The 72,089-nt window shown below is 39.3% G+C and overlaps 2 protein-coding genes and 1 pseudogene across 2 annotated transcripts; 1 reads left to right on the plus strand and 2 right to left on the minus strand.

The window, feature by feature from the left end:
* Window positions 1-13,529: 13,529 nt before the first annotated feature.
* Window positions 13,530-15,270, minus strand: LOC145764364 (uncharacterized; annotated as a pseudogene).
* An 11,767-nt stretch (window positions 15,271-27,037) lies between these two features.
* LOC145770633 (coiled-coil domain-containing protein 171-like) lies at window positions 27,038-55,806 on the minus strand. Its single transcript, XM_082582328.1, has 31 exons — window positions 55,647-55,806; window positions 49,201-49,314; window positions 48,703-48,880; window positions 48,218-48,330; window positions 47,295-47,491; window positions 47,057-47,177; window positions 46,709-46,869; window positions 45,515-45,668; window positions 42,927-43,008; window positions 42,667-42,779; window positions 41,901-42,005; window positions 41,272-41,424; window positions 40,899-41,011; window positions 40,559-40,640; window positions 40,249-40,437; window positions 39,477-39,593; window positions 38,883-39,025; window positions 38,432-38,533; window positions 37,926-38,092; window positions 37,391-37,522; window positions 36,554-36,665; window positions 36,122-36,218; window positions 34,932-35,067; window positions 34,432-34,595; window positions 33,944-34,018; window positions 33,453-33,598; window positions 32,542-32,623; window positions 29,867-29,926; window positions 29,414-29,572; window positions 28,461-28,624; window positions 27,038-27,893 (listed from the first exon to the last, which is right to left on the minus strand). Exons 1-31 carry the CDS (start codon window positions 55,776-55,778, stop codon window positions 27,821-27,823), a joined length of 3,936 nt encoding a protein of 1,311 aa, XP_082438454.1. The 5' UTR covers window positions 55,779-55,806; the 3' UTR covers window positions 27,038-27,820.
* An 11,035-nt stretch (window positions 55,807-66,841) lies between these two features.
* LOC145764375 (uncharacterized) lies at window positions 66,842-71,687 on the plus strand. The gene is made up of 4 exons (XM_082575993.1): window positions 66,842-66,929; window positions 68,103-68,175; window positions 69,801-69,946; window positions 71,434-71,687. Exons 1-4 carry the CDS (start codon window positions 66,842-66,844, stop codon window positions 71,589-71,591), a joined length of 465 nt encoding a protein of 154 aa, XP_082432119.1. The 3' UTR covers window positions 71,592-71,687.
* Window positions 71,688-72,089: the final 402 nt, after the last annotated feature.

Below are 72,089 nucleotides of genomic sequence, written 5' to 3' on the forward strand. Positions count from 1 at the left end.
TCGCCAGCCGGACAGACGTGTGCTAGAGAAGTTCCCAAGGTCTCAACACCGACCCTCGCTAATCACGGCCCCCTTGCTTGCCACACCTATTCCGAGCAAGCCTGTCAAGCGATGGAACTTCAGAAAGGCCGATTGGGAATACTACAGCTTACTCACAAACGAAGCTACGCAGTACCTCCCATCCCCACACACCATCAAAGTGGATGAAGCCTACCAGGACTTCTGTGATGCAATCATATCTGCGGCAAAAGACTCCATCCCGCGAGGTCGACGGAAAAACTACATACCTTGCTGGGATGTGGAGTGCGACAGGCTCTACCGCGACTTCCTCCGTTCCCCCCAGGGCACCGCCACCACCAACTCAGCAACAGCCCTGCTGGCAAGATTGGATTCAAAGAGGAAGAAGCGCTGGACAGAAGCCATAGACTCAATCGACTTCACGCACTCCAGCCGCACAGCATGGAGTACACTCAACAACCTCACTGGCAGATCACGTGCCTCTCGTCGCCAATGCCCCATTTCAGCAAATGCCATCGCCTCACAACTTGTGAAAAATGGAGTGCACAGAACGAGAGACCGTGAATCAGACAAGTCCGTTCTCAAGGAAATGACGGACCTCTGGAAGGTCCCAACACCTGTCGAGGGCAACATCTCTGGTGAGTTTACCCCAGAAGAATTTGCCTCCGCCCTCCAGCACCTAAAGCCAGGCAAATCCCCGGGCCTTGACCACCTATGCCCGGAACTAATACTCCAAGCTGCCCCCTCTATGAGGTCCTGGTTAAAAGACTTCCTTTCCTGCTGCTTGCGTCACCTGCGCATCCCAAGAATCTGGAGAAGAGCCCTAGTGGTTGCAGTCCCAAAGCCGAAGAAGCCCCCAGGGGATCCGAAGAGCTACCGTCCCATCTCTCTGCTCTGTATCCCCTTCAAGATACTCGAAAGACTTATCTACGCCCGTGTCGAACCGATAATAGATCCTCAGCTCCCTCGGGAACAAGCCGGCTTTCGCCACGGTAGATCAACTGTAGACCAGGTCACCCTGATGACCCAAGACATCGAGGACAGCTTCTCGGCAAAAAAGAAGGCTGGCGCCGTGTTTGTCGATCTCACGGCTGCCTACGACACTGTATGGCACAGCGGCCTTACCTGCAAACTACTTCGTCTCCTTCCTGACAGGCACATGGTCCATATGATTATGGAACTTGTGCAAAACCGCAGCTTTACTCTTTCCACCGGTAGCGGCCGACGAAGTAGACTACGTCGACTCAGGAACGGCGTCCCACAGGGCTCTGTCCTGGCTCCCCTCCTCTTTAACACTTACATCTATGACCTGCCTGACACCATCTCCAGGAAGTATGCTTACGCAGACGATCTGGCTCTCCTGCATCCAGCCGGAGACTGGCAGTCAATGGAGAGGAACCTAAGCCAGGACATGTCAACTATATCAACATATCTCCAGAAATGGAAGCTACAGCTCAGCAAGGCAAAGACAGTGTCGGCGGCCTTCCATCTAAACAACAAGGAAGCAAAACGTGAGATCAACATTACCACCGATGACGAACACCTCCCCTACTGCGCCGAACCCACCTACCTCGGCGTAACCCTGGACAGGTCACTCACGTACCGACGACACCTGGAGTCACTGCGCAAAAAACTATCGGCGCGCGTTGCACTTTTGAGGCGGCTGGCGGGTTCCGGCTGGGGAGCTGATGCGAAAACCCTTCGCACAGCTACCTTGGCCCTCGTCCATTCTACCGCTGAGTACTGCGCACCAGTGTGGTGCCGCAGCTCTCACACCCGCCACATTGACACCGCCATCAATGACGCACTACGCACTGTGACTGGATGCCTGCGTCCCACTCCAACGGACTGCCTTCCCATCCTTGCAGGCATCCAACCTGCTGAGCTTCGCCGTAAAGGAGCCATGATTTCCCTTGCTCGTCGCGCACTGGACCCCGACCACCTCCTCCACAGTGCACTCCAGCGCCTACCTGGAGGACAGCAGCGACTGAAATCAAGACGCCCATTTGTGCCCGCCGCACAACAGCTTCTGAACAACGTTGAAGATCTTGGAATAAGTGCGGCACACTGGACGAACTACACATGGAACATGGAGTGGCAAAACAACACCTCCCGACTCCATGATTTCCTACCCGACGTCGATCCCCACCCTCCGGGAATGTCCCTCGCAAGACTTGCGTGGGTCCGGCTTAACCGCCTACGAACCGGCGTCGGTCGCTTTCGTTCAGACATGTGCAGATGGGGCCTGGCTCCCTCACCGGGATGCGAGTGTGGCGCCACAGACCAGACAGTAGATCATGTCGTCCATGACTGCCCAATCCATCAACCACCACATGGAACGCTTGGACTGAAGACCCTGGATGACGAGACTGTAGAGTGGCTGATGACATCATGCCCAAACATATAGTCCCGAAGAACAGCTCATACGACGAAGAAGAACGATGAACTTGATTTAATACGAAATTTATTCACATTGTTGATGGAAAAATTTCCGGATAAATTGTAGAATGAATTTTTAGAACTCAAAACGGATTCTTGCACAAGAGACTTATTCAGAGAAAAAAATCAATCACTGGATTTTAGCCTACTACTAGCCATGGCCACCTAAAGATACGGCCTGATTTGTCACATTTTGCAGAAATTTCCTGGATTTTCTAACTTTGGGCGAACGTTTAACCCTCTGTCTACCGTGGGGTCCAATGGACCCCAAAACAAACTTCGCTCTGAGATTTCTCAAGACATATAGCAGATGCGATATTGATATACCTTGACTTTTCACAGCTTTGCTTGATCTTTAGGACAATATAATGATTATTGATCTCAAACAAAAGTTGGTAACATAGAAAAAAATAATAGCATCTTGTACCGTGGGGTTCAATGGACCCCAGGCCTGCTGCATTCGAAGTAATCTTATAATACAACAGCACTAAAGGAGGAGTCGACACTATTGGCGCAATGGTTAGGAAATACACTTCCAAAAGAATGACGAGAAGATGGCCGATAGCTCTATTTTACAATATAATCGACATCACTGCTGTCAATGCTTTTGTGATATGGCATCAATTGCAAGGCGAAAATGGCAGCACAACATTCAGCACGAAAGAGAAGAAAATGTTACATCCAACTAGGAAAAGAGCTTGCTAGATTACCAGCTTCGACTTCAATATCAACAAGACATCTAAATCCGCAACAAAATAAAAGAAACAGGTGTTGAAGATTAGGCGCCAAAATCAAAGAAGGCTAAATGTTATCTTTGCGAAAGATACAAACACCAAAAATGCAGACAATTTTGTACTATTTGCAAACTTAACGTTTGCCAAGAACATTCGCAAATAATTTGCAATGAATGCGATAATACATAAACTCACAATATTTCTTGTGAACTCATATGTAGGCCTAATATGCGTTTTTTTTAGCCAAATCTCTCAATAGTTTGACCATTGCTCAAGAATAGACCAATTCCGTATCAGTTTGTTTTGTGCATGGTCTACAAGTGTATGACTTGTTTGTTAAATTTCGAGTATTTTTGTTTTTTCTACAGTGTTTATAAGTTATGATTTTTGTAGTGTGTTACGTCCTTTTCTATTGAGCTTTAATTGCATCACCGGAGCTGATTTTTCTTGTCCAAAACAACTACTTTGAAATTTGGGGTCCAATGGGCCCCAACGGTAAAACTTGCGTATTTTTTTTCGGTAGACAGAGGGTTAAATAAATTTTTCTAAAAATTAGACTTTTACGCTTTCTTTATTCTTTCCCCCAGATGACACAATAGGTTTTAACATTCTCACATGTTGAAAAACAAAGAAAATTCGATTTCGAAGATTTTAGTCAGACTGTTAATTTTCAATAACAGTCTGATTTTGCGTTTTTCAACTTACTTTTTCTCATTTGCTACTGCTTCCCCAAGGCAACAAAAAAGTTTTATGTCATTAGCAAACCGCAAAAAGTAAAAACATCTCAAAAAATGTCAGTCAAGCACTAGCAGTAGCTGTAATCAAAATCTGCAAAATGTGACAAATCAGGCCGCATCTCCAGGTGGCCATGTACTAGCCTACTAACGTGTAACTCCTATCCCAAAGTGGCAGAGAAAGCTATTTTGCTTCCACTTATCTATGCAAATAAGGTTTTTCAACTCTTGTAGATGAAAAGAAAACAGAGAAACAGATTAGACGTGGAGAATGATATTCGTTATGCTCTTTCCAATACTCTTCCACCACATTCATGAGTTGTCCAGACAAAAAAAAATCACAAGCTTCACACAGTGTGTTATGCATTGCCTCTTATATTTTGAATGTCGTTGGCTCCAGCTCGTGTCCGATCAAATTTGACTTTGGATAGTGATGTCATATGTGGCTTTGGAGGCCCATTCTATGATGGGAAGGACGTGGGAAAAATCACATTGTATGGATGGTGGGGGATGTGGTAGTTTTAGCTTTTCATTTCTAGTGTTTCATTTTTCATGGGCTTTTTGTATCCTGTTTTGTTTTTTTGTTTTCGAAAATTTTCGTGCCTTCTCTAGTTCTTTTTCTTCAGAGTGATCTGTCACTAGCAAGTTATTCCCATGAATCCAGATCAATGTTTGCATGGTTGAGGGAGACTTTCAGATGGTCTTTGTATCTCTTTCTTTTTTCTTCCTTCGAATAAAATACTTTTGAGCAACGTTCTTCTTTAATTGAATTATTTTAGTAAGCCTACCTATGAAAAGCAATATTACAGGCTAAAAAGCTTTACTTGTGAAAGTTTAGTTTATCTCACAAGACTTATATTATGTACTGTAATATAAACGAGTTTTTAACAAACTAAATTTATAGGGGGGAATTTTGATGTGAATATTGACTAAAAGGGTCCACCGGCTAAAAAAGGTTGGGAACCACTGCAATAAGCTAAAGATTCATTATTTCGGAGCGACCATATGTGTTTTCTTGCTCTGGCAGCTCATTTATTGATGGATGTTCCACTTCCAGGAAATCTGAAACCCCTACTTTTATATCGTCAAGAAGGCGTGTCCCATGCGCGTTAGATAACAACAGCGAGTGGTTACTTAAGCACGCTGATTTTTGGGTATTGTGTTGAGCCTCAGGATATCCCTAAACTTCAACGTATGGTTGCTTTCATTGTTTGTGTTTATTTTCCAGCATTTTTAGTCATCCATCTTAAACCTTCCGCTGCTGAAGGTCCCTCAATTGTATTGGTTACAAGAGATTTATTACTTGCATATAAATCTGTTGATGAACCAGCAGGGATGGAGGAACCACGTGGGCCTGGGCCCACCTACTTTATTTTCTGGGTGGGCCTGGCCCACCCACTTTTGAAAGCCAAATTCCTTTGAAAAGATAGTGAAAACGGCAAATTAGAGAGGGAATTTTAAAAAAAGCTCTTCACTCATTTAATACACACTAGTTTGATTACACAGGCCAACAAAAAAATTTTGGCACAAAAGGTGAGAGTCATTTTAGAGTATTTCAGGGCCCCTGATTCCAAAAATGCACTTAGTTTTTTCGAATTTTCAAAACTACCAGGAATTGAATTTCCAACCAAGATTACATTCTTCCGTAACAAGGATAAAATTTTAAGCAGCTACTTTATTGCAGAACACAACTTTGTATTCTGTAATTATATAAATGGCCTTCGTACCTTGATGAGTGTTGAAAAAAAAAAGCGTCACTGTTGCAAAATTGCCGTGTTTCTATTTTTTTTTGTCCAAAAAAGAGCAAAAACATGTTTTTTTCAAATAACTCCTTTTCTGTTGCAGTTAGCGTTTCATATTGTGTTGACAACAAATAGGAAATCGTCCCTTCCGGTCATTTTGGCGTAAGCTTCAACTCTCTAGCTCTTACCATATTTGTGATAAGGCCAAAATAGCAAAAATCCGCTAGCTGGCGCATCAAGATGACGTCATAATGAAAAAATAACGTCATTTTTGAAATCATTGACGAAAATCCAGTCAGAATTTGACCCGAACCTAATTTTCCTGAAAAGTCGCCTAAAAGTGAGACACCCTATTTTATATACTGTAGCCCAGGGATGGCGAACCACTGACCCACGGGTCACGAAGTGACCCATCACAGATTTTCAGTGACCCACTTGTCTTTTTTTAAATAATGAAATTTAAACAAATATTTCAGCAAAGAATAAATGTTTGACTAAATATTTGTAATAAGGCCTCACCCTATTTTAATCTAGTACCGTACCGAATTGCCATATAGCAGTCTGACACAACTAAAGCCGTAGTAGTGCGTTATCAGTATCACGGCTGAATTAAAGAAAGAATTTGCTGAGCTAGGTATAGATATGGAGAAGATTGTATCTGTAACGACTGATGGAGCGCCCAGCATGTTTGGGAAACATGTTGGATTTATTCAACTACTAAAACAGGAGTTAAAGCGCAGCTTTGTTGAATTTCACTGCATAATACATCAGGAAGCCCTTTGCGGCAAATCCATCAAAATCTCTTCAAAAAGTTGTAAGTGTGGTAACAAAAATAGTCAACTATATTGCATCTCATGTTCTTAATAAACGCCAGTTTGCAAATTTATTGAACGCGTATGACAGTAAATTTAATGGCTTACTCATGTACAACAGTGTAAGGTGGTTAAGTTGTGGTAATGTTTTACAGCAATTTGTTGAATTGTTGGAAGAAGTAGGAGAGAGCTGGTATGGTAGTAACACTTTTTGCAAAAAATGGAATATCTCAAATGATTTTCATTACAGATTTTTGAAAGTTTGACACTTGATTCGTATTTTCTTACGCTACGACATGTAGTCCTTGTCTTCTCTATGTCGCCTATGTGTCACCCACCGGAAGGTGCTACATCAGCGACACCCATTTGTTACAACCATACCCAACAGTGGGTATGGTTGTAACAAATGGGCGGTATGGTTGTAACAGCATGCTGAATGTGTTAAAATTTAAGTACAAAACAAACATACAGTTAGTAATTTTATTGAGCTAGCCAAATACTAACAAACACAAAGAAAAAGAACGAATTTGACAACATTAGTCACACTTGAATTGGTATTTTTAAAGGCGAAGCAGCAGTGTTGCAAAGCATGTAAACTAGTTGGCTGACATGAAGTTAATCTGAATCGCAGTTCGGGCAAACAAACAAAGAAGTACCTTCTCTACACTCCTCATGAGCCCAGTAATGACAGTAAGAACATTTGCGCCACTTTTCACCAGGCTTCGAATTACTATATGCGGCTCCATGCAAATCACACAAAACGACTCCTCTTCATCACTGCTGGAAAATCATTCAGCGATTTTTTTCGTTTGCTTCTTAACATATTTCTGTTTCTTTTTTGTTGCTGTTGATGTACTACTAAAAAGTTGCTGTTTTGCCTTGCTGCCTCGCCTGCAACGCTTTTGTTCTTCAGCAGCCATAGCATTTCTCACCGGTGTATCAGTTAAGATTTCTGCTTTCCGTTTCTTTCGCTTTTTGTTTGATTCTTTTCTTGGTCCTGCTTTAGGTAACGAGCGTAATTCAAAAGGATTAAACAAAACTTCTGCACTGGTGCACGGCTGAAGCTCGTGCAAAGTAGACTTGGAGCTAGGTTCGTTGCAGGTCGGAGATTTAAGGGCTGAGCTTGGATTATTGTTGTCTTTAGGCATATATGCAGAATTGTCTGTTGAGTCCGTGATGTTTAACTCAGTAGATGCAACATTTGTTTGGTTGGATTTGTTTTTTCTTGTTTCTTCTTGCACTGTAACTAATGTTGCTGTTTGTAAAGATTGCTTGCCATCCGTGTTTTCATTGCCAGTTGTATCGTGGAGGTTTGGGCGATCTGTCACAGCTGCAGGAGCAAAATCGCACTCCTGGAAAATCTCTGGGTTTAGGGGCCAAATACCAGTGGCCTCGAATCCAGCTTGAATGTTTTTTATGGTCATAGTTGAAGAAAATACTGTCTTAACTATTCTCGGTATGTCGTAAATTGACATGAAAGTGGCTGGGTTCATTTTCATCCAAGCATCTGATGCGATATTTACACATCTTTTAAACGGACCATAAATACTGCGATCAAGCGGTTGCAGTTTGTGGCTGCAAAGTGGTGGAAAACTCAAAAATTCAATATCGTTGGCTTTGCAGAAGTCAATAACTTTTGTAGAGATGTGAGAGCTGTGATTATCTAAAAGTAATAGCACTTTGTTCTCCAGACTTGCTTTAGTGTGCTTCTGAAAATGTTGCATGAGCAAAACAAAATCTTTTTCCTGCATCCAACCAGACGCATTGCCACTTCCAATAGAACCATGTGGCCCATTTTTCACGAACCATTCCTTATACCGTTTCCGAGGAAAAACAAAAAATGGAGGAATAGTGTTTCTTTGTGCCTGTATAGCACAAGCAACCGTAACAAGTGTGCCTCGCTCTCCAGAGGTTATCGCACCTACTTGTTTCATGCCACGTTTTGCAATTACTCGTTCTGGTCTCTGTACTGTAGTGACGCCAGTCTCGTCAATATTCCATATTCCATTTGCTTGAAACCCATGCTTTTCAATCAGATGTGACAACTTACAAAAGAAACGTTCTACATTCGCACGGTTGAAGCTGGTTGCTCTTGCAAGACTTGTTGCCTCTGGATTTCTCAAAGACAGTGAAGCGTTTCTCTTCATAAAATTTGTGAACCAGCCTCTTCCAGACATTTGCTTTTTATCCCATTCCTTTGGGTGTTTAATTCCGTTATTTATAGCAAGCTCCCAAGCAAACTTCCTCACCTAATGAAAAAAATAACAGCACGTTGAACACTCATAGCTGTAGCCCAAATCAAAACACCACACTAAGCTATGCAATGTTTAAGCAACCTACAGATAGTCTTAGGGCCATGTTTACCTCTGCAGGAGTAAGTCCATAGTAGTGATCAGCTGCTTGCAGCAAGTACTTCACCAATTCACTTTCTTGCTTGGTTGTGAAAATAGTATTAGGACTCCAGTTTCCAACACGTGGCAATTCTCTCGATCCAGCTTCTTTAAGTGTGTTGAGTTTCATGCAGTAGGCCTACCTTCTTAATGTGTTATGGCATATTCCATAAGTTTTTGCTACCGACCGAAAAGACTTTTGTTGTTGAATGACATCACTTGAGGCTTTTATTAGCACATCAGGAGGTACTCCACATTCAGTCTTCCTTTTTGACCATCGTGGCATACTATGTAGAACAAAATACAAGTATTGATGTTCTTATAGGCTATGTGGGTGAGAATTTTTCATGTTTAGGCTATATGGCAACAAACAATTCAAAAATATTTGCGGTACGGTTGTAACACCGTGTTACAACTAGCCTATACCCAAGTGTGTCAGGCGTGTTTCCTCGAGCTTAGCTACTAAACGACTTGTAATTTGAAGTCCACAAACACACCTACTGATAGCTAAAACTACAAGCAACACCTTAAACAGCTTGAACTTAACATATTTAAAACACTTCTGAAGCAAAACAAAATCTAGCAAAATTTGAAAAAGTTCGTTTCTTACCTGAAAAACAGATTTTTGTTGATAAAACTTTCTTGCTGAAGCAAAGGTCTTCACCAAACTGCATGCACATGTACAGACCAGTGGCGCACCCAGAAAAAAATTTAGGGGGGGGGGCTAATTCAGAAATGTCGGCCGAGCGATTTGCAACAATAGTGACAGTAGGCAAATGCCCATCTCTTTGATTACTATTTAAAGGCACTCTCGGCCCACAACCCACCGGTTGCCGATACATCAGGATTCGTTCTCTCAATCAGATTAAAAGTTGGCCTAGTGAACCCCATGCTATTAGAACCATCAGCACTCTCATACCTACGTCCACTCTCGCAATCTTCTATAGATCTCGACTTTTTCGTCATGTATGACAAAATAGAATTAGCTTTCCGTTTGCCAACACAAATAAGTGCGAAAACAACGACTAGCACGAAAACAGTTTAAAACAAAACACAAGTTTTGTAAACAGTAAATTTGATGTGGACATTTTTCCTACATATAAAACATTCAAAATTAGTTCGTATTTTCAACTAAAGTCCCTGACGTCTTTGTCTCTCTGCTCAAATGTCGTAGCCTATAGTAGGCCTATACAGTTTTACATGTCTTTGTGATTCGGCGTTGACGTAAGGTACATCGGTATGTCCACCAGACATTTGACCACGAGAGTACGGGAGCATCTGAACTTTCGGGAGTTAAAGAAAAGTGCCATCAAAGACCATATCATGGAGTGTTCTTTTTGAACAGATCGAAAATTTTCTGCTGACTCATTTAAAATTTTACGCAAAGGAAAATCCCAATTTGACACCAAAATTCAGAAAGCACTGTTAACGCTACAACCCAAATTTAAACAAACAATTAGCCTATTTGCTGGAGGCGTGTCCATTCTCCTCAACATTTACTTGATGTATCACGGTCCTTGTGGTGCAAATTTTTTTGTAGTCATTTATGTAGTTACCTTTACCTAATGTAAATTTACCTTCAAAAAGTTGAAATTTATTGCAATTTCTTAATTATTTTAAGATTCCTGATGAGGACTTAAAGTTAAGCCGAAAGCGTTCTACTGTTAAAACTATTGGTAAAATATATTGTTATAATGCTCAGCCCCAGTAGCGTATTTAGGGTGGGGGATAGCCGGCTCCTAATAATAAGGTAAAAAAAATTACAAAGTTTGCAAAAAAAAGTTGTAGCGCGAGACATAATTGCTTGGATGATTCATCCTAGCGCGAGGGGGAGGAAGTATATTTGCCAAGCGCAGCCATCGCATTAAACTGTCAATTGTCATTGCGAATCACCGAGAATGTTCAAAAGGTATTCGAGGTCGGAAGGACTAGCTTATTGTTTATATTCTGAAGTGTTTGATATCCTTTGTTGGTTCATTGATTAGAACAGTAAGTTATTTCTGGGGATTCGCTCTTGATTTTGGACCCCTCCCCCCTATCTGACGATATTTTGACGGTTTCAGCTAACCTCCTTCCCCCGTTCTGACCCATCATATGACATTTTGGTATGCCCCCCCTATTTAAAGGGTCAAACAAGACTAATTTTAACACAAGTAGAAAAAATTTGAACCAATTAACAGCCATTTTCACCAAATTGAGCTTTCTGTGTACTACCGTTGAGACTACTGCGTGTGTACTACCCCCCAGACCCCTATTGGCCTCCAGCTGCCGAGTCAACGACTACGGAGAAATTGGAAGAAAATCACAGTGTTACAACCATACAAGCTCTCCCCTACAACTTTTTTTAGCTGAAAAAAATTAAAAATTTCCAGAGTTAAGCGAAAGTACGTGGTTGAATGATTTATATTTTTTCGCTGATTTCACAATGCATTACAATAAGTTAAATAGGACTAGCCTACTAAATTGCAAGGCTGTGGAAATATTGTAGCCTATCAGCCATGTTTGGGCACATTAAAGCATTTGAGAAAAAACTCGCTAATTTTTCTGTAGACCTTGAACAAGGTCAGCTGAAATATTTTCCTCAGTTGTTGAAGCACTTTACCAGCACCAATTTAACTTATGAAGAAAAGCAAACTGCACTCAACAAGTATGTTTTACTGACAAAAGAGGCCAAAAATGTAATGTCAGAAAGGTTTACCCAGTTCCGAAAGCTAGATACTACATTGCAGTTCATTCTTTTCCCGCATGCAATTCAATTTGAAAATCTTGAATTATCAAACTTCGAATGGCTTCGTCTTTACAACTTGGAAATGGAAATGATAGACTTTCAAGAAAGTGCAGTTTGAAAAACAAAATTTGTAGACTTAAATCATCTCCTACAAAAAATTGAAATGAAAACGGATATGGATGGTTGTGACTTTCCTGCTGTTGAAAACCATGCTGAAAATATAATTCTTACAGAGTGGAACTCCCTGCCAAATTCGTTTGAAACTATGAAAACATTTGCAGTAGCTCTGTAAACATTGTTTGGTTGTTCATATTCGTGCGAATCTTTATTTTCGCACATGAATTTTATACAATCAAGCACACGGAATCGTCTCAGCTCAGATATGAGTGCTGCATGTGTGAAGCTAAAAACTACGGATTACCAACCAAGGATGATAAGACTTACAGAGAAGATGCAACAGCAAGTTTCGCATTAACATGTAGTTTCGCATTAACATGTAATTAAATGTATGACCCACCACGGCCGTGGACCCACTTTTGCTTTTTCAAGGATTAAGGTCTCTTTTGTGACCCATGCACTAAAAAAGGATCGCCATCCCTGCTGTAGCCTGTATTTAGTTACATTATATGTGCTAATAGTTTTAGTAGCTGATACTGTACCTTTAAAGAAGCCCAACAGGGACCTCGGCTCGATAATCTTGCGGGTTTTTTTCGAGGCCTCCTGGTGAGCTGTCTCGTTTGTTTGTATGTTTGCTGTAGCCCACATTTGTCTACAACTCTAGATTGACGTTTTTGCGCACCAAAAATAAACAGCACTCGCGTGCAAGTGACCGAGAAAGAAGATTACTATAAAACATGATTTTTTACCAACATTAGGCCATATTAATGGGCTCTTCAATCCGGCGTTGATTCTTAGGCCTAACCTAATCTAGGCTATGAGAAAGGATTTCTGAATACAAACAAGCTTCGATTAATAAACTGTACAAAAAATATCGCTGTGATGCAAACAAGAAATCCACAGACCGATCACTGATCTAAGACTCCATGCATTCGCATAAAACAAATTGTCAAAACAACGCACGGAAAACATTACAGCGCCATGTTTGTCAAAAAGGGGTATAATGTGAAATCGATATCGACAAACAACTCATTTTAGTGACTTTCTTTTCAAACAATTTATAGTATTGGTCACAGCGGTAAACCATAATCTCTTCGTGGGAAAATTTTAACATAAAGTTCCCGAATCCGTTCGTCTGTATATAATGACCGAAGAAACACACACTTGAACTTCTTTTCAAACAGTGTATTTCTGTAAAATTAGCCCGCGGCTATCGAAATGGGGTGCAACGCGATACACCTCTAAAAACTGTCACTACGATACAGATTACTTGGATAAAAGACGGAGAATTTGTCCAGCTAGCAAGCACCAAATAAACCAGTTAAATGTGCGACCGACTTCCAACAAACAACTTCGAGAATGAATCAGAAAAATTTGTGATAACTCAAAGGCACGTCAGCAGTTCGTGACGCAATATTTCATGTTTAAACCGGTTTCAACAGGTTTGACACAGGTCTTACGAACGATGGCGCAATTTTGGCTCATGTTTTAGGAATTTCCATGACGTAATATTCAGTAGACTTGAACGGTTTTTATATGACGTTTGATTAGGCGAACAACCGTCTGGAACATAGCGGCCCCTAGTTATGACAGTTTGACATGGCACGTGGCCTACGATATAACACGGCCGGATATCGTGCCGCGAAGAGAAAAAATTAGAGGGGTAACTTTTCTGCACAAAGTTGCATATACTAACAGCTTTACAATGGTTAACAGACAAAATATTTTATATATCTGAGCAATTTATGGACATAATGATGCGTTAAAAAGCATTCAACATAAAATTGTAATCATACGCTGATAGGCTTGGTTCAATTGCTAATCTGGTCAGTCAAAACTTGAAAATTCGATGTGGCAAAGTATCGCAGCTACCGTCATTGTCACTTTCATCTTCTTCTTCTTCAGAACTCGATGGTACTTCAATGACCTTACGTTTCTTGCCTCTCTGACTACTGGTACTTTCAGATCCTGTTCCAGATGGCATCTTCGACATTTCTTTCTGTGCAGCTATGTCTTCAGACGTATATGCCTTCCCTGCTGCTACTTTGGGGCCACGTTTTTGACGTGTTGTTGCTGATGGAGACAGGTGCTCCTTCAACATGTTTGCCACAACTTCTCCCAAGGCCTCTTGGACTGTCTCAGTTGGATTGTTGTTTGCATCAGGGAGACGCTTAAGCACCTGCTGCTCATCCTGAGGTACTAGACCACAACCCTTGAATCCAGCTGCAAGGTTTTCCTTTTTCTCCTCCATCTGGTTACACAGTCATTTCAAAAGCGATGGAAACACTGTCTTTGGTATGCTGCCCCTCACTCTGCTCTCCTTTCTCCAGTCCTCCAGTATCATTCTCCACATCTTCTTTACTGGCCCAAATACAGCAACATCCAGTGGTTGAAGTAGATGGGTTGCATTGGGTACTAAACTGATAAACTTGATATCATTTTCTTCACAATCAGCTATCACCTGTGTACTGAAATGTGATGCCAAATTATCCCCAATAAGCACTTTCTTCCCAAGCTTCTCCTTTACATGGTCCAGAAACAACTTGAACCACTCCTCAAACGTAGTGGAATCAAACCAACCACTAACTGAGTGATTGTATAATGCACCAGGTGGGCCACCTTCCGTCCAACCAGCATAGAGATTCCTTGATGCTATTGATGCACGACCATCGGAGGGAGATACTCTCCTACTGCATTTCCGCAAAACATCATGCTAACGGCTTGCTTGGAGTGTGATGTCTTTCCACTCTTCGAAGTCCTCTTCTCACAATGCACTGTTTAGCCCCTGGATTGTCTGTTACATTGGTTTCGTCATAATTGTACACGTTTTGGGGCTCTACCCCATTCAGTTCCTCATAAATGTTTTTGAAATATTCTTTCACGATAGTTGAATTAATTTCAGCACGGCTTAGCTTCACATTGTCAGCAAGTCGTTGTGTAAGATGTTGACGTTCCTTAAATTTTTTTAGCCAGTCCCAACCAGGCAGGTTTTTCCGGAAGATTTTTATGGTTTTACCTTGTCGATTAACATCTTGTACAAGGTAACGAATGTCAGAAGACGATAATAGAAATTTCCAATCAGTTAGGTGGTTGATGACTTTTACGAGTGCTGTCTTTTCAGCAGCCAATAACACTGATTGTCCACCTGGTTTTCCTGCATGTTTCACTGTTGGACGTGTCTTGTTCCAAACCGTTCCATATGGTATTTTGAACTGCTTCGATGCAGCATGAATGGTCAATCGTCCATTCTGCACCTGCCGCACAGCATTTTCTAGGTCTACTTGAGTATATGCAGTTTGATACCCCCTCGACCCAGCTTTCCGTTTGTAGACTCATGGCATAATTGTTACAGTATAGTATCAAACTTAATCAGTATCTACAAAGACAACACAAAATACAAATTTACTATCATGAAAACACAACTATACAGAATCTTGGACACCATTGTTCAATTTTGACGTTCAGTGTGACTTTGATAACCAATGTCAAAGTCACACTGACTGTCAAAAGTCACCCTGATTAACGGTATTCCAAATATTGCTAAAGCTACAAACATATTTTATAATTAATATGTACAATTACAGTATAAGCACATAAACTATCTAAACGAAGGCTGTAGCTATATTGACGAAAATGAGGCACTTGACTTTCACAGAAAAAATTTAATGTGCATGATTATGTCTGTTCAACCTTGTGACATTTGACAAATATAGACTGGTTATAACCAAGTGGTTTTTGGAATATCAGCCAAAATTTCCTCTAGTTTGGTTGCTTCTGGGCTTTGTACAAGGATATTTTTCAAAAATTCGACATCAAATTACTAAATGTTAATAAAAAAATTTTTGGAAAAAATGCAAACTATTTAATTGCTGCTCTCAATCCCAGTCCTCGAAATTAGCGGCGGCACACGGCAATTGCCGTGGTAAATGCCGCCGCAAACGTCATAATGGCCATTCTGCTACGGCAATAAAAATGCCGTCGCAAAATGAGCATTTAATTCGGACAAAAATTGTTCAAAATTTCTTCCTGTTTGATTTACTCGCAGCGTGAGTTTAATCAGCAGAAACATCGCACCAAGACCTCACCTCGGACTATTTTACTTGCTGTGAACACTCCCACAGTCTTCAAAATTAGCATATTTTTACTTCGCAAAAACATTGACGAGGCCAAACGGCAAAAATGGAAATTGCCTCGGCAATTGCTGTGAACGTTTATTACGAAAAAATTGTACCAAAACATGCAAAACGAGAAGAGAAAAAAATAATCAAATAGTCTATCACGACCGCACTGTTTGATTTGTTGTGATGTAATAATACCAAAAGTAGCAATAAAGCGATCAACGCGATACGCACGCTGTTACGGTGATTCACGTTGTAACTCATTGGGGGGAAAGTAAGTTAATGTTGGGTTGATTCAACGTTCGAGTCAGCACAAATCGATTTAATTTTCCCGGCGAGTTATATCGCGTAACAACAATGCCCAATAAGATATTTACGTTTGTTTTACATTAATTCGACTTCTAGCGACGTTAAATTATCATGAAATAACGTTAATTGCTCAATCAGGTACCGATAACAAATCAATAGCTCCCTGCGAGAAGATTGCCTCGATTTACGTATACAGTACACTAACATAATTTCGGCACAATTAGGATACTGCGAGCAACACAAAGTCTGTTAGATAAAGAACTAGTTAGAATCGGAATCATCGGATGATGAGGTTGTCGCGTCGTCACTGGAATACTTGAAGACGCAAAACTGCCCGTTCATGAACGCGCGATGCCATATAATCGGAAGCATTACTTTTCTTTACTGCCAAAGAACCATTTATCCAATTTTGTACCACTTTTTATATTCGCAACGACAACGGTCAAAAATAAGCATTCGATGAAAGAATAACTTTTGCGTAACAATTAAGCCAGTATTTATAAGGTTGCAAACTTTTTACAGTTCACAAGAGCATTGTCAGCGTATAAAATAGCGTGTGTGATGCTCTGGGCTACCGCCGTGTGACACACGATGAAGAAGAAGCGCATAAAAGTGCTTTTGATTAAAGCATACGGCAATTGCCGCCGCAACCCAAGGTTTGTTGATTTGGCGACGGCAATGTTATTGCCGTCGTAGATGGAAGCTAATTTCGAGGGCTGCAATCCTGACTACGGCCTAGATCACATCACAAAACTGAATAATTTAATGACTAATAATGTAATGCCTACCCATTATTGCAGATTATAACATAGAGCATAACTTAGTACTGCAGCACAATATACGTCTACCCTGTGATGTCATCACTGCACTAAAACCTTTACCTGTTAGTCACTATTGCTAAGTAATATTTTCTGTGCAAAAAGTTATCGCTATATTATTGTTATTGTTTATCTTCAAGCATTAACAAGCTGCTCCAATCAGCAATTCAAACTAGATTAGATATGGATCAATAGCATTGCCAGATAAGAAATTCTGCACTAATTTGAGAAAAGTTCAAAGCTGTTGAAAACAAAAGTTGTATTTTGGAAATTTTTTTAGTCCTGGGCAAAGATCCTTAGCTTAACCCATCCTAACTTTAATCCTAACTCTGGCAAAACCTGATTGTGACCATGGCAATATGTGGGTAAAAATAGCCACTCCCAATTACATTTGCTGTTTTGTCAGCAAAATTGATACTGCTTGCTACAGCAAAGTTTTTAACAAGACCAAAGATGTTAAATGGTGTATGATTACTGGTGCTACCTAGTGCCTACTCTTGCAACAGATACCATTTTAAAAGCTTTGGTTTTATAGGAGCTGTTCTGCAACAGCAACACTTTACATTTAGGCTACAGTTTAGTAACTTCAGAGAATGAAATTAAATGGTGAAAATTGAACTGACAGTGTTGCCAGACGCAAAGCGTTACCCCTCTAATTTTTTCTCTTCGCGGCACGATATCCGGCCGTGTTATATCGTAGGCCACGCATGGCATAACTAAAAAAGAATTGACGACAATTGTGAGCCAATGAATAAAAACACATGATACACAAATTGTTTGAATCACTCACGTTTAAGTTAATACGCAAATACAAAGGGCATGCAAAAAATGAACAGCAATAAGAATAAACACGACGATACATGAAATTGGTACCATAGGTATTAGGTACACGCAAAAAATGACGCTGTATACCATGGTTGCGATAATAACCGACTGTTCTGGGCTCAGACAAGTGTCGGCCACCGCAGACAAAACCAGGCTCAAACCCTAACACTTAGGTGTTCTTTACGGGGGCGAGGCACGAAATATCCCTCAACACATAGTCTACTTTCACTTTCCCCGTACTCTCATCATAGTTGCAGACGGCAACTTTAGCTCTACGAACCACAGGCTTCCCTTTCCTAATTTGTGGAACTACCTCATGCACCCTCCCAAGTTGATACTTCCCACGTTTACCAATGTCCTGGAGAGAACCTACCACTACAAGTTGACCAGGCTCCAAATTCTCGGCCATTTTTAGCCATTTTTTCCGGCCCTGAAGACCTGGCAAGTAAAAATCGATCCATTTACTCCAAAACTGCTGAGAAAGTGACAAATTGAACCGATAATCCCTTCTTAATTGGTCACGATCATGTGGTTGCCCAACAGCACAGTATGGGTCTAAGTATGGGGTCAAAAGTGAGGCAGGGGAGATGACAGTAAAATCCCTAGGGTCGTCACTCAAAGGTACCAAAGGGCGTTTGTTCACGATCCGAACGGCACTGCCTGTGTACGTAAGCAGTTCAATAAAATTGGGCTTACGAATTGAAGAGTCCAAAATGTGAAAAAATGCAATTTTAAATTGTTTAACCATTGCCTCCCAGGCGCCACCTTGCGCCGGAGCATACGGAGGTATAAATTCCCAGTTTATCTCTCTCTGTCTCAGGGCGTTGTGAAATTCAGCTGATTCTATCAACTCGGGTAACTTCTTAGATGCTGCCTGAAAGGTACTTCCATTGTCGGAATAGATAGCATTAACCTGCCCACGTAAATCTGTAAACCTTGTAAAGGCAAGTAAAAAATCACTCAGCGACAATGACGTAACCAGCTCAACATGAATAGCGCGAGATGCCATACATGTGAACAAGAGTCCCCAAGCTTTTTTGTGACTTCTACCTTCAACAAAGGTTAAAGGTCCAAGATAGTCTAAGCCGCAATCAAAAAAGGGTTTCCTATGCGCAGTTGTGCGAGACAAAGGTAAATCAGACATGAGCTGCCTTATAGGCCGTGCTTTCTCAATCGCACATACACCACAATCATTAAGATACCTCTTCACGGAGGCATTACCATTAGCGATCCAAAACTTTTGTCGCGTAGACAACAAAGTGTGCTGTACTCCACAGTGCGCATTTCCATTATGATGCGACAGTACAACAAGCCTAGTGAAGGGGTGCTTCGAAGGCAAAACAATCGGATGCTTTGCTTCAAGAGAGATCTCGGGAGAATTACTTAAGCGCCCTTCAATGCGGATTACACCAGCGTCATCTACACAAGGTCTGTACTTTTTAAGTGAACGTAATTCTTTCAAGCGTTTCTTCTCACGTTGCGAAGCGCCAACACTACCTCGCTTTATCACTTCCTCAAGGGCATCCGGCGATCGTTTGGTCATTAAATGTACCACATCGCCATACACGCTCTTCTGAACAAACTTCACAGCCAATTCTGAAGCACTGTTAAGATAAGATGCATCCAGTTTTGGCTTCACAAAGCTACGCTTTCTCGTTTTACAGCACAAAAATTCAACAAAAGCAACCAAATAAGCGATTCTCTTTTTCATAACATACAAAGAAGGTGCGGCCTCGATCAATCTGTAAAGACCACCCTGTCCAACGTCAAGCGACTCCTCTTCGTCACGAAGATATAGGCTATGGACAGGTACTGGAGTGGCATTTTCTACAGATGGAATTTCCTCACACTGGTAGAGAAGACTAGAACCATTTAACCACAACTCTCGAAATTCCTTTCTTTGTAATAAGATTTGGCCTAGTGCCAACATCAGCTGGGTTCATATCAGTAGGGCAAAAACGCCAATCCTGGGCTCCAGACAACAATAAAATATGCTCAACTCGACGCGTAATAAACTTATTCAAACGTAAATCAGGGTTTTTAACCCACTGCAACACAGTACGAGAATCACACCAAAAATACTTAAGGCAGTCGGGCATCTTCAATGCCTCGTAGGCCTGCTTCACGAGTCTTGCTGTATTCAAAGCGGCAACAAGCTCTTTCCTAGCTATCGGCCAAGAAAACTGATTTTTTACAACAATGGTAGATTTACCCAGAACGAAAGACACACTCGGAACTCCGTTAACCAGTCTACGTAAGTAAACAACAGAAGAGAAAGCTTGATTCAAAGCATCACTAAACCCATGCAATTGATATGAAACAATATCATCCGGACTGCACACACCAGAGTTTGCAAAATACCATCTCGGTAACGAAAAATCCTTAAGCAGGTCCAAAGAGCGAAGCCACGACTCCCACTCTTTAACAAAGCTATCAGGGACCTCGGTGTCCCAATCAAACTTGTCTATCGCCAATTGCTGAAGTATAAGGCGTGCTTTTAGAAAAAATGGCGCTCCAAAGCCTAGCGGATCAAAATTTTGTCCAAGCTGACTGAGCATACTTCGGCGCGTGTGTTTAGCTAAGGGCTTTAAGGAACATGCGATACGCATCTCGTCAGACTCGGTTTGCCACACACAACCCAATGTCTTCGCTGATGGCAAAGTCATATTTTCAGTCTGAAAGTCAATGTCACGAATCAAAGGTGAAAGCATCTCATTATCCAAATTTGACAAGACAATCATAGCCTCCTTGTTAGCACTCCACTTACCAAGTTTAAACCCACGGCTATCAAACAAAGCAATTGATTCATGAGTGATTTGCTGAGCTTCCTCTAAGCTATCAGCCGAAAATATAAAATCATCCATGTACATATTATTTGCAATATTGCAGAGAGTCAATTCACCAGCACTGCTGGGATTCTGCTCGATCATTTTCTTTATAGCCAAGCAAGCGATATACGGGCTACTCTTTATTCCCCAAGGGTGTACACAAAAACGAAATGGTACCATCCTACCATTTTCAAGGTCATCATCTTCAAACCACAATATACGAAACAAATCCCTTTGCGACTCAGGTAATTTTATTTGAAAGAAGCATTTAGTCACATCAGCCATGAGACCAAATCTACCAAGCCGAAATCTAGCCAAGACATCTACCAGAGGGTTTAACAAGTCAGGACCCGAAAACATTACATCATTAACACAAGTTCCTCGAAATTCAGACTTGCCATCGTAAACAATGCGCTTTTTTAATTGTGACGTAACAAAGTATGGTGAATACCATTCAAATCCCTTGACATTTCCTGCTTCACCAGTACGCTCAATATAGCCATTTGATTTAAGATCTTTCATGGTGTCAGTAAGGAAATCACAAAGTTCAGGTTGTTTTAAAGCCTTCTTCCTTAAAGCAGCAACTCTATCTGACGCCAACACAAAATTGTTAGGTAGATCAATATCTTCCTTCAACGGAACAGGTATCTCAAATCGACCATCTTTCAACTCAATATTCGGTTCAACAAGTTCTCTAGCCAACTTATCATTGCGAGACAATTCACAGGTTTCATTTTGCAACGTCAAATCCTGAATGACTTTATTCAGGTCTGCTATTTCCATATCACGAGACTCAATTTTACGCTGAAAGCCAGAGATGACATCCGACTCTGAAGACGTCTGCACTGCACACTTTAGCAACGCTTTCATCTAAGGGTGACTTACCACCACAAGCCAACCAACCGAGAGGAGTGAGCAAAGCATGTGGTTCACTACGATTTTCACCAACACGCTCTTCTTTTGCACACATCAAATAAGCGTTGTCGTTGCCAATCAGTACATCTACAGTACTACAATCATTCAAATGAAACATATTCACGTCATGAAAATGACGGAAACCGTTTAAATCTTGTTTATGCGGTAAAGTTTTAACATCATCAGCCCAAGCTGGGTTAACCACCGAGGTTATATCACAAAACAGTTCATCTGTCTCTAACGACTGGATGTTGAGTTTGACAAGGTCAGCACATGTAGCTTTCTGACCAGCCAGGGTATCCATTTTAACAGTTCTGCTGCTGGAAACGAGTTAGCTCGTGCAATTGTGATGTAATTTAACATCACATGACATCACAATGCCCCAAAAATCCTAATGTGTTGCCAGTCTGGGGGCCTGACAGGTTGCTTCAATTTTAAACCAAAAAAAAACGATTTTCAACCTATTTCCCCGCCAAAAAGATTCTAAAACGTTTGCTCGCAAAATCGGACAGTTTATGAAAAGTAAATTTGATGTGGACGTTTTTCCTGTTTATAAAACATTCAAAATCAGTTCGTATTTTCAACTAAAGTCCCAGACGCCTTCGCCTCTCTGTTCAAATGTCGTATACAGTTTTACATGTCCGTGTGATTCGGCATTGACATACATCGGTATGTCCACCAGACATTTGACCACGAGAGTACGGGAGCATTTGAACTTTAGAGACTTAAAGAAAAGTGCCATCAAAGACCATATTATGGAGTGTTCCTTTTGCACAAATCGAAAATTCTCTGCTGATTCATTTAAAATTTTACGCAAAGGCAAATCCCAATTTGACACAAAAATTCAGGAAGCGCTATTAATCAAACGCTACAACCCAAATTTAAACAAACAATTATTTGCTGGCGGCGCGTCCATTCTACTAAACATTTACTAAGTTAGATGGATCACGTTCCTTGTGGTGCTAATTCGTTTGTAGTCATGTGTGCCTTTTTCTAATGTAATTTTGTTTTCCGTCCGTCTGTTTGTTTTCCACACTATTGCTTTTAACCGCTGCGTATTTCTTGATGCTTACAATTAGTTAGCTAGTTACCTTCAAGAAGTTGAAATTTATTGCATTTTATCAATATTTTCAGATTCCTGATGAGGGCTTAGGTTAAGCCGAAAACGTTTGAATGTTAAACTATTTTGTAAATATGTAAAATATATACTGTTGTAATGCTCAACCCTGTGGTATTGTTGTGTCTTGCCTGTCTTTGGTATAAAAAAGCAAACTCTCTCCCGAAACTATAAATTCTTAAAATTAAATAAAAGTCAAAACACCAATCTGTGTGAACAAAGCTCGAAATACAGCAATGACTTCGAGGTCTAGAAATTCTTAGACTGGGATCATGATGCCAGGCTACTAGTATATTGATCAATGCACATAGGTCATGTAAAAGAGCTTACTTTTTATGCAGCAAGGTAATTGAAATATTCTATTATTTTTTAAGGTTTAGACTAATTTACCTATTCATTTAGAGTCACTAGACTAGACGGCTTACTGGTACTAGCTAGAAGTCCTGTAGGCTATCTAACCCTAGTCGCTAAAAAAATCCAAGCAAGCATTTTCTTATGAATATATGCTATGACTATGGTATGATGTCAACAAAACTTTTGAATGTAATGTAAAGGCAAACCAAATGTGGTAGCCTATAGGTTTCATCGAAAGGAAATATGTTTGCAATCGCCTAGTTGGTTAAGTTAAACTTCGGTACGGTACAGTAGCCTAGCTACCGGCCAGCAAAAATTGTCATTTTTACATCGTTTCATCGTCGCCAGACGTTGAAATCGTGTAAAAAAGGAACTTTTGCTGACCAGGTATAAGTTGCAACTGAGAAATATTTACAAAAGCCATTCGATTTGTTCAAAGAACCGAATTAGCCTAACAGTTCGTATTTACATTGATTCAATGTTTGAATACGTTGAATCACTCGGCCTATCGTTTTTCTTTACATTGATTTCACGTCTGAACAGGTTGATTCAATGCAAAAAAAACTGTTTTGCTGACTGGCGCGCTTGTAAATGCAATGGTCATTTCGACGATCAATTGCAACACCGATTTGCTCCAAAATTTCAAAGTGCGTTTCAATAGTTTGGCAATCCATTACCATGGCAACCAGAGAAAGAGGAGAACTCCTCTCACTTTTTCAAAACGCTGGCAGCTAAAGTGTTAAACGACGCTTTATCGTACGGTTTAAGATCAAGTTCACACACCAAATCACTCGAAACAAACGTCAACTGCGAACCAGGATCATGCTGACAATACACCAACTTCGATTTGCCAGTCATTGGATTCAAAACACGAGCAGCAGTCACGCGGTTAAAAGCTGCTTTAACATTTCCAATCTTAACATTACGCACAGGAACTCTGGCACGAGCCTCATCTTTCCCAACCGAATCCAGAGAATCACGTGACGTCACATAAAAATCATGCAGAAGAAAATAGTGTTTCCTATCGTTGTTAGGCCCACACTTACGACAGTTATTTGCATGAACGCAATCCCTAACCATATGCTGGCGCAAACAATTCAAGCATTTGCCAGCTTTCACAATCACATCTCTCCGATCTTTAGGTGTCAAGCGCAAAAATTCTTTACAATTAGACAAAAAATGATATTCAACTTGACCACGTGACGAACAACAAATGCATGCCGGTAGGTTTTTACGTCTGGCTTCACCACCGCGCGGTGCGCCAACAACAGTCGAGTACTGCGAACTCCCTGACATCACATCATCATGGGGTTTTACGGACGTCTGCCTAACCGGACATGAAGGCAATTTTCCTTTGCCAAACTTTTTAAATTGCTGCGACTCACCAGAATCGCCCATTAGCATAATGCTAAAATCAGTCGACTTACGCGTTTCCTCCCGTAGCCTACTACAAATTCAAACAAACTCTGAAAAGTAAGCTCATCAGTGCCACCATACTGATCACCTAAAAAGTCAAGATAACGCTGCTTAGCGTCAAACGGGAGTCGCTTAGCCAAATCCAAAACAAAACGTCCTTCCAATTTGTCACGCTGACCATAAGCTTGCGCGTAAAGCAGACACTGCGACAATTGATCTTTAAACTCTTTCAGATCACTGGAAGAGGTCGAAGTCAATTTGCTACCATAGCGATACTTTCTAATTTCTGGTTCTGCGAAAAGACCTCCACGAACCCCAAAACGCTGGGACAAGCGAGCTAACGACATTTCTATCCTGTCTTCCTCTGACAAGCCAGGGGTGTCAGAAACCAAATTAGCAATCGTTTGCGCAGCTGTTCTATCACAAGCTGCTTGTAACAAAGTCAAACAAGTCCCCTTAAAGGGCGAAGCTGCCATTAAGGCCGTAACACGATTTTTAAAGAAGATAAATGGCATATTATTACCATCGTAACCAATCAAGGCCGCCTTATCGAAAAACGTCCTACTATTTTGGTATTCAAAAAAGCAATCCTGCTGTTGAGAACTCGATTTAGCGGGAGAAGACAAGCTATATCCCTTAAGGGGCTGAGTGGGCTCAGTCACGTGCACAGCCCGATCACGATCCTCACACACGTTAAAATCAGGAGACGCGATACGCCTCTCACAACCACCCAAATTACGTGTAGCTGGGCGATCAAAACCTAGCGGCGCAGAAAACTGTGAAGGGGGCAAAGCATTACTACTAATGGCAGCCCCGTGACCTGTACGCTCTGGGGGAGGAGTTCGGTTGTAATTCGCAGACCTTGGCTCTACAGCATTCGGAAGACCCTTAGCCGCGGCCCCGAGACCTCCTGAAACAGCTGGAAAACGTGTGGATTGCCCTGGTCCACTCACAGGTTGAACGGGCGTTTGGAAAAGGTTATGTAAATTAAACTGCGATTGATGTTCATTTCTGGAATGCCTAGAAGAGCCCTTCTTAGAGCTACGCCGAGAGCCCACCTCTGATCGATATTCAGCTAAAACTACCTCTTTACGTTGTTCAGCCCTCAACTGAGCGTCTTTGAGTGCGAACTCAGCAGCTCTCGCTTCGGCTCTCGCGGCGGCCTCAGCTGCTCTCGCTTCGGCCTCAGCTGCTCTCGCTTCGGCCTCAGCTCGAATGGCCTCAGCAGCTCTCGCTTCGGCCACAGCTCTCGCGGCAGCCTCAGCTCGAATGGCCTCAGCTCTCGCGGCAGCCTCAGCAGCTCTCGCTTCGGCCTCAGCTTGTATCTGGAGCTCCTCTCGTCTTAGCTGCAGGTTAATTTGTGCCACTATCCGAGACGAAGTCCTAGACATCCTAGTGCTTACATTTGAGGCGCTATCCTCAGGATGTATGTCAGCATCCAACATATCTGAGAACTCACTTTCTTTTTGTTCAAAGTTATTTTTTAACGAGTTAAATTCGGGATCTACCCTATCACGAAGTTCTGCCAAGATTGCAGAGTTAAAGATTTTAGTCAAAAGAGCATGGAAATGCCGTAATTCCTCTTCTAAAGTAGATAACTTAGATCTAAAAATTAACAGTTCCTGCTTATCACTCAAAGAACCTAGGGCTACAAAAAGTTCCCCAATTTGAGTCAAAATATCCCGTCTAAGATGCCGGGCCTCTCGAACTGACTTAGCCTCATCGTTACTGGGCCCCTTCCCAGAATGGCCTGCCCGACCGCAAAGAACATCATCAGGCTTAAACTCAGTCGAGTCTACGGCGGTCGAGTCCTTGTCGCCACCGAGTGTAGACATATTAAATGTTGGGGCTAAATTAACAATTAAAAAAAATTAAGTTACACAAACACACAAAATTATTAGGCTACAGTAGTTATAAAAAACTTAATTGCAAAGACCGTAAAAATACAAAAAAGAATTTAAATGCACGATACCGTAGCTGTACGGGTATGAAGTCCTAAAGTCCACAAAACTTGCTTGGATTCTTCCACTTGAATCTACAAGCACAGATGGATTGTCTTTTAATCTTCTTTCTTGCCAATGAATGTCAAAGTTATTTTTCTTCTGTACCAAACTGAGAAGAAATGTCTTTACTTTTCTTTGCTTCTGTAAGAGTGTAGACTACCAACCAACAAATCTTCTTTTATTATTTTTTGTACTTCTAAGTAGTTCTTCTGCACTAGCTGACAACAAACACGTCGTTTATTTTTATGCCTTCAAGTGCTTCTTGGCCTACCAGCTAACAAAAATCGTCTTTTATTTTTCTTGCTTTAATTTCTTCTTGACCTACCAACTGACAAGAACTCGTCTTTTATTTTTTATGCCTTCAAGTGCTTCTTGGCCCACCAGCTAACAAGAACTCGTCTTTTATTTTTTATGGTCACAGCGGTAAACCATAATCTCTTCGTGGGAAAATTTTAACATAAAGTTCCCGAATCCGTTCGTCTGTATATAATGACCGAAGAAACACACACTTGAACTTCTTTTCAAACAGTGTATTTCTGTAAAATTAGCCCGCGGCTATCGAAATGGGGTGCAACGCGATACACCTCTAAAAACTGTCACTACGATACAGATTACTTGGATAAAAGACGGAGAATTTGTCCAGCTAGCAAGCACCAAATAAACCAGTTAAATGTGCGACCGACTTCCAACAAACAACTTCGAGAATGAATCAGAAAAATTTGTGATAACTCAAAGGCACGTCAGCAGTTCGTGACGCAATATTTCATGTTTAAACCGGTTTCAACAGGTTTGACACAGGTCTTACGAACGATGGCGCAATTTTGGCTCATGTTTTAGGAATTTCCATGACGTAATATTCAGTAGTAGACTTGAACGGTTTTTATATGACGTTTGATTAGGCGAACAACCGTCTGGAACAAGTATAAATAATAACCACTTTGTTGTATTCAATCATCACAAAGCATCTCAAGAATATGACGTGCGTGCGTAAGAGTCAAATACTATGCACCATGACTATTGACTAGTCTACGTCAAAATTCGTTATAAAATAATAATAATGTTTTAAATAAAACTAAGAAATAAATGCTAAGATGTTCCGATGCACGTAGAGACATAGCCTAAAAGATAAATTTTATAATCTTTCAGGACGGTATTTCAAACTATTCAAGTCGCTGATTGGTGACAAAAGCCTCGACAAGTTACTCAAGCGGAACCGGCACGATGACATTCGAGGGGGTCATAGTAGCAGCCATAGTAGGCTATGTGACGATAAAAAAAGTTAAAAAGCACGAACTAACGATCAGTTTCTACTCCTCTCAGTAATGAAATATATTTTTAAAGTCGATTTTCATGTCCGATCTATCTAAGAAAGTTAAAGTCAGCACGGATGGAGGGATGGTGGACTATGCGGGCTTGAAGGTGCTGGTCAGATCTCGTATCTTGCTTTCTTTCGCCCTGGGAAGTGAATGAAGGCTCCTGCGTCGCATCATACAAGTTATCATGAATGAACACTGAACAGCCCACTTCATGTGCGCCATGGCAAAAACGAAGGATTTTTAATAAGAATCAAACAAGCTCGTTGCTCTGACAGAAAGCTCTAGGTTTCAAATATAACAAAATCAACCATAAAAAATTATTTTTGATCATCCAACCAGAAGGCTATGGCGGAGTTTGCTGGAAAACCTTCGTATAAGAACTGCTTTCCATTCAGCGGCACCTAATGGATGGAATAATTCCCCAGCAACAACAATTCAACAATCGGAATCTGCACTCTGTCAATACGGGAACCAGGCCTGCGACAGTGGTTTAAAGCCTCTACATTCTACAAGTATGCGAAACTGCCAGGATCAAGCTCTCAAGGAAGCTTTTCCAGTCCGAGGATAAAGACTCAATCAATCAGTGTGGCAATAATAAAGCCAAAAGATAGAAAAACATTTCATTATTGTCAACGTGGACTTACTCCATTAAACAATAATCTCGACGTGCTTTATCGGTGCTGTTTAACAAGCGTTTTAATACAAAACAAAAACCTTTCAAGCTTACTTCGTCATGCCGTTTAGTGGTTCCAAAAAGGAAGATTGCTCCACAACTTCGCCTTGAAGAGGTTTGAACTCGCTGTCGCCACCAAACGGTGAATAAAGTGTGCTAATATGACCACCAGAGGGTGTTGTGTGAGGTAAGTCGTCTCGAGTCGGCATGTCAGAAAACTGTTGAGAAAAGTTTAAATATTAAATTGAAATCCATATTAAATAAAGTTGACATCAGTGACGCAGGTATAGAAATAATGCAAGATATGACGAGCTTATAAATGTTACTATGCGAGAAGAGCGAGTATCTGATGAATGGAACTTGTCTGACATCATCGTCAAGTTATAAAAGTAAAGGTGGTGCTCTTGACAGAGGCAATTACAGGGGCCGAGTCATTAGCGAGTGCTCAAAATCTAGTATTCATGTGACTTTTCTGACCAGGTAAAAATGGAAAAGTTGAGATGCAGACTTGATATCCATCTTGAAGAATGTGATGAGACGAAAAGACTGCGTTGGTACGGACACGAGCAACGCATGGAAGAAGACGCGAGGCCGATGAAAATTCAGTTCTTCGACGTCCATGGGAGTAACCCTTGAGGACATCCTAAGAGACGTGGACGCGATAACGTCTGGGAAGATTTGTGTGAAGCAGATTTTGTCTCCTTCGATCCTCAGGACCGGGTGGTATGGAGAAATGCCATCAAACAGAATAGACATTCCCTGGCATCCAACCATCGTAGAAATAGAAACGGGAAACAGGAGTGGAGCGAGTAAAAGACATAGTGCATAAAACATGCAACATAATGAAAAAACAAAATCATGATAAAAGCACTGCCCATGTACCATACAAATACAGCGCTCGGAATGACATGATATCGAAGCGTCTGCAGACGAGGAACCACTGTATTTGTTGACTTGGATCTGCCACATTTTACAATACGATCGAAAGCTCAATACGAGACGCATACCTCAAGATCGGGTGGATTCTCGCTCTCCCGGTGGCAAGCATTGTGCAGTTCCCTCTTCAAGGAGCTGATGTGGCTCCTGTAGGAACCGATCTGATTTTCGAGGTTGTTGATACGCGTCATTGCGCTCGACTGGACACGCACGAATGATTGCACAGCTCGCTACAAGTTTATGAAGATTATTAAATTAATTGAAAAACAAATGAAGTTACCTGATTTAAATCATTCTTAATCATTTTTAATTTTAGGTATAAAGGTATAGGTATAATGGTATATACTAATAAAGGTATAAGCTTATAAGATATAACAAAGATATAGGTTATCAGGAATTCTGACATATTTCAAAGAGACAAATTTATTTATTACATCACCACCACCCGTTTAATCGATGTAAATTAGTTAGAATTCGTTTTGAATCATATTGTTCAATAAAAGTAAATTATAACCACTTCCTACCTTCGCTGCTTTCAATCCAGGACCAGCCTTGACCGACACCTCATCTCCTTGCAAACGAAGCTGCGAGAATGGTCAGTGTTGACAACGTTTGATCATTTCCATCATTTCAACATTATTTTTAAGTCTAAATACGCTAAAGTGATGAAATTAGATCAAGCCACAAGATCATTTCATATAATAAATGTACATTAGGGTGTTTCATTTTTTTTACGATTTTGGAAATCAAAAATGGTTGGAGTTTAATCAGATCGGCTAATCCAAAATATTTTTCGATCGAACGAGTTTTAGAGGGTGCGCAACTGCGCATACTTCCTGCAAATTTTCCCAAGCTTAGATGTTTCAAACTTTGGGGGGGCTGCGCACCTTCTAAAACTCGTTCGACCAAAAACATATTTTGGATTGGCCGTATGTGACCGAAAGCCCATCTGATTAAACCCCAACCATTTTTTATTTCAAAAATCGTTAAAAAATAACACATCCTCATGTACAGAGATGAAAGTTACTACAAGTTAATAAGATGCAGACTGGCCGCTCTCCAGCAGCCTTGCATTGTAGTCCGGGAAACTTACCACCCCATGTTGGACATTGTTGGTGATATTCAGGATAAACCCTCGACCTCAAAATAACTCATAAGACAGCGACGATCATATGCAGTGAGACATACTGAGTGATATTAGGGTGTCCCACTTTTAGGCGACTATTCAGGAAAATTAGGTTCGGGTCAAATTCTAAATGGATTTTCGTCACTGATTTCAAAAATGACGTTATTTTTTCATTATGACGTCATTTTGATGTGCCAGCTAGCGGATTTTTGCTATTTTGGCCTTATCACGATAATGGCAAGAGCTAGAGACTTGGAACTTGCGCCAAAATGACCGGAAGGGACGATTTCCTATTTGTTGTCAATACAATCTGAAACGCTAACTGCAACAGAAAAGAAGTTATTTTGAAAAAACATGTTTTTGCTCATTTTGGACAAAAATATGAGAAACACGGCAATTTTGCTACTGTGACGCTTTTATTTCGGTTGTTAAGTTGCTGTGCTGCGCCACATTGTTTAACAATTAAGTACAGTGGTAGTTAGTCTAGCATATTGTATTTACAATTGATTATATACCTCAGCATTGATTTTTACATGCATATTGCAATTACTAATACCAGCTAACTTTAAACCCTTGATCATTTCGTTCAAAGATCTATGAAACAAAACCACCATTCAACAACACAACACAGTTCAAGGGATTATTTATCACACCATACTGTGCAAAGCAGCACAAATGCGCAAGTCTGTTTTGGCCAAATCATCTTGGTCATCTCGAATCAAGCCGTTCACAACCCGTTTCAGTCTGCCAATAAAGCGCTCTGTTCCTCGATAGTTGTTGTTGATCATACGCAAAAACACTGATGGAGATGAAAAACATGCAATGCGTGGAGCCATCTTACTTTCTTTGGAGAAAAAAATCACTTAAGTTGTCACGCTTCAAAAGTCTGCTCGATATCAACGTTTCTTGGAAAACTTTTCTGTCTTGCCGCATAAGCAGCAAAAGGCGGAGCTTCAGCGTGGAGAACTTAAAGCAACGTTTTTAGGGCTCAACCATTGGGATGCATGCTTAACGAAATGTTTCAGAACAGCGTTGAATACTGGTTCATCCACAGATTTATGTGCAAGTAATAAATCTCTTGTAAGCAGTACCAATTGAGGGACCTTCAGCAGCGGAAGGTTTAAGATGGATGACTAAAAATGCTGGCAAATAAACACAAACAATAAAAGAAACCATACGTTGAAGTTTAGGGATATCCTGAAGCCCAACACAATACCCAAAAATCAGCAATCTTAAGTAACCACTCGCTGTTGTTATTCAACGCGCATGGGACACCCTTTCTTGACGATAAAAAGTAGGGGTTTCAAATTTTCTAGAACATTCATCACTAAATGAACTGCCATAGCAAGAAGACACATATGGTCCGACAAGATGAATCATAGTTTCTTTCTTGTGCTCAGAAAACCATAAGATCTTGGCTTTTAAATGATTTGCGGCTATAGCTGTGATGAAACTTTACAATATTGTCGGATTTTCAGATGTTGGGGCTTAAGTTTTGATATTTTCTTAATTATTTTCATCAAACCACCATCTTCGTATGCATTAGGGCCTTTCACTTTGCCTTCCAAAAAGCTTTTTGCGTGTGTAAAATAAATCTCATTTACATGGAAGAGACATTCAAGAGTGTGTACCACTACTACTACCACTGTACTTAATTGCTAAACAAGGTGGAGCAACTTAACAATCGAAATAACAGCATCACTGTAGCAAAATTGCCGTGTTTCTCATTTTTTTGTCCAAAAATGAGCAAAAACATGTTTTTTCAAAATAACTTCTTTTCTGTTGCAGTTAGCAGTTAGCGTTTCATATTGTATTGACAACAAATAGGAAATCGTCCCTTCCGGTCATTTTGGCGCAAGTTCCAAGTCTCTAGCTCTTACCATATTCGTGATAAGGCCAAAATAGCAAAAATCCGCTAGCTGGCACATCAAGATGACGTCATAATGAAAAAAATAACGTCATTTTTTAAATCAGTGACGAAAATCCATTCAGAATTTGACCCGAACCTAATTTTCCTGAAAAGTCGCCTAAAAGTGGGACACCCTAGAGTGATATATATATTGAGTATGTCACCTTCTCAGTCACATCTTCGTCGGTGGAATGCTGCAAGGTTTGCTCGACGTTGGCGAAATAATTAGCGATGGAAGTCTTCTCACTGCAACAATCATTAACCTTAGCAACTCCAAACCTAGTTGACAAGAAACGTTCCGAACACCATGAGGAGGTCCATGGCCACCTAAAGATACGGCCTGATTTGTCACATTTTGCAAAAATTTCCAGGTTTTTCTAACTTTGGGCGAACGTTTAAATAAATTTTCTAAAAATTAGATTTTTACGCTTTCTTTATTCTTTTCCCCAGATGACACAATAGGTTTTAACATCCTCAAATGTTAAAAAACAAAGAAAATTTGATTTTGTAGATTTTAGTCAGGCTGTTAATTTTCAATAACAGTCTGATTTTGCGTTTTTCAACTTACTTTTTCCCATTTGCTATTGCTTCTCCAAGGCAACAAAAAAGTTTTATGTCATTAGAAAGCCGCAAAAAGTAAAAACATCTCAAAAAATGTCAGTCAAGCACTAGCAGTAGCTGTAATCAAAATCTGCAAAATGTGACAAATCAGGCCGCATCTCCAGGTGGCCATGGGAGGTCATTGTCTCTGTCAATCGGATTCGACACAGAATCAACGTTCCTCGTGTTCGCGTCCCTTGGGTGTTTAGCACAAGCAAGTGGACAACTTCATGTAAGTAAAGTGGTAAAATACAAGTTTGCAATTTCAATTCGATTTACATTATTTTGACGTTAGACGTATTTTAAGCAATGTTGAATTGAAAAGCTTTGTTATGTTGAAATGCTTGCTTGCTATGAACCTACGGTGAGATCTGACTTTCGCAAATAACGTGAACTTCTAAACTGCTAAGGTGGCGGATCTTTCACAACTGACAATAAAAACAGTACTTGGCATAACCAATCATCTGCTACTCACCCTGCAGCTTTCTTGAGTGCACCTTTAGCTTCACTGACATGACTTTGCAATTTCATCTTTTCCGCTTGCAATTTTTCAACTTGCTTTTCCATCTGCCGCTTGTTCTGTTCACATCGCTTCAAGTCGATTTTAACTTGCGACAAACTCTGCGATTGAAGATTTAAATACGGATGAACAACTGAACAAGTTTACAGCATTAAAACTGTTGTCCACACCCTCGCTCGGATCATCACCAACATTGTGGAATTAACGTAAAACAGTTTCTTGATTCCGGCATTTCGGTTCATATGTTCATCGCAATGCGACGGTAACAAAGCGACTAGGTTTCGAAAAGTCGTCACTTCTCTGTCAGTTCTACTGTAGGAAGCCTATGCCCCAGGACGCTTTCTGGAAAAATGGCTTTGTTTGGACCTGAATAAACTTAAACAACATTGATTAATGTAAAACTAACCACCAAGAAATAAAATGTCCAATGGTATCACGGTACTCACCGTCACAGCCTGAGTCAAAGTCAGATCTTTGTCAGTGACGTTGCTACACTGCTCTTCGTATTTGCTTCCCAGTTCCTGTGTGGGAACATCGAGGCAGAGTTACTTAAATCCTACATACTACAATACACTGCACCGACAGAATTTGGCATCTCATCATATCAAATCAACGTCGTGTTAAACGGAGATATAGTAAACAGTGTTGCTGATGTTATGTAAACTGACAGCTTCGCGCAGTGAGATCGGATTATGAACCAGATCATGGACTTCTCGCTCAAATTCAAGACACAAAAGAAGTTACCACTACACCAAGCAAGGAGTCCACCGTGTATTATGTCAATTGACAATAATTAGCAGTACAGTAGCAACAAACTAGTACGTTCTCAAGACTAAAAGAAAAATAAACTGAGTACACATTACTTCATATCATTTTATTACTGCATTTTTAATTAATCATTGTAATTGCAATTAGAAAGCTTAACAAGACGAACCAGGAGTTTGGTGTTTTGTTCACGAAGCAGTTGTTGGGTTTTCTTCTCCCGTTCCAAAGTAGCAGCAAGTTCTGCACAGACCCCCTCAAATCTACTCTTCGACACCAACTGACGCTCTTTCTCTCGGAGCTTTCTTATTTCTTTATCGTTTCCTTCCAACTCCGCTGTAAAAGAAAATCTATTTGGAAGAAAGCATCTTGGCTTGAGATCTCAAAACCGGCTTTTCAAAAGCAAATGTAAGTCATTCAAGGACAAATGAAGATGGTAAACTGAGAATGTGAAGCTGACTCAGTTTCGTTTCATTTTTTTTTACAAAAATACAATGATTAAACATTTATTCCACGACATATCGTGCGCCTTCGGGAAATAAAAGTTACCGTCTACACGGCAAGTCCTCCTTGGGTCAAGCTTTAAAATCAGTACCAAGCTAGTCAATAGAGTGGCTGATGAAGATGATAAAAACAATTTGCCAATACGCAAAAGCTCCTTGACTGGGATACCTTTACAAGTATCCAGCTGTTCAACAGTCGATTTGAATGCTGCTTCGTGCTTTCGTAGGTTTCGCTTCTCTACTTCTGCCGCATGGAGGCGCTCTGTAAAGCTTAGCAGATGACCTTGGAGAGCCGAGAAGGAAAACTAAAAAACAAAACAGAGAAACATATAAATATCGACACAAGCATCACCCCTCTCAATACTATGAATAGGAAAACATATTTCCCTGCGTCAAACGTGTGAATCTTTTCAATGTTAATCATGGATTGTTGGTTCTCCGCTTACGAGCCTTTCTCATTCTTCGTGCTAGTTTTTAGCACGACGGCACCAAAAGTACAAAGCATCCACAATCCACATTAGGGTGCATCATTTCTCTCATTTTAGAATTTTAACTAGTGACATTAAGACATGGTGATCATTCCAGGTCAGAGTCAACCAAAAAAGTATATTAGGCTTGTCGGATCCTCCCCCCTACAGGAATGTAAATATATAGCAAAAAATATATAGAAAAAAAAATTAACAACACATACATAGATAAAACAAGAAAAACTAAAATTATCCACTGTTGTTTGTAACTGTTAAAAGTGAGAAATAAATTTGCCTACCACAGACTATCAACCATCGAAATATATACTGTAGAAAAACTTGAAGATTCTTCTATCAGTGAAAAGAAGCAAATGTAACATGCCCATTGCCCAAGTTACGAAAAAGACCATGTAAGTAAATGATAATGCATTTTGCAGTTATTTTTGTTTATTATTTTGGTATAGCAAAGTTTCAATTTCGTTATTTGTCCATGCTTTCTATAGACTTTCTTACACCTTTTGTCTATAAAGTGTGTAGAAATTTTTCAAAACATTAATTTCTTTGCATATTAGAACTAAATCTAGTAGCTGCAATAAATTTAGTATCAAACACTATGTGGTTGCCTTGTTTAGTTTTCGTGATAACAATTTAACTAAACCACATTTAGGGGGTGAGGAAGTGGTGGTAGAGGGGGTCCGGTGACTCTCATAGTTTTGGTTGAATCTGACCTGGAATGGTCACCATTTCTCAATGGAACAAGTTGAAATTCCAAAACGAGGGAAATGATGCACCCTAATCAACATGAGTTGGTTGTCGAGCACATTTATCGTACCATCAAATCCGACGCACACCGGTGATACGTTGTGATTAGACAAACGCAACACCAACTCACTTCAACAGAGAATAGATTGACAGCTGGTCTCAGATCTTTGCTGTGGATCACCCTATCAAGCCCATCGGCAAGTACTCGGCACAACGATGTACGCTCCCTAGAAGACAACATAACAACTGTGTATCCTTGCTCTTTGCAAGCGATAATTATAAGACGCATGTTACAGCTCTGCAATGACAGATGAAGTATAGTTGGGAAACAAAACGCTCAGGAAATCGAAATTAAGTAAACCAGGTTACTTCTCCGCCGCATGATATGCACGGGCATGTAATATGACTTTCTGGACCGGTAATGTAATTGCCTCGAACACCAACAACCACGACTTACTGCAGGTAACTTTGTAAAGGCGACATTTTTTTATTGAATGAACATTTTTAAATATCTTTTTAATAAAAAAGTAAAAAGATGCAATTAAAAGTTAAGAAGCACCACCTGAGTATGTTCCTTGCATCCACAGTGAAAGCGGAGAACCTGGAATGCGTACATTCCATTAAGTTCAGGAAGGCGTTTTTGGCTGTTTTAACAACCGCTCTTGACATATAACCTGCCAGAAACGGAAATTCGTTACGAAACTTATAACCAGCATATCATCAAGATATGTAAAAGAAAATTGCCGGGTTTAAGTGAAAACATTGATAAGCCCGTAGTTTCTGGTACAAGACAAACTACCCACTGAAGCTCTATCAATTTTGAAATCTCCGTGGAGAAATTCACAATAATTACAATTGTCATAAAACGCAAAGCGTTTCAATATTATATTGATTGCGGGAATCTTTATACTCGAACTACAAAAGCAGCTTTGAAACCTTAATTAAAACAGTTTCGCAAACTTGCAATGGCTTCGAACCACTTATGCAGACATGCTTGCAAAGATTGATGTGAAGTTTTCAGTTGAAGTGGAGTCAAATTGCTTGGCGATTATTACAAATATTACAACGAACTGGACTTAATGCCGCTGAATGGAGAACTGCCCTAGTCCAGCACGTAGCTCACGTGCATACCGTTGATCCAGGGTGGCACATAATTCCCACTGTGGCACAAATTGTTTTGACACAATACTAAAGTAAAAATACATCATGAACCCAAGCTTCTGCTGCAACTTGAAGTTCTTCCATTAAACTCTCATAACATGGAATTACAGCAGAGAGCGAGAAGATGAACATTTTCTTTCTATGTCCAACACCAAGCCAATAGAGTCACTCATATAAGCACCAAAGTGTATGGCATTTCGCAGAAGGCACCACTACTATAAAGGAATAGCACACTAACCAGAGGAATCTCCCGCATTCTTTGCAACCGCATCCACGACACCACATGTTGCGTCCCTCACCCCATGGACCACGTGACTATCCGACAACCAATCAACTGCCGCGTCCGAACGTGACTTCACAGGAAGGTCACCTGGGTTCACAAAAATCTATTAACTTTTGTGTTTTTATCTGAATGTACGTTAATTCAATGTTTTCCTTTGCTTCTGGATTTTAAACGGGAAGACCATAGAGGACTTCCAGCTGCTTTTTTCGAACAAATTAGTCAAATAAGTCCTACACATGATAAAACGGTATTTGGCTGCTTGCTGTGCAGTCCGACAACGCGGCCTATTGCAGTGCCCCTTGCAGGAGACTCTAAGGCAGCAAATCAAATTATCTTTACATCCTCAAAGTTCCAACTTAGACAAAGTTGGACGTTTAAGACTTTGCAAAGGTCTTACTCATCAATAAGTAATTTTTACAGTGAGATGTAAAGGAAAACAAAAATATAACAATAATAATCAACGCACGTTGGTTTAAAACTGCATCCATACCTTTAGTTTTAGGTTTCGGTGATGTCTTTTCAGCTTTCCCAGCCACCACCACAATCCTGCTGCTGCTGATGGCTGACTCGTTGCATGTGAACATCGATACATTGCTGGTCGCGTTTATTGATCGCAGTCGATTGGCCGCCAAGACGCAAATCGCCCCAACGCGAAACCTGAAATGGAGAAGAGCGCTGTAAACAACAGTAATAAAGATATTGCGGGCAAGCTGTGAGAAGAATAGAGTGAGAATGTGCCCATTTTGCACTGGTATCAGGATAAATATATAGCCTGGAACCATAGTTAGAAGTTTCAACTCCTTTATGTTCATTGTTCAACCAAGAATAGAAACACTACAAGGAATCTCTCAATAACAACCTAAAAGCACACACTGACGTCAAAGCACCATGATGCAGAGCCAGGTCAACGTCACGGCTTTTAGCAAGTGAAAATCAAGGTGAAACCATAAGTTCACAAACACACACTACACAGTTCTGAATCAATGACGTCACTACCTTATAAGGGGATGTATAACTCGGAATGACTTGGGGGCGACAGTTGATTGATGGGTTCCGTCCGGCCTTGCGAGCTCATCAGTCAAAGTGTCCACCAACGCTCTAGTGACAATGAGATATAAAATGTACCAATGCAAAATACCGGGTGAAAACTACGAGCTGAATGTGTAAGTGCCATACGAAACGATCACCTGATCATTACTGGCTACTTGGCAAAAAAACACAAAAACCTGCTTTGACACTGTACAACGCCGTTGTGCTGCATGAGCATGTGCACTGTGCAGTGCATACATAATTACATATTTCGCAACGTAGTGTACTATTACTGATCGCTAAGTCAAGCATAACACAAAACGCAAAACACATGTAGCTCGAAATAGAGAAGTTGATTTGTTTCAATGAACAGGTTCAAAAACTAAAACTGCACGATCACAAAGCAGGCTGGACCAACCTCATCTTTTGTTTACAAACTTCTCCATCGTTGTTGATTCTGGTCAGCAGAGCGCGCTGCTGAGACAGTTCATCCCGAGCTCGCAATGTTGGATAGAGGGCGCCAAAAAGAATAGCACAAGCACTTGCTAGGGCCTGACGCTCCTAAATATGCCGAAGTCACTTAACCACAGAACATTTATGAGAAGTGATTACAAAAGCTAATACCACTATTTTAAAGTATCTCCGAGCTGTTTAATGCATTGCATATAGTCTTATTAGAGTGTGGCATTTGCTTCATGGAGTCCTATTTGCTGCCATACGTATACGGTGGTTCGTTGTCCTGATGTGTTCTCATAAATATTATCAAAAACCGTAGCACTTCTGGCTCAGATGTAACGCAAACATTTTACTGAAATTATATGACGACCCCATATGTTCGACAACTGCGGGGGTTTCACGCTTAACCTAATTGCCAAACTGGCAAACCACATTTCAAGCTGAATCTGCAGAAAAATCTGTTGCACAGCTGCTGTGATAAACATACAACTACAAGTAGCACTAATTCACAATCTTAAAACAAACACCTTAAAGCCAAAAGTTAACGCAAAGTTACCTGCTGTAGATTACTATTCTCTCCTCGCAACTGCGCGCATTCGGCATGCAAGCCATCTTGCAATCCATCCTTGCTTCTCACTCTCTCCCATGCCTCGTCGCATAACGACTGAGTTTTCTACAAAGCGCCAGATAAATTGTGCCATTGAAGAGAATAGCCACGTTGTGCTACTGTCTATGTGCTAATGTATCAGTATAAACAATGATACTACGACATTTTATGGATGGACAGCATATCAAACAATTTATTGCAAGAATAAGGACAGAAATCGAAACAGCATTTCGCTGGATTGTGAAAACAAAATTACATAAAATCAGCTTTTCATACGTTTTTTCTTGATGAAAACTTATTTTGACAAGTTTTAAAAAAAGTTATGGACCAAAAGACAAATTGTCAGGTCATGACGCATGGTTGTGATAGAAAACGTAAACACATCGATAAAACTGTGTTGACAAAACAATTCAATAAGATTGCATTATATTTATAACAAAACTATACTGTATTTATAAAGAAACACAGAGAAAGTCAAAAGATTCCATGAAAATGCAATAAAAAATATATTTAAAGCACCTTTCGATATCGACAAGCAATGTTAGAAACTTGTTTTACATTGATCGCGTAGAAAAATCATTCATTTTTATCCCCAATATGATTTAATAAAAAAGTATTCGTGAAGCTTGGCGCCAAACTTCTAATAATACTCATGGCTGGGGTTCCTTACATCGCTTCGGTTCCTTTGAAAACAAACGATCGGTACTGAAAGTAGCTATACCTGAGTTCTTGAGTGCATCTCTGCTAACAAGGCTTGATAATGTTGCTCCAATTCCTTTCTTTGTCGTGTGGCGTCCTCGTCTCTCTCACGACATCTAGCGGCAAGTCTATCCACAGAAGAGGAATGCGCTCGTTCCAGTTCACTGATCGAACGCTGGGTCTCTTCCACAGCGCGCTCCAGTTCTGTGATCTGGAAAATCAAAAATACTCAGCGGCTGATTACGCTGCCACTAATTGTGCCGTAACCAACCCGATGCAGCGTCAGTGATAATATTGACAGAAACAAACAAAACAACCCGATGCATTCCAACCTTGTCCTTTGCTCGCTGGTAATTGTTGATGAGAGTGTCCACAGATTCTCTTATCGTTACTGACAGATCTGACCAACCGAATCTGCGACAATAAAAGTTGGTTTTGTTTCCAGTTCTACAATCTGCACCAAAGAAGAGGATATTGATGTGAATGCTCTGCATCTGTGCGATTGCTCTGCATCCCACCGCGTGATATTGCAGTTACCTCAGTAACAATGACTTTGACGTGGCCATTCCAGAGGCAGTGATATCAACAACAACCGTAACATTATTATGCATGAGGGAGAATTACTGCATAAAAAGATCGGACGCATCAATCTAACAACAAGATCTTTGATACCTTGTCAAAGTGTTCTTTTCTCCACTGGCACTGCACGCAACGTGATGTAATTCTCGCAAAAATCCAACGTGGATTTCGATTTCTGTTTTGTGGCGATCCTGAATGGAGTTTACCTGAAACAAACGAAACGTTTCCGATAAAAGTGAAGGTGAGTCCCATCCTTGATCCAAGCATCGGTGGATGAGAAGATAACATTCTCATTGTACTGAGCCATCGGCACTAACTGGCACTAAAAGTACAGTAATAGAAACATAAAAGAAATAGCAAACTAGAAGTTATGCCATTTTACGTCGATATTGAAGTTGCGGAAAGCTCCATCAATGGAAACATTTTTTGTATGCAATAAAAGAAATTAAATTTTTATAAGATTTACACTTTCTTCCAGCTGTTGGCATCTTTGAGTTTGTAGCTGGAGCTCACTGGTTGCCTCTTCCAGATCACGACTGGTCCTTCCAGTCTCCCGTTCGTATTCAGCCTGCCGGGATCGGATCTCCTCCAACTCAGCCTCGCATCCACACAGAGCTTGCTGGAGAATCAACATGAGGATAAAAAATCGGTAAGGGATATCACAAACAAAAGTTCAACAAAGCAAAACGATAAAAACCATCTCACGTTGTGCAATACGTTTGTGGTACAAAGTAGTTGACAAAGTTACAGCATACATTTGTATACGAATGAGATCCCCCTGATAACAGAATTCTATAAAAAAAAAAACATGTTGCGGTATAGTTCATTTACTACTGCATATTCAGTTGATTATTTCATGCCAAAGTCATCGTAATGGAACTGATGTGAATCAACAATAACTGTGAGAGACATCTTTAACTAAAGTACCTTCAAGAAATTGCTTAATTAATGACGCACGTTTGCTTGCTTCCTCGCCACCGTGGCTTATTTAACCTTTTTAAACACGATAATTATTCTTAATGCGGCCACACCAGTACAAGCACTAAAACCACACAAAACTAGCAAAAAATAACGTTGTTTTCGAATTTAATGTACCTGCGCTTGCTGCATGGATTTCTCCCGGGCCAGGGCTAAATCGCGAAAGTTTTCGCAATCCTTCTCAGTCTGTTTCTCACTGGTCTTGTGGTTCTCTATCACGCCCTAAGCAACAAGCATGGCACAATATATCCTCAAACCAGCTATGTTCAGTACAACACAAAAAGCACCATACATTGTGCCGATCACATAGATGTCGTACTCTGACGAGAAGTACAACGTCAAACTAGTGGCGTCCTGCTTTTCATTTCAGGAGGTCAAATACTCCACATGCGTAGTTGAGGAGAATAGGGGGGATCAAGTCTGATTATTTCCAGTATGAAACAGTCAGAACTGTGGAGTGCAGTAGTCATTTTTAGGTGTTTATTTGTTTTCAGCAGGCTTAAAACACACACTAGGTTTGCAGTTCGCTCAATAGCTGTTTTGATCATAACACAATAAACTGATGTGATATGATTATAAAAGGGCAAGGTACAATTCGAGCATGTGTTTGAAATTTTTTTTAAAATGTAAACACCCAAAATAACTGTCACCGTACGCCACTGGTGGAGTGGAAATGCTTCTTGCTCTCTTTCATTGCACTCTAAAACTTAAAATTGTTTGCTTTCTTCACTCAAAGTCACCACTTGAATCTTACTCTCGAAAGTTAAAGAAATCTGGTAGCCATGAAGCCGTAGTCAGACAGTTAAAAATCGAGGAGTCGTATACATTTTGCCGGGCTCCACAGCCCTAAAAATAGTGAGACAGGAATCGAACTATGCCATACCTGCAGATCTAACATCTTCTTTTGATAAGCAAACAAAGTTTTTCTTAAGCTTTCCAAAACAACTTTTTGTTGCTCTACACGAGGTTTTTTATTATTGCATCGTGGTATAAGATCTGCATGAAAAAAAAACGCAAAAAATCAATTAGAAAAACGAACATTTACATTTTACATAGAAACAGCATAAGCTATGAATGTCAATGACGTGCGTTGGTATTTAATAGAAGGAAAAGTATTAATGTTAGAAAGTAAAACAAACTTACCGGGATCTACGTCAGTGCAGAAGGAGTTCAGCAATAGTTCTAATTCTCTGATGCCACTGGTGTGACTTTCCTCCAGTACAAGCTGTATGAAATGTGTGCACTGTGCATATTACTTATTAGGGAGACAACTGACAGACAATGCTATATAAAACGCATGCATTAAAAAGAATAAAAAAGCGGCTTATATCGAAAGTAATTTTATTAAATCGCTTTTATCGTTTGCTTATTGAACTTGAGATTAGTTTTTGCGCCTGAGAATGGCGTCTACTTGGACAAGCGTTGCTGGCTGCAATGAACCAATACGCGCCGACTTCCGGGGGGCCGGGGGGCGGCGCCCCCCGTAAATTTATGGTTGAGGGGAAACAAAAATGGTTATTACAAGTGGTGTTTCAAAGATAAAACACTTCGCGAAAGAGATTTAGATAATTTAAACGGACTTAAAGAATGCCGAAAGCAAAAAAACAGCCCACGTTGCTCTTGCCCGCAAAACAGCAGCTGATCGCATGGCTTTCTCATACGGTATGGAAATTTCAAAGTAGATGGTAGAGTAACTTGCGCTGACGGAATAGTCACGTTACAACTATTCACTGCAATATTAATTAAGTAAACCAGCTAAATTAGACGCGCTATTTTCAACGAGGTCTACCCGCTGTGAGACAATTATGATTCAACAGAACGCATTGTTTTCTTCGCAATGTATGAGAATTAAATCGAAAACCGATAAAAGAAAAAGTGTTTAATGGTCTTGGTCGCAGATATTGCCTGCATTAACGACGTCTCTTACCGCTATTATCACCTAGCTAACCTGACATCATTGTTTTATGCGGCCGCTAAGGTTTGACACCGACTTCAACGATCATGGAATGTTACGTAATAAGAACGATTACAACCTACACGCAAAAATCAAAAAAAGGATCTCTTAAAACAGCTCTTTCTGCTGTTTTATCTCGTGAGCTTTGCATATATTGCTCAACAAATGCATAAAGTTTAGAATTGACAAGAAATCATTAAATTTGAAAATTAAGTTTGAATCAATGCAAATAAACGTATTCAAAACTTTTACTTAGGCCGACACGATTTCACACTCCGTAATCTACGTCGACAATGATTTTAAGTGCGTTCATTTGGAAAACTGCCGAGCTGGAGACAACAGCTTGTCCTGTGTTAGTTGAATTTGTCTTTTTGAGGGGAAAATCACTTGCGAACATCTCGACCTTTACTCGAGTATATAGCCTACTGTATTCAATAAAAGACTATAAAGACTTTGGATAAAAAACAGAAGAAAAAACACTTCCCCGTTGTTAACGCTTTGAAGGTAAGTTTAAGAAAATTTTCACTAAGGATGAAAGGAAAAGTATATCGGAGCTGTGTGCGGCCTGCAATGCTATATGGTAGCGAGACATGGGTATTGAGAGAGAGTGAACTGGCAATCCTGAGAAGAACGGAAAGGTCAATGGTGAGAGCAATGTGTGGGGTGAAAACGAGAAGGGAAAAAGGGACTGAAGAATTGTTGGATATGCTAGAGATGAGAGAGACCATAGACCAACTGGCAAGGGCAAATGGAGTAAGATGGTATGGACATGTGATAAGGAGGGAGGAAGGAAGTTTTCTTAGAAAGGCACTAGATCTAAAGGTGGATGGGAAGAGGAAACGCGGTCGTCCAAGAAGAACGTGGAAACAACAAGTGAAGGATGAGTTTAAAAAAGTCGGACTGAAGCGTGGCCTACGATATAGGCCACGACTGAAGGAGGAAGATGCAAGGGACAGGGTGAAATGGAGAAAAGGGATTAAGACAATTGCTGCGCGGAAACAATCGGCCACCCCCACTAGTGGGGAACAAACCGACGATGGATTATGATGATGATGATGAAGGTAAGTAATTAGCAAAACGAGCGAAACGAACTTAATAAAACTGATGGTGGGTTTTCACTCTGCTTGAGATCATGATTTTTGCATTTTATTTCGATAACTTCACTGTCTTGATCGTTGTTATTCACTCGCACGAAAAGGAAATGAATCGGCTTGTTTTCCAACTGTTCCAATTATGAGCTAACAATATCAAAATTTTTACGACTCGGTACTACGTACAGTACTGCATGCGTAAAACTAATCGTTTCAAGCAGCGATTGTAATAAATTCGGTTTGCGACCTAGGTGTCAATATAAACAAGACACTAAGCTTAATCAAAAACTATTTTAATTGAGTAAAATAGTGTTATGGTTATGACGTCATTAGCTTTCTCGCCCCCAAAGGTTTTTTGAAAAGTCGGCGCCTATGAATGAACCCATGTAGTGAGATTTCATTTCTTATACACCATGTGCATTTGCAGTCGCTTACTCGCTTGTAACTACTCAAGTTACCGAATTTTACTTGAAAGAAGACTTTAAAGTGCGTTCATCATTTGTGTGCTCCCATATTCGATGAAACAAACTTGCTAATGAGAAGCTCTTTAAAAAATGCAACGCAAAATCATAGGCGGGGCAGTTAACATCAACGTGTTATGTCGTGTTAAGTGCTCAACAGAATTGGCCACTGTCAATAAACAGTTAAACACATTTCCTACCAAATACATCTATGCTATTACAAACCATTTTCTTTCTCGCTTTGGAAAGTTCATCCTTCACTTGATCGAGCTGATCTTGATGTTCTTCCAGTTTGTGAGCCTTTTCCTCGATGACATGCGACTTCACGGCGATTTCTTCGTCCAACTTTTTACGCACATCAGCATACACTTGCATCGTTCTGCAAACAAGTGACAATTAGCAATAGTTGCAACAAAACTAATGCTAGAAAAGATAACTATCCCGATAAACACCCAAATTTTGCAGTATTTATTTGATTAGTTGTTGAAAATAACATTTTTAAAAGTTTTGTAAAAAAAGCTTTTTTTCTGTCACAGGTGTTGACATAAGTTTTTTTCTTGAACAGCTTTGAAGTTTTTTCAAATTGGAACAGAAGTTCTCATCTGGCAACACTAGTTTTATAGATCTATCAACGTTCATTAAAAAAAAAGAAAACACAGCACACCCGGGCAACGATCCACTACATCTCTGGTATTTGATAAACTGTTTGGTTGTGATTTATAAAATGTTACAATGTAAACCTAATTCAAACGGTGATACAAAGAAGTGAAATATGCTCCAGCGACAGCTATGCATGGTGCTGTGTGGTATTCCTCCCGACCGCCAACTCAGTTCACCATAGCAACGAACATTGCATGTCATTAACTATACTAGTGCTGGAGTGCATCATATGTGCTATAGTCACCAAAGGCACTGATATATCAACCAATTTCGATAAAGTTGTATATATATGTTTTTGAGTAATAGTATTTGACTGATAAACTAAATTTACTAAAAGAAGTCTAAATTTTAGAACGCATATTTGAATGGCTACCAATTCATTTTAGCAGAGCACCACACGAGAAATTAATGATATTCTAACTCAAACAAATAAGCTGATAATGAACTATGTAACGTGCCAATCCATCGCGCTGACATAAAACATTTTTGAACAGTTTTGTGAAATCAAAATAATGAAAAATCCGATGAACTTGCTTGTTTGGGATGTTACTATCACTACCGCATATTGTTACAGCTCAAAAGAATCGGTGAAAACATCGGCACCAGCCTAAAAATGTGAAACTGGTTCGGTGAAAATATTGAAATCGATACAACACTAATAGCCTGAGTAGTGAGTAGCATTGATTAGACTGCGATCAGGGGCAGTTCAGACAAGTGGACATTGCAAGTAGTCGGCGTAACCTGAAGTAGAGCACTCACTTTTCTAGCTTTGCGTTGGCATTCTTGGTCTGATGTCGTTCAAACTCCAGTTGCTTTTCTAAGGCTTCAACGTTGGAAATTATTCCTTTATTTTCAACTTGCAACTTTTCACATAATTCTCGCTCTTTTGAAAGTTGGCTTTGAAATTCTTGGTGCTTAAGCTGTTGAAAACACGTGCAGGCCGCAGGGGCAAAGATTTAACGTCAGGTTAACGTTCATACAAAGAAGATTTATTTTCTCATAACTGTGCACAAAAGTTTGAAAATTTACGATATATTCTACTTTGTTCTGATCTGTAAATATTAAAAAACAATATGTTTAACAAATAGAATCGAAATAGAAACCAACCTGAATAATTTCAGAATTAAACTTCGATTCAAGATGTGCGGCTCGTTCCGCCTCGACGCTCTCCTCCAATGAGTGAGCGCGGTGGGATAGTTCTTCCAATTCATGACGATATCTTTGTTCTCTGTTGGTTGGAATGAATCAGTAAATCTTTTTGGAAAAATAACAATGTTAAAAGTTTACACGACCTATTTCCTTGAAAAAATGTGTTGGCTAACGATTTATAAATGAAATCAACTACCTATCCACCGATGCTTGTAGATCAGCTACCACCCTCCGTAGTTCATCCTCTTGCCTCAGTAGACCTTGTTTGGCGTCATCTAGTTCATTGCATAACTCTTCATTTTCATGTTGCAACTCTTCAGCTCGTTTAGACGATTTATCATTTTCCGCTCTCAGGATAGCTTCTGCTGTCATATTGTCCGATTGCATTTGCCTCTGAAATGAAATGTTGCATTGGGAACATATGGCTTATGAGTTTCTTGGTTCCATATTTATGAAGGCATTTCGTAGGTCAAGCACAAACTTATCAATTGAGTGTGTGCTTATTTTTTTATTTTATCACTATTATTTTTTAAGATTTAATGAAAAATTAAAAACGATTTAAATGCTTGATTTATTGTCATATCAAGACTTAAGCCAGGTGGTTGAAGATTCAGTTTAAGTGGACGGAAAGGCAAAACCCAATCTTCGTGTCCACCTTCAGGCATGCATTTAAGTGTCTTGCCAGACCAGAGACACAGCCGCATGCTCTTGAGCGGTGTAGAACAGATGTCTTTTCCGTACCAAGACTTGATGATGCAACGACATGAAGTAGTTTTCACTTTCTAAAGGTTTGTGCGCGATAAGAGAATGTGTTAAAGACACTGACACACGTTTTTACTTTTCAGCATAATAGTGCAAACTATCACAAATTTTTATGAAATATTTCACTACCTACCATAAATGATGTCAATTAAACGCAAAACAAATGATAAAATTTGTATGAAGGAATCTGTAGGATCGGATCTCTGCATCAGAGTTAACTCATCAGTTAGCCTCACGATATGATCGAAATAAGAGTGTGTATGGAAACAGCATATTCAATTGAAATTTATACATTATAATGTTCTGTAGTTATAAACTGGGTCATTAAAGTACAGTATAATCCAGGTCAAAGCGCACCTTATCCTCTTCTAAAAACGCAATGCGCTTCTCGTTTTCAGCTGTCAGCTGCCTTGCAACAACCAGTTCATTTTCCAGCTCGCCAATTTTCAATTCAAGAGATGATTTGTCATCTACCAACAACATGTTGTTGGTTAATTAGTGGATTATAGAAACATAACAACTCAGTAAACTGGTAAGGGTAAAGTTGCAGGCTTACCTTTACAACAAGGCTTACCAAGGAGAAGTGAAGATAAAAATGTTAAGAAAGCATATGTGGTGGATATCGCAATGGATCAAGATCAATTGCAAATCTGCTTTCACAGCAGATCATGTGTCATAAAGATATGTTGTATCACATTAAACAGCATCAACAGTTCAACACACTACTTTCTGTAAAAAAAAAAAAAAACAACAACAACAACATGCAGGACGTAGGTAGAATGTGTTAATTAAGCATAGCAAAACAATATTTGATAAATCACAGAACACAACAATCACAAAACCTGATAATTGAATGTTTTCTTTTGCTAAGGTAACTTCTTTGTGTGTAGTGCTTCGGGTAATATCACTGAGTTTTTTCTTTGCCACAGTCAGTTCGTATTCAATATTCTGATGGTCTGCTTTACCATGTTCCATTTGAGACTGCAGCCGCGCAATCATTGCCTGAAGCTCAGCGTTTTCCTAAAACAAAATAAAACCGGTTTGTATTCACTATTTGTAAATTCAAAAATGTGCTGCCTTGGGTTATTGCATCTGGTACAAAAAGGACATTGAGTAAAAACATTCATTTAGAAAACTACATGTTTCAAATGCATTGCATAGGCTTAACCTTTCAAACAATTTGAAGGATTTTTAACATGCAATAAATTCACAAACATAACATAAAAACGTCTGATGGTACAAAACTAACTTTGAGTTGCTTTGGCATAAAAGCAAGAACAACTTATGAAATCCAAAAAAGTGCAAACTAATGAGTCGTAACACAATTCAGAAAAAAAAACCTTGTTAAACTTTCTTGAAATAACTACTTTATCTTCTTCAAGTTTATTGATCCGCTGCTGCAAATGCATTGAATTTTTGGCAAAGTCCTCATTTTCTGTTCGTATTGCTTTAACCTGAAATTGGATTTACCAGCAGTGTAAAGGAGAAAGTATATGCCGGTATAAACATTAAATCTAGTTTGAAACATTTAAACTGAATCTAGGAAAAGAAATAGGTTGCTAACTTTGGTCAAAAAAAGCAGCATAAAAGCAAGGTTTTATTTATATCAGCAAATCAAATTATTCAAGTGAAAGCACAAATTGCACCACATCAAAGTTTTTAAACTTCCAGCTGTTAAATGTTAACAAATTACATTTTGGTGGCCGTCAGCTCTCCATTGAAAAATAATTTCTTGCATAAAAAGTGGTATGTAAATAATAGTTATATTAAAATGCAAGTATCGTACAACAAATGACAATTGCATTTGGCTTATTTGCTAATAACAATTTAACATGCTACAAATCATTAAATTTGAGAAACAAATTACGACATACTTTTGCTGATGCAACGTTATTATTCGATAGTTTTGTCTAACAGTGACAAAAAAAATTATATACAGTTATGCCTATGCCCTACAGTGTTGTTTCCAATATTAAGGAAAGAGAAAAATTCAAAGACCGTGTGAGGTCACCAAATCAACTTCCACCTTATAAAGTTAGACAGGATACTGAACAATAGGGTGATTCATAAATTGATTTTTTTTTTATTCAATGGGGCACCCTCTTGTATCGTGTCAATACCTGAAAAAATAATCCTGTCAAATTTTTAGAGCAATCGAAAGCATTTTTAAGGTTGCTACCGACTTTGAAAGCTGCACATAATACACACATGGGTCATTCCCTGTCAACTCAACAGGGTGTGCAAGCTCGATCGTCTTAGATTTTCTTGAAATTTACACTAAAGTTTCATATTGATGTATAATGAACACAAAAAAAAATTTCAGCTCATTATTTCAAGACGTTTAGAAAATACAGCCCTTCAAAGTCACCAAGGTCCCTCAAAATGTGTTCGCATGTACATTTTCCTCCATGTTTGGGTCTTCATAACTTTTAATCTAAAGCATTTGCAAAGCTAAAATTTGGTATTCTGATTAAGAAGCAGCCCTAGTTTTCAAATTTACCACCAAAATTTCTAATTTCAAATTAGTTTTAGATATAGAACCTTTCAAAAATTGAAATTTTTTATATTTGAAAAAAAATTATCAATTTTTGATGTACGTTATCTCCCAAACCAATAGTCACAGAACTACTATTTTGCATATCATTAATCTATACTAGTTGATAATTAACCACCATGAGACTGACACAAAACAAATGTGAAATTATTGAAGTTTGGAGGGTGTAAAGATGGTTCGGGCTTCATCTTTGCACTCTCCAAACTTCAATAATTTCACATTTGTTTGGTGTAAGTCTCATGGGGGTTAATTATCAACTGGTATAGATTAATGATATGCAAAATGGTAGTTCTGTGATTATTGGTTTGGGAGATAGCGGACATCAAAAATTGATAAAAAATTTTCAAATGTAAAAAATTTCAATTTTTGAAAGGTTCTATATCTAAAACTAATTGGAAATTAGCTATTTTGGTGGTAGATATGAAAACTAGGGCTGCTTCTTAATCAGAATACCAAATTTCAGCTTTGCAAATGCTTTAGATTAAAAGTTATGAAGACCCAAACATGGAGGAAAATTTACATGCAAACGCATTTTGAGGGACCTTGGTGACTTTGAAGGGCTGTAATTTCTAAACGTCTTGAGATAAGGAGCTGAAATTTTTTTTGTGTTCATTATACATCAATATGAAACTTTAGTGTAAATTTCAAGAAAATCTAAGAGGGCCGAGCTTGCACACCCTGTTGAGTTGACAGGGAATGACCCATTTGTGTATTATGTGCAGCTTTCAAAATCGGTAGCAGCCTTAAAAATGCTTTCAATTGCCCTAAAAATTGACAGAATTATTTTTTCAGGTATTGACACGATACAAGAGGGTGCCCCATTGAATTAAAAAAAAAATCAATTTATGAATCACCCTACTGAACAAACTTGGAAAAATATCATTGTCTCACTTTACTTCTACTGAGAGTTGTTAGTGAGAATATTTACTATTGGACTGGAGAAACATTTTTCTTAACTTCAATAATAGCAGTTCTACATGCTTGTTGTAAGAATGTAGCTGTAGGGATACAACCGAGTCATACTAAACATAGCAATGTAAAATTATTATCCTCATGTGCAATGTGCAGTTGCCTTTAGATTGTTCCATCTACAAGATAAATTGCAGAATAAGGAATTTTAAAGTGATATTCAACTGCATTCATGTGCAGTTAAAAATCAGGATAACTTAATAGGTAGCCTAGTTAATACTGCCACTTCTGACTTACGAAAAAGCAATTCTTAACCCTATCTTGATACGAGCTGTTTTCGTACGCGGAAAGCACGACACGGGCTATCTTAGCCCCGTGCTAATTAATCGCTAATAATGGGAGCTATGAAAATCACAGAACCAAAATATTTTACAAAGTAGAAAGTCGGTTTTTATTCTAATTTCTTGAAAATAGCTTCAAAATTGAAATTTTTGAAATATAACTAAACTAAACAAAAAATTACTTTTGCTCATTACCATAAGGCATTTTTGGACGTTTCTATACTTCAAAGTAATTGCACTACCATTTATATTGCACTAACATCAACATTTATATAACTACCATTGCACGAAAATGTCTAGTCACCTGAGACGAAATGCTTATTGTGAAGGGCAGGAAGGTAGAAAAATCACCAGTTCAGGTTTACAAATTCGCAAATAATAAAAACTAAAAGTCAAGAAATTTCACATTTCTAGCATTATTTCTTCTGTGAAATATTTCACTAATAGAGTGGGGCGTCCTCATAAAACCCCGTGTCGTATTAAGGTAGGGTTAATCAAGTGTTTAACTTTAAACATTACAGTAGACATTAGCAATAAACTATAAACCGCAGCTACCTTACAAGAAACATATGAGTGCAGTAATTGAAATCATGAATTAAAAAGTGACAACCTTGAAAAGCAAACACAGTTTTGGGGAAATTTGAGATACATGCATTGTGCGACCCTGCAAGGGCTTCCAACACAAGTTACCTGGTTTGTTGTATCTGTAATTTGCAATGCAGAATTGTATGCTGTTACATAGAGTGAAAAATAAAATGATTGTTATATATTCATAGGCGTCGAAATAGGGTGGGCGACGCCCATCCGGCCGTGAAACGAGGGTGGGTAAAATATGTTTCGCCAACCCTGTTTTCATGACACTTATGAAGTGCTCGTTACACTTATTTCCGTTTTTGTTAAACGTAAAAACATTAAACGTAAAAAATTATCCAACCAACTGCACCACAACTTCTTGTTTTACGCTATGTCTCTCGCTAGGTATCCGACAGAACAAAGCAATTCCGCAACAACGCTGCGTTGAAAAAAATGCGGTACTCACTGCAATGTTGTTGCTACGGCAACTGCCACACGCTGGCAATTTGTGGTGAGAGTCACAATCAAACTTCAGTTCAGGGTCAGCGTAAGGGAATGTGAATAATATTATGACATCACAATGAACATGATAATAAAATAACCGATACAAACTAAAGACGTACTGAAACAATCGCTTTTTACAAATCAAAGCAGGGTTCGATCTTAGCGCTAGTCCGCTAGCCAATGGCTAGTGAAAATTTGCACGGACTAGTAGAAATGTTGCAGTACTAGTTCGATTGGCTAGTGAAAATATTCGCCGGGGAAGAAGAGCTTGTTGTCACTGTGTAATTGTGTAATATTAATAGTTTAATACGTCCCCAAGCTTGAACATTTTTACAAACAATAGTTTATTTGACTTTCATTTTGTTTTTTTCCTCTTCTTTAGATTGCTACCTTGTCGTAGTTGAATAGCTTGTGTGCCTCCGTGACCTAAAGAATTATGCTAACCCAACAAGCCAGAGGCCTAACCAAACACAATCCATCCAATAGTCCACTTATTTTGACAATGAACGAATATTATGTATTGTACCACCCTGGCGAGTGGCGTGTCATCTCGTATTACAGATGCACACAATGTAATATTACAACATAAATAAATATTAAGCACACACGTCATGCCCAGGCCTCGAAATTCGTTTTTGTTGACGGCGGACGAACGTGTCCGGTCTGAGCAGCTATCTCGGCGGACAAATTAAGTCTCACGGCGGACACACCAGTTTTAGCGTCGATCGTCATGCTTAATCACTTTATCTTGATAATTCTTCACCATTTGAGAACTATAGCTACGGTTTAGAAGGCTTGTTAAAATTGCAGTGAAGTCACTCTGAAAGGCTTTTATCAGACCAACGACCTGCGCTTGAAGAGCCCAAAGCGCCCTAAAGCGTCGTGTGGCTTCTTGCGTCACAATGCTCTGGGCACGAATCGGAAAACTTCTACACTAACGCTACTATTTTCTGCTGTGCAAAGTTTCACTAGGCTTTTTATTTAAGTTTATTTTTGCGTGTCATGTGAGCGAAAGTGAATTTTCCCTAGGCCTTTTCTTTCTTACTGTAATATCAAAGCTTAAAAAATTTTGTAACCAACCTTGCCTTGTCAATATTACTCGGAGATCAAAGCCAGAGATTGTGACGTAAGACGTGAACTAGGAAGTACCGTACTCCCATCGATTCTTGGCGAAGAATTCACCTTTGTTACGCTGATTCAATGTCATCAATCGTTGAAGCAACGTAAAAATCGAAAGTTTTCCTGATTGAATGGAAACTAAGGGTTACGATACAATATTCACATTTTCTAGATGCGTGCTAGAATGCGAGGGAAATTATATTCTCGCAACAATTGTTCGTGGTATGCAATGACGATTTGTATCGCTAGTTCCTGTGTTCTTTCTCGGCGGACAAATATGACCGATCTAGATGGTACTTCCCGCGGACATCACATGCTGTGACGGCGGACATGACCGCCGTGTCCGCCGTGAATTTCGAGGCCTGCATGCCACATTTATTTTTTAATGTTTTAAAATTGCATTGTTTGCGTCTGTAGTACGAGCGGAATGGCCCGTTTTGGTGAGTCCGATTCAGTTAGTCCGATTCGGTGAGTTTGATCCCTATTCGGTGATTTTTTCAATTTTTTTTTTAATTATTGGATACCATAGCCTAATTATCATTGACGTTTTAGGGTTAGGGGTTAGGATTAGGGGTTAAAGGTTAGGAACTCACCGAATCGGACTCACCGAATAGTAGCAGACCCAGTACGAGAAGGTGTTTTTGTGCGTATTGTTGCTCTCTTGTGCTTACTGAAATCTGTAAGCCTTTACTTTAGTTAGCTTCAGTTAAGCCAAAACACTTCATATCTTAATACGTCATTAGACAAGTGAAAAGTCAGTAAACTGGGCGGACTAGTGAAAAATCGTGCGGGCTAGTGAAAACGGGGAGCAACTAGTCCGGTGGGCTAGTGAAAAAAAAGTTAAGATCGACCCCTGCAAAGTGCGGCAAATCCGAAGGCGCCACTTCAAAGATAACAGGTCACGAGTCACGCGCTTTTTAGGTCGAAAAAGAAAACATATTATAAAAGAAGATTGTTTAGTTTAGCAGCGCTCATAAGATCGCAAGGCCCAAGAAAGCAAAACATTAAAGGGATACTAAAGGAAAAACCTGACTTGGTGATTGTATACGTTCTTTGTGTTTAACATGTTACCACAAAACAAATTTGAATAATATTTTGCCCCATTGCGGTCTGATCAGCATTACGCGCGTACTTTTGTCAAAGCTTTCAAAACGACAATGGGCGTGAGCAGCAAAGTGTGCGGCTGTAAACTACAGTCTATGTCACTATCGACTAGCAATCAGCTGATCGGGCAATGGTTTTTACTGCGGGCGATTTAACTGTAGGCTATGTATGTACATCAAAACATCAGATTTCAACATCAAAACATCAGATTTATTTATTATATTTATTTATCAAACATCAGATTAGATTTATTTATTATATCAAAACACTTATTTATTGCTGTCGATAGTGACGTATTCTCGAGCAGTGTTTCCACTTTTTTGGTCATTTTGTAAAAATTAAAAATAAATGAAACATTGGACTTTGGGCCTTGCCAATTTTTTTTTTGTTAATTTTTTTTAAATGTATTCTTGAATGTTCAGTTTACGCATTTTAATGCTTAATTCCCGTTTGAAAATTTCATTTAGTATGCCTTTAAAGCTTAATTGCTGCAGCGACGCTAAACACAGTCTTTGTGAGATAGACTAACCATTGCGAATTTGCGAACATACACATTCAATGAAATCTGTTTGAAAACTCTCGCCCACCAGAATTCCACTCTAAGAAAAAATCCACGCCTATGGTTATATTTATTTACAGAATGTCATATTTTCACATGAAGACTTGCTGCTTCATGTCTTACCTGTTGTTGCAATTGTTTAATAAACAAATCAGTTGATTCTCCACTGCCATATTTATTTTCTTTGTTATAACCAGGCAAAGATGTTGCACTAGTTGAGTTTGATAACATGGCCATTTTTCTTTGATTTTCCATCTTCCAAAACAGCTTTCATAAAAACCTTCAGATCTTTTTTATAACATATATAATATATCTGATCTATTTTTCAATACCTGAATCAAAAGCTTTAATAAAAACAAAAAAATAATTTACTTTGTTTCAGCCTGCTGTTTTACAATTTACATGCATCGATTTAGTATAATTAAAGGGATGTATGGATTTGTGAAGTCATTAAGGCCCCAGTCAAACAAAAATGAAAGACGCCATACTTGAGCTTCACCCAATTGTTTGGGATCATCAGTGGTACATAACTGCATATCCATGTGTCTTGACACATCGATCATTCCAAACAAGAGTGAAAGTCGTGTGGCGTCTTCCATTTTTGTTTGATGGGAATTGATGCATTAATGAACTGTAGAAACTAGAATTGATGCATTTTTACCTCACGTGATGAAGAAGAAGTTTGTTTTCAGCATTCATTTATCACTGATTTCCTCTTTTTTTTAATTTTTTCACAAAGTACTTCACTGACCATGTTTGTTTTATACCGTATGTAATATTGGTGTTCACAATATCAAGGTTTTTTTTATCACACCTAGGAAATTCTAATGGCTAATAACTATTAAATTTGTTTCTTGCAATCCTGGTACTGCTACGGTATTTTGTATATACTCATCAAATGCTGGCATTTGCACAACAATATGCCCTCTTAGTTTAATTTATTCAGAATCGACGTCTCCACAGTATTTCTTGCAATCCTTCACATATTTTGAGAAATGTGATACCTACCCCAGCATGGTCTAATAACAAATCTTTCAGATTGAAAGCAATTCCCAACTTTGGCAAATTGTATTTCAGAAAATTTTGCTGAGCTGTAAATTCAAAACAATCCATGACAAATTGTCAAACCGTTTCTAAAAGGTTACAAGTCCTGCAAACTTAATTTTTTTTTTCCCTGAGACTTTTTGGTCATTTGTCCGAAATGACTTTAAAAAATTCGGTCATTTTTTATTTATTTTGATCATCTTTTTTAATAAAAATATTTCCTTTCAAGTAGCTGATACAAACCAAAATTTGCACTTTCTGACTAGCTACAAAGTTCATTAAGTTTCGCTGAGAAACATTGTCATGTTTTATCTCGAAAGGGACATTTTGACCGAATTGACTACATATTTTTTCCGACATTTTGACCGAATTAACTATACTTTTTTCGGACAATTTGCTAAAAAAGCAGTTAATGACCGATAAATGACCGGAAAAACCCAGCCTGCAAAGTCTAGCTCCCTGAAAAAGGCAGTTGTGTCTGATTGACAAAACATCAGAATAAAAGCAGATTGTCACTTTATATATCTTGTGATACGGTATTTTAGATTAATTTGCACCAGTATAATGCATCATGTTATGTAACTAAATGCCTGGTAAACAGCCTCATTTAACTTTCAATCAAAAGCTAGTCTAACTTTTCAAAGAATAGAATGACATACAGTATATTCAACTGCAACTCCAGTAGACAACTGATTATTTATCAGCAATCAAGATGTATCTCGATTACAAATAGAATGAAAACACAACTACAAAAGACGTGTGTCTGCTTGGATTGAACACTATTCGACATCGACTGTTCTGCTCAAGCTTACTCGCAGACAATGATGCACACTGCACAGCCACATTCAACTACCAACTTTTGAAAGAATCAAACAAAAACCGCTGTACCATGTTTACGATCCGCACCAATGCATTCACAAATTTGACAGGAATTTTTTTCAGGAAAGAAATACACTATCCAAATAATATAGTTTCGAGAGAGAGTTTTCTTTTTTGTACCAAAGACAGGCAAGACACAACAATACCACAGGGTTGAGCATTATAGTCTGATTGCAAATAAATAACAATATATTTTACATATTTACAAATAGTTTACCAATCAAACGTTTTCGGCTTAACTGAAGCCCTCATCAAGAATCTGAAAATATTTATAAGAATGCAATTGGTTTGGTTTTGAATCTTTATCCTCGGATTGACAAAGCCTTGATAGGTTATTCCTGGTAGTTTCGCATACATGTAGAGGCAGGGGCGCCGGAAGCGGGGGGGCAGGGGGGGCGGATGCCTCCCTGCCCTCAATTTTTCTGCAGATGGAGGGGCAGGGGGGGCAATGGTGCCCTTTTAAAGTCATGTAAGCAACTGCACATTTTGCAATATAACAATTTCTGCTATTCGCTTTTAGCCTAATAATAATCTTTCATTTTTGCCTCAAAATAATATTTACGGCAGAAAATTTTGCAACACAGTAGCCTACAGGCCTTAAAACTCGTTTTTTTTTCGGGAGCTCCTTCTCGGCGGCCAAATCTGTGTGCTTGGAGGCCAAAATACAAAATAAAAATAACGATAGCACAAGTAAATAGAATTAAACATGCAACAATGCCAAAATGATCACTTAGTGTTGTTGAAGTCTGGGCCTGGGCGACGTCCTACAATAGAATCGTTGCACCACGCAATAACTGCTTTATCGGAATTGTAATCCAGTAGCCTACTGCGGGACCATCTAACAACACTCGCACGAGCGTCTCCAATGTGGCTGATTTTAAAGAAGTTCGCCACTCCCCTAGAATTCTTTTTAGCAACGAAAAACAACGCTCGACATGATTGTGTTGACGATGACGTCAAGGTAATAAAATAAGTATTTCAATGATGTGAAGGACATTACTAAAAGAAGCATAATTTTTGCAAAATATGATCAAAAAATGTTTTTCCCATGGATGTCAACTAACCTAGTTCTCCTTTTTAACAACGATTCAATGTCCGACAACATCGAATCGACATAAAAACGACAATATTGCCAGCCGATGTAAATTAGCACTTCGGATTAAGACTTTGTTAAAATAAACGTCGAGAATTACAAACAAGACTTACAGCGCTGGTGATCGCAGATGGATATATTCCATCAATAACAAATATCCCCGCACAATGCAACAGTGGCGATTATGACTCGCTGACCTAATTTTGCGTCACTCTTTGATACTACATATTTTCGACAGTTAATCCACGATCATTCTATTGCGAAATTAAATAATTGGTTAGAAGAGACCGGCGGCCAAACTTGGCCGATTGAGGAGGTAGCACCGGCGGTCATTCAAGCACTACTTATAGCAGCCATGGCCGCAGGCTGCTTTAAGGCTTGACAGTAGGTTGCATCATTATAACATAGCATGATGCCCTTCTTTGTATACCGGTACTGGACACTTGTAGGCTATCATTACTCAATACATAGTGAGCTGATAGATTAGCATTATCGCTATATCTTATCTTAAAACTTGACAAAAAATTTGCCATTTTGTAAAAAAAGTGCCCTTTCTTCGTAATCTTGCCCCCCCCCCCCCCCCCCAGTCAAAAATCGTTCCGGCGCCCCTGTGTAGAGGCTCTTGATGCAGGGCCGGCTACCGAGATTGGCAGAGTGAAGTTTTCCGATTGTTGAAGTGTTGCTGCCGGGGAATTATTCCATTCACTAGGTGCCGCTGAATGGAGAGCAGTCCTGAAATGTGCTGCTCAACCGCACACCCCGAGAGTCGAACCAGCGCCGCGTGATCTTGAGTCCGGCGCGTAACCACTGAGCTAAGGGGGCGGAGAAATAAATTTCAATTTATTGAAGATAACTACCTAACTGACTACAAGCATCAAGAAACGCGCAGCTCAGTTGGTTAGCGCTTGACTTCTGGAACGAAAAAGCTTCAAGATTAAGCGGTGCTGGTTCGACTCTCGGGTGTGCGCTTGAGCAACGTGCGTTAAAGACTGCTCTCCATTCAGCGGCATCTAATGGATGGAATAATTCTCCGGCAACAACACTTCAACAATCGGAAACTTCACTCTGTCAATCTCTGTGACCGGTCTGTGTCAGTGATTCAAAGCCTCAAAGTATGCGAAACTGCCAGGATTAAGCTCTTCAAGAAGCTTTTCCAGTCCGAGGATAAAGACTCAATCAATCAATAGGCTACCTAAACAAACATAATAATATTTTTAAACATAGTTTGTTTCGGTATCCCTGGGACTGGTCAGGAAATAATATTTCATGGAGTTTCGTATATCCGTCCGCGGTGTCACCACCTTAGGCTAGGCTTCTATACAGTAGGTTGGCCTTCTATAATCAGGCTTAATAAAAGCTTTCGAATTCCCTTTTTTAGATATCCCTTAGCGCAGGGGTTCTTAACCTTTTTTCTTTCATTACCCACTTCCGCTACTTAATAAACCTATATTCCCCACATACTTTTAAAACTGACTGAAAAATCAAAATGAATCCTAGTAACCTGTGTGACATATCCCAAAGCACAATGGTATTTAACAAAAAGAACAATTTCAATGAGAAGAATAACATTAAAGATTGTCCATTAATGTCAATGCGATTTTTGTTCTTGGTTGTCAGCGACGATCGAGTCAATGTCAGGCTCTATTTTTGAGATTGCACAACGCAAATCTGATTCCAGATGAATTGTAAAACAATGCACTAGGACTCGGTGTTTGTTAAAAAATATTACTTTTGTGACTAACTAATCAGATTTACTTCCTTGGATATTCGAGTAAAACTTAAAACAATTTCCCACTTCCAGACCAGAAAGAATTTCCCACTGCATGGATATTCAGTAATTTCCCACTGGTGGAAAATTTCCCACCGTTTAAGAACCACTGGAGTACACATAGAACAACAAACCCAACTTCAAATTACCCACTTGAAATCCTCAAATTCCCCACTAGTGGGTAATTACCCACAGGTTAAGAACCCCTGCCTTAGCGTAACCACTGGACTTCTCCTGTCAACGTGGGTAAACAAGCTAATAAGGCCTACCGTATCGAAATTCTTCTGTGGTAGGAAAGCAAAATTATTTAAAACGTAGCTTCGATTTCAAACCTAAAGTACGGTAGCCTGATCACCAAACTTCCCAGCTAGAAAGCTACGTATATTACACGTTGATTTTTGATTGATTTTAGGTAGTATGGTATCTTAGGTAGAATTCAGGTGTTATTAAGGAGTTTGTGTACACCAACAAAAATTCACTTGTTTAAAAAACATTTTTTTAGAGACATATTTTAGCTATCATTTAGTATGACTAGTGTGTAAATATGATTCTAGAAGTTTTATAAGGGATTATTTTGTGAATATAACTCTTGCAAAAATAAAACGTGTTTTCCACGTATATTACACGTGTTCAAAATCCTATGATTATTTGACTAATTTTTAAAGGTGCACTGCAACGAAAATACATAGCTTTTGTATTTGTAGATCTTTCTGAAATAAAACGTTTTTCAACAATTTTTTTATTTTTTGTGTTACCATTAATTAAAAAACCTAAAAAAAACTTTTTTGAATTGAATGATTCTGATTGGTCAAAATTTTTGATGACGTCATTGGCTGGCAAAGCGGCATCCAAGGTCTATTGTTTTGCGTACAAACACAAGGAACAAATCGCGTAGGCTACCGAAACAGCGAAAAATTATGTGCTAAGGGAGTTTTTACACCCTTAAAATGGTGGCTACTTGTATGGCTCCCGGTTGCACTAACCGGGAAATCGTCAAATCTTTCATCGTTTACCTCTGAATAATGAAGACAAGCTGAAGAAATGGATCTCAGCGATGAAACTCAAAAACCCACCTGTAAACAAGCACTGCCGTGTGTGCACCAATCATTTTCTGGCCAGCGATTACCAACGCGATCTACAGGCAGAGCTACAAGGCACCAAGTCCAAACACCTGCTCATCCCTGAAGCTGTTTCTTCTGTCTTTGATTTTTCAAGATATGTGAAAGCCACTGTCAATACAGTACAGTAGGCTACCCACAAAACTCGATCGACCTAGGTACAGGTCTGTGAGTACGATCGGGCGTTTGGATCGAATAGCAAAGCGAGAAAACAACAAGACTTTGAAACAGGTCAGTAGGACAGTAAAACAGTGGCAGGGTAGGCAAAGGCATATTAGGCAACTCTGAATACATAGGCTACTTTAAGTTGATATAAACCACTTGGTTCAAGCAAATTATTTTCCTGCATTTTTTTCAATGCAAATTTTCCATCCGACTGCTGTCTGAACTGGTGTTGTCAGAGCACGAATCAGAATGATGTTCTTTGCTGTCAAGTCGCCATCTTTTTGGTTCAAAGAGAAATCCTTGTCTTGTTTCAGACATCTTGTTTATGCTCAATATACAATGACCCATGCGACGTTTCTAAGGCAAATGCATGAAGCTGTTTACTTGGTTGCCAGCCGATGACGTCACAAGACACATAGCGCCATCAGGTGGCCGATTTTTATTTGGTTATATCTCCCAAACAAAAAAGCATATCAAAAAAATTTTTTGAAAAATTTAATACTTAAACACTAAAGAATCACCAAAAAAATTTTAATTTTTCATTTCAGGTCCCCTTTAAGGTACCGTATATAAGGTAAAATCACACCCAGAAGAGGGCATACAAAAGAGAAAAAATGTTTACCCGAGCAGAAGGATGTTTTACCGGAATTTTTTGTATGTTGATTATATGTTGTTTCCACGTGTATTGCACGTTTCCATCTGTTGAAAAGTAACACGTGTTTTCCACGTATATTAAACGTGTTGAAGTTCTTTCGTTCATTTGGGCAATTTTTAATCTGTGTTAGGTAAAACTACCTCCCAAGGACGGTATAAACAGAAAGAATTCTCCACTCAAGTGGATTGGTGTCAACCACGCTCCTCCGCATTTTTTAGGATATAAGTTAGATTATGTGTTTTTGTAGGTGTCTTTACACGTTTTTATTACGTTATGTAAAAAGGAAACTTTATGACATTTTTTATTCGCAAATTAATGTGATCTTTTAACGATAGTTCTTAATGTGAATTTAAGTGGTCTCGCTTACTGATATTAAACAATTACTTACTAAGGTTTGGTACGGTAGCCACTTTAACAAGTCGAAATTCTGCCACTAAAAATGACTAGAATGAAACCGCCAACCAATCATAAGCTCCGGTTTAAGTGACGTAAAAATGGCGAAAAGAAGATGATACAAAGCAAATTAAGTGATGGATTTTTTGTCAGCTGGTTGGCTTAGGGGTTAAGGTTAGGGCTAGAAAGTAGTCATTTCATTGACGCGGGTTCGATTCCCACCACTGCTATTGCTCTTTTTCTTCTCTAATTCCAAATAAAGTTCAAAACAAGCATTAACTCTCCGAATGAGTGCTAGAAGGGTCACAATTGGACAGTAGCCTCTTATAACAATATGTGTTATACAAATGTGTTAAATAAATACAAATGTGTTAAATTGTTGATTTCAGATACAGTACGCGGAAATTAGGTAGAATGTGGGTGTAAAAACACGTAAAATCCACCACCAAATATACGTGTAATACAGGTGAAGTAGTGTCGACACTTATACGTGTATTATACGTGAAAATTAACCTATAATACACGACCCAAGGAACGTAGAATCTACGTGTCAGATACGAGGAAATTAGGTGTAATGCGGGTGTAAAACACGTAAAATCCACCACCAAATATACGTGTAATACACGTGAAATAGTGTCGACACATATGCGTGTATTATACGTGAAAATTAACGTATAATACACGACCCAAGGTACGTAGAATCTACGTGTAATACACGTGAAATTTCTAGCTGGGTAATGTACGAAAATCCATTTTTTATTTGATGCTTTTGGGCAAATACGAAGTGTAGGCCAACGTTTTCATCAGTATAGTTTAACCATTGAGTTATTAAGCCCTAAAATGCATTAAAAAAAAACAAAGTAGGCTAGGTTATATCGTAACAATAATATAGTCTACACAGAAAAAAACAGAGGCCCATAATTGCATAGTGGCCATAACTGATAAAGTTACCGCCCTGATTGAATGGCAATAAGACAATGGAATAACTTATGTCAGTGGCAATGAAACAATAGAATATGCTTTCTTTACAACTGTGATAGCTTACAGGCTAAAGCAAATATAAGTTTATAGCTATCATCGCTATAAGCTTTATCGTTATTTCAAGTTTGTTCAATTTGGCTAAATAAGCGACCTTGATGAATGGTAGCCTATGATTCAAGTTATGTTCGATTAACAAGACTAATTGTTACTTTAGTAGATTCATATTCGGTGCAAGGAGGCCATGACTGATAGGCCTGTCATTGTTTTTACAAGTAAAGAAGCATAAAAAAGGCTACATACAGTTAGGCTGCATCCTGCATTGCCTGACCTAGCCTACATATTGTAGCAAATGAGACAATAATTCTCAATTATTAGTGGGCCTATAAAGATACAGCCTAGCCCAGTAGTTCCCAACCTTTTTGACCTTGCAGCACACTATCAAAGAGATAAATAGTTTGCGGCACCCTGGCAAAACTGGGTCAATTTTATGAGATTTCTGTATTTCAAATCACTGTATGAAATAACACAGAATGAGTTCAGGGATGAGTTGTACAGTATAGAGCGCGTAAATAAATGTAGGCTATTTATTCAAATGTTAGTGTGAAATTTGGGCTTGACTTCTTGCACAAAGTCCCTTAATATCTGGAGGCACATTCGATAAAGCCACCCGCATTTCTTCCTCGACTATGAGCAGTCGTTCTCGTTTTTTAGTTTTTATGTTTGTTAATACGGCAAATCCACTCTCACATAGGTATGACGTGGAAAACTGCAGCAAACGAACAATAGCTTTCTTTCCAACGCAAGGATATTCATTTTGAATTTTTATGCAGAATTCGTCGAGAGGCATCTGCTTGTGCATAAGCTTAAAATTTCCATCGTTACAAATGTCAATTAATTCTTCTTCTTAAGATTCAAAACAATATGAGAGTCCAGTAAAAATGGATTTCTCACCCATGCGTAATTTTCCGTGGACAAGCTGAGAAAATACTTCTCAATTTTTTCTTCCAGTAATTTTAGTTGCCGAGTTACTTATTAGTGAGACAACTTCTTTGTTCTTCATTTCAGAGAGGTGTGAAAGCATGTCAAAGTTTCCGTTCTCCACTATTAAGGACCACATTTGCAGTTTTTCTCTCAGTGCTTTCAACTTATCGGTTGAAATTAACGGAGTTTCGTTTTTGCCCTGCATTTTGGCATTTACGTTATTTAAATGGTCGAAGATATCTACTGAATAGCCTACACTAATTTGGAGACCCAATTGCAATCGCAAAGCAATTCACAAAATATATTCATAAGTATAAAGAACAAATTAATTATAACTTAGCCTTTTCTCGATTAGCTAGGCTATGTATCGTTCTTGTATCCCCCATGCAAAAGTTTCCTATTTTATACTGGTTCGCAAACAATCGTAGCCTGCAATTTTATAATCGTGCTGGGTCACACAATCCGATATTCTATCACTGCAATTTGACTTTGTGCGCCGTAAAACGCAAAATAAAATCATGAAACCTGGCAATAATGATGCGTTTCAAAAGTTTTTATGGAAAGAACAGCAACGAGTCCAAATCTCTTTCACGCTGTTTTTTCGGTACCCGGTCATTTGGTCGACAGGACGTTTGGTCGACAGACATTTGGTCGACAGGACGTTTGGTCGACAGGACGTTAGGTCGACAGAACGATTTATTTTAGGGTTAGGGTTAGTTAACTAACCATAACCCTAATCTAACCTTGACTCTAACCCTAACCCTAAAATAAATCGTTCTGTCGACCTAACGTCCTGTCGACCAAACGTCCTGTCGACCAAACGTCCTGTCGACCAAATGTCTGTCGACCAAACGACCGTGCACCGTGAGTATATCCTCACTATATCCTCACTATATAAGCTCACTATATCCCCCGGTTCTAGCACTCCAAACATTCAAGCAAAATGTAACGTTTCATTTGATGAACATAAAGTTACGTAATAGCAAAAAAAAAATTTTGCATTTCTGCCAATTTTTTAATTTTGCAGTCACCCTCCAGCTGTCTATAGTTCAGTTTGTTTTTATTTCTGACCATCGCAACGAAAAAAAACAATATACGACAAACCATGGCTACATAAAGATAGGCTACGGCCTGATTTGTCACATTTTGCAGAAATTTCCAGATTTTGTAACTTTCGGCAAATGTTTGAATAAATTTTTCTGAAATTTATATTTTTACGCTTTCTTTACTGTTTTCGCCAGATGACACAATAGGTTTTAACATCCTCACATGTTGAAAAACAAAGAAAATTTGATTTCGAAGATTTTAGTCAAACTGTTAATTTTTAAATAACAGTCTGATTCAGCGTTTTTCAACTTACTTTTTCTCATTTGCTATTGTTTCCCCAAGGTAACAAAAAACTTTTATATCATTAGGAGACAGCAAAAAGTAAAAAAATCTCAAAAAATGTCAGTCAAACACTAAGCAGTACGGTAGCGGTAATGAAAATCTGCAAAATGTAACAAATCAGGCCGCATCTCCAGGTGGCCATGGACAAACATAGCAGAGGTCCAGAAAAAATAGAAGCGACAAAACGCGGACGTTATAGCGTGCATGATACCAAAGCAGGACAATCAGTTTAAAATATGTGTTCCCGACAATGGTTCACCAAATCAAACGTCACATAAAACCGTTATGGTCTACTTAACCTAGCTGGCATCTTACGTCATGGAAATTGCTAGAAAATGTCCAAAGATTGCACCAACGAGATATAACACAATGAGTGGAAACTCACTCTTCTCTTAGTGTTTCTCTTTTATCTCTCTCGTTTCTCTACGTCGTTCGTTTCATGGTTCACTGCTTGCACATGGAAGGCTACAGACTGCGACCGTACGGGTGTACGGCGTGCTAAGAATGCACTAAAGCAAGGCTAAAGTGACGGCGAATACCACGAAGCAATTGGACTGTTCCGACCATAGTATTATTGTTAGGTGGTTTAAAAGTTTATTTTCGTTACCGCTTGTCTTTTCAGATTATTGTGTGAAATTTTGAAGTAGGTTAATCAGGATGTTACAGGTCAATAAGCAGGGTAAATACATAGGCTCTTGCTAACAACAATATTAAATTAGTATAGGGTAGCAAAGGTCTACGAAATACGATACAAAACGACTGACTGTAGGCTATATGGTTATCAAAGTTTATCTTATCCAGCTATAAACAACCAACAGGGCTAGAAGAAGTTTGGTATTTTATAACAGTGCAATGGAAAACAGTTCTGATAATTTAACCGTCGAGTATCTTGTGGAAATAATCAAAGATGAAGAATTTCAAAGTATTCCCATTTCAACGAGCGCGTCTACAGTGCAACGTGAATTTGGGTAAGAAAGCGTTTCAAAGGACCTCGCACCTCTAATTAAATTGTGCAGTTGTGTGTTGAAAGCTGAATAAAATTGTTTGGATATATTATCCGGTATTTTTGCAGATGTCACTTATGTCCGAAAACTTACAAAACCAACGGGGGATTGCGTTTTCATGTCAAGTCAAAGCACGCTGGAAACACATGTAATAACACCAGAAAAGGTATGGTACTACAGTTCCGCATATTACCTGCCTGTAGATCGGCAAGACAACTTTATAGCCTGAATCGTCCATTTACACATTGTTTCTACGTCTGGCGACGACGGATCAACGTTAAAATCTGACTGCAGTCAGCCACTTGTGTGTAACAATTGCTGTGGTAGGCCTATCCAGTCTGCCAAATTAAAACATATCGCAAATACTGCATCTATTCAACACCTGCCTACGTCGAATCGACGTAAAAAGGGGAAATTGTTAGACCACATTCCAGACGTCAAAATAGCAAAATAAGGCCCCTAATTTCTTGAAACGGAGGCCCATACCCCCTTCAGGTTGCAACTAAGACATCATATATCGCGTTTTCGTTTGCAGAGGAGGCATTGATCCTCCTGACCCCCCTCTCGGGAGCCCTGATTCTACTGAATAGCGTCATTACACCAATATATAATGGAAACATAAGCTACCGGGACGCATCTTTTGAAAATGTACCATTACATAGGTGTATAGAGGGAATGGACCAATCAGAGGGTTAGGGAAAAGGATAGTAATAATATAGTTGCTAAGATCGAGTTTTCGACCAACCAACATGGCGTAGAGAGTATGCTATTGGCCAGAAGACTGGAGGTCGTTGGTTTGAATCCTCTATTTTGGTTAAGATGTCTTTGATTTGGGAATTTGTAGACAAGTTTCCTTTTAGGAAACGTATTGTGGTACACTTTCAAAAGGTGCTACCGGGACATCCACCACTACATGTAGTATTCATTACACACTTTGTATTTTTTAGTGTCTGAATCAACAGTACAGAAGATGTGGTTACAAATTGGTGGTTCACTTGATAACTTCACTGATGCAGCTCTTCAATATTACATTCGTGCATTCGAATCCACCACAAATGGGAGCGAAGTTTTTCACAAGTTTAGCTGTGATGCAATTGAAGTGATCCCAGGTTTATTTCACGGAAAACTTCAACGTATGGAAGCAGTGGAGCAAACAAGAAAATTGTTTGATGTGTTTCTGAGGTAATAACCAAACATATAGTGGCATTTTCATTCTATACCGATGCTATAGCTTGTTTAACCAATGTAGCTTATCAACAGTGATTTACATTTATTTCAATCATGTCTGGTACGACGAACGACAGTTCTGCCAGATTTCAGAAACTGCCTTCAATGATTAATATGCTTATCCAGTGATCTCGTGGGATTGCTGTTGACTGAGCCAATCCCAATCTCTCCGTCTTATCTTCAAGTACGAAACTTGTCTTAATTCAGTCTGTATTTATTGGTCGATATCCAAAAACTTCATATAAAGTCGCCAAATAGATAACGCAATTGTCTATACCAGCCAGTAAATGAGACATACTCAAGATGCATAAAACGGGGCAAGATGCATATTTTAACTTTGCCTACATTACCGTAAAAAATAGCACGAATTTACGATTTGTAGGCCTATACCACAGTGACGATCGGTGAGGAAAAGCAAGGAAAGCAGTGCTTACCTGAGCGAAAACTATGCAAAATATAATGACTGAATTCTAGGTTTAACTTATTATTATTTTTATCAAGTCTCTTTTAACTTGAAAATTACTGTGTTCGTGACTACAATTACTCGTAACGCTTGTGAGTAGTCTAAGTCCTCACCAAACCGCATGTCTTGCCTATAAATGCCAATTAACGCAAACGCTTTTGTCAGAAACCATCACTGAAGCTCCAGGGAAATCAACTTTCAAAGTTGCTTTCCCAGGTTCAAAAATGTCAAAAAACGCCTTTGTTTTAACCAATCATCAATCGTTTTGCAAAACGTCACCAGCTGCTTAGCCAATCAGATGTGTTATGGTTATGGTATGGTTAGTTGTGCTTTCCCAGTGACGTCATGCGTATCTCATAGCGGCTGCTTCTGGTTTCAGACGAAAGGAATACAACCTCTACGCATGAGTGATTTGCGCGCTTGTAACTATAGGCTACTGAGTACGCTGAAAATAAAGCTGGTTCTCTTACCAAAAAAAACATAGATTCTACAATAAAACATGCAATTCCAAAGAGTACATTAACCAACCAGTAGGCTACTGAAACAGCACAAGTGTTTTTTAAATTCTTTTGGGTCAATAGACTGACATCACAAGTTCAGAGCAAATTTACTTGTGTTCTTCAAGAATGGACTAGCTTAATTTATAGGCTAATTATTTGCTTTTTACTAGTGCACCAGTCCAATGCATGTCTTAAATGCTTACAGATGACATTGACAATAAGTTTTTGTGCTCAGTCTAAAAACGCAGCCAACATTCTAGACTAGTCCCAGTTTGATTGATTGATTAAATCTTTTTCCTCGGACTGGGAAAGTCCGAAGATTTTGTTTTGGAAATGCTCTCAGAGCGCACCAAATTGGAAGAGTTTTTCAAAATTTTCTGGGGGAGGCCCCCCAGACTCCCCGCTGGAAGTGTTGCCTTCGGCAACACGCCTTCGGGCTTCGCCCGACGGTTACGCCCTTCGTGCCTACTACCTTGCTGCAGCATATTTCCAAGTTGCTTTCCCAAAGGTTTAAGCGACCGAACGTCACTGGTATACCATTAAATACTCTTGCCAGCATCTATGTTCAATACACAAACATTAACGTTTTGAAATTTACATTTCAGAGATGAAAATAGCAAAGTTTCACAACAACAACAAACGACTAATACGGTGCTTACAACTGATGAAATACACATAATAGAATATATTGGGGGATACATGTTACGAAAATTGAAGCGCAGTGCCACAGATGAACAACAAGGCATTTTGTCTAAACTAGAAAGTGACACCAGTTGCACAGCGGCAGGCCCGCAACCAGCAAATATTTTTTGGGGGGGGGGGCATTTAATTTTTATCAAAGAACAAACATTAAAATGATGCATTGTGACATTTTTATGTTAATGTCCACGCCCATTGATAGGGTGTGTGGCACTACCATGCTACGGTTCAGTGGTCATAACTTATGTCAATCACGTTTTTGTTTAGTACAGCATTAAAGGAAATTAGCCTTTGTAACCTTTTCTCATTTAGCTATGACTACCCAAGGAAGAAAATTACGATATCACAGTAATGTGTTCAGTCGGTTACAAATAAAATACAACATCTGTAGGCTACGAACTGCATTGGCACGACTGGAGTCATAAATTAATCAATAACATATATTTACATCAACATAAACAAACAGATACATATGAATAAACTCAACACGGTAATTACAAATTACAATCCTGAAACATTTTGTTGGCTCAACAAGTTTTTATGTTTGTAGGCCCAAAGAAGTTGACTTTGCAAATGCAAAATGACATTTTAATTCAGAGCATAATGTCTAACTTTCTACTTGATTTGGCAAGTTCGTTTAACACCAATTCCGCGCTTGGAATTTGAGTACGATGGATTTGCATGAGAGCTAGTCCAGAAAGCCTGTCCTGCCCCATAGTGCTTCTAAGGTAACTTTTCAAGCGTCGTAAACATCTAAATGTTCTTTCTGCAGAAGCAATTGTGACTGGAAGTGTAGCCAAAATTATCAAGAGTTTGTAAATGTTTGGATAAAACTCTTTTTGGGATTCTATTGCTGACACCGCATCAATCGCACTTGCTGGCCTTTCACTTTCAAGAATTCATTTAAAATCAGATTTACAAATGCCTAAGCCCAACTGAGTACCGGTAGCTTATTCACCACGCTATCGCAGCTGCTTTTGATCTCGAATTATTTAGTTGTTTTTAAACGCTTTTTATGGTGATGATGGATGCTGACATTATGTATACGCTAACGAAACAGATAATGAGGATGCCAGCCTAAGTTATCGAACAAAATTGTTAGCATAGCTTCCAACCAGCGTAGCCTACTTTCGGTTTCGATAGTCTACACTCTACAGTACGTGCACGGACATTTTGCTGAAAGGACATTTTGCCGAAAGACATTTTGCCGAAAGACATTTTGCCGAAAGGACATTTTGCCGAAACTCATTTTGCCGACAGGACTAATTACCGAATTCTATAATTTCGCCAATTTGTCTAATCGGCATTTAGTCCTTTCGGCAATTAGTCTTTCGGCAAAATGAGTTTCGAAAAAATGTCTATTCGGCAAAATGTCCTTTCGGCAAAATGTTTTTTCGACAAAATGTCCGGGTACACTACAGTATGGCTGTACGTGTACGACGTATAGTAGGGCCTACATTTCATACTGCATAAAACGCTTAAAAAATTTTCAAAAAATTTCGGGGGGGGCAAATGCCCCCAATGCCCCCCCCTGGTTGCGGGCTTGCACAGCGGGTTCATCTATGATTGACACACTACAAAACGACGAATACGGAACATTACTGAAGCCAAGTCTTACTCTGATGAAAATTTTGCTGAGGCTGGAAGTGGATTTTCGAAAACATTTCAGCTTTTGTAATACAATGCAGACTGTGTTTAAGGAGATATAAATGCTATCATTATTATTATTATTATAATTTCACGATTCAACTAGCAACAGTGCAAGACTATAGCCTAAGGTTTTAAAAACATTGTAAGACTTACGACGCTAGTCTAGACGGCTTATTAAAAATTCAGGTCCTTCAAAATTAATTAAGTTGCTGACAGGCTAACAGTAGCCTGGCTGGGTTAACTTTAGGACTGCACTAGAGTTTAATTTTAGGCTTCTGACAATAACATAATGTTAAATAATAGGTTGAAAATAGCCTAACATGTGGATAGCACCTTACCCATGGTACAAAACTATATTACTAATTAGCCAAGCACCTTAGGCGGTGAGATAGCTCAGTGGTAGAGCTCAACGCACATAAAATCGAAGGAACATCCCATCTAAAACTCTTGTGATGTCCGTTTAATCTACTGCGCAAGTGTCTGTAGTGAAGCGTGACGGCCGACACGTAAAACGGAGCAAAAAGAGGAGTTTCCACTCATTGTGTTATATCTCGTTG

The sequence above is a fragment of the Aplidium turbinatum genome, chromosome 1 (assembly GCF_918807975.1).
Source record: "Aplidium turbinatum chromosome 1, kaAplTurb1.1, whole genome shotgun sequence".
Taxonomy (NCBI): domain Eukaryota; kingdom Metazoa; phylum Chordata; class Ascidiacea; order Aplousobranchia; family Polyclinidae; genus Aplidium; species Aplidium turbinatum.

Excerpts from the sequence above, each read along its gene's own strand:
- LOC145770633 (XM_082582328.1), bottom strand. The coding sequence starts at position 55,778 with ATGGAAAATCAAAGAAAAATGGCCATGTTATCAAACTCAACTAGTGCA. Across the intron at positions 46,870-47,056 it reads TTAATTCTGAAATTATTCAG|CTTAAGCACCAAGAATTTCA; the intron begins GTTGGTTTCTAT and ends TGTTTTCAACAG. Across the intron at positions 40,438-40,558 it reads ACCAGCGAGCAAAGGACAAG|ATCACAGAACTGGAGCGCGC; the intron begins GTTGGAATGCAT and ends TTGATTTTCCAG.
- LOC145764375 (XM_082575993.1), top strand. The coding sequence starts at position 66,842 with ATGGAAAACAGTTCTGATAATTTAACCGTCGAGTATCTTGTGGAAATA. Across the intron at positions 66,930-68,102 it reads AAGTATTCCCATTTCAACGA|GTTTATTTCACGGAAAACTT; the intron begins GCGCGTCTACAG and ends AAGTGATCCCAG. Across the intron at positions 69,947-71,433 it reads CATTTTGTCTAAACTAGAAA|CGGGTTCATCTATGATTGAC; the intron begins GTGACACCAGTT and ends GGGCTTGCACAG.